Here is a 71,072-nt window from a genome sequence, read left to right on the forward strand (position 1 = left end):
GGATACATGCAAGTCCAAATATATAACAATCATTATCAGAGAAATGATTGTCAAACTAGCTCATACTACAAGGGAGTAATGATTGTCAATCTAACTCATACCACAAGAGAGCAATAGTCGTCAAACTAGCTCATACCACAAGGGAGCAATGATCATCAACATACATATAGTGCAATGATGAATATGATGTAAATAATCATGATACCAATATAATCATCATCAATATAACAACTCCATCAATATAAGTACAACCAGTACATGACCAATCTATAACCTAAGTCTATAGATATGAGTAGACCCAACAAGTGTTAACCATACAACATATATAATAAGCAGCAACACCTATAGAATACATCAGACACGTGTGTACATAACAACATAAGTATAATCAATATGATACTTCAATAGTATATATCAGAAACATATACACACATCACAATACAGATATAATTGACAAGAATACCTCCAATAATACACACCAGCCACACGTACACACACGATAAACACATGTGCACTCACAACATAAATATAATTATCAAGATACTTCCAACTAAACATGTCGGACACGTGTACACATAACAACATAAGTATAATCGACAAGATACCTCTAATAATATACACCAGACTCACGTACACACACAATAGTGGTATAATCAACAAGATACTTCTAATAAAACTCACCAGACATATGTGTACACATAACATAGGTATAATTAACAAGTTACCTCTAATAAAACCTATCATATATATGTGCATACTAATATATATACATAATAAGCATGATAACTCCTATAGTACACCCCAAACTCGTGTGTACACTATTGTATATAAACAATCTTAATATAAATTCTTATCGTTCACATCATACACGTGTGTACCCTACAGAATAAGAATATTAAACAGTGAGACTGTATAGACAATAAAGAGATCGTCTCAAAAATCAAACATATAAGTATCAAACACAGATAAATACGAGTGAAGTCAAGATAAAACAACCTAATCCATCAAATAATCCATGCACTAAGTTCAATGAACTATAGAGGCCAAGAAAAAAAATACCCACCTTTAATATGTAACTTGTGTCGAAATAACTCCCACATCAAGATGCCCGTCTCTAATTAAAGTCCTATAACACAATATAGATTAGAAATCCTATCATGCATCCAAATAGCTAACCTAAATTCAAATCCGATTAGAAACTCTAATTGGATCATTTGAATCATCAATCAATTATAATTAATTCATTATACTAATTAGATTAATTTTAACCAAAACTCATTCCTACTACTCACCAAATGTAAAGTTAGTTGTTGGTGGCTTATGACTAGAGGTGACCCAGGATAAGAAGAGATGGTCGGAGTTCTGGATCGCCAGCGAACAGTGATGGTTGGAGTTGTGTTGGCCGACCAAGCAATTGGACACTAATATCCCAATGGAGGTAGTCAACTCCTTACTGTGGTCGGAGCAAGGAGCTCCAAAGAAGAAGGGGCGGTCGGATGATGGGTGCACAGGCACCGGTGGCTGTAGGTCGCCGTGGTCAACTCTCCTGATCGACAAAGAGATGAGTGACCGAGAGGTTAATGATGTTGCTGTTGGTAGAAGCACACGACCTCAACTCGTGGACTACCATTGTGGTCGGGACTGGGGATCGGTGGCATCCAACGACATCCGACAGTGCTGATCAGGATTGGGCACAGGTGGTGGTTGAGTCAGTTGAGCTACGTCGAACAGAGAAATCTGGTGGTCAACGTAGAAGGGAGAAGCCAAGGTTGGGTGGGGTTCAACTATCGGGGAGTGGAGAGGGAGAGGCAGTAGTGGTAGGTGTCGGGTAGATCGCGAGAAATGGTTGGTCGGCTGTAATAGCCACGGCCCTAGCCGCTGCTTTAGTTAGCTGCCCGGCAAAGAGTGGTGCAGTGCGAACGGTAATTGATGCAAGGAGGAGGTGGCGTGATCAAAAGATGGGGCAGCATCACCAAGCTGACAGCATTGCCTTCGGAGCTAGCGATGGTTGCTACGTTGCCAGCGAGTCTCGCACGGATGGCCGACGACAGTGGCTTCGGCGTGTGGCAAGATGGCGTGGTGAGGTCGTGAGGGCTTAGCGTCAGCAATGGGAAATGGCAGCGTGGAGATGTGCAGAAAAAGGGAAAGGGGGATCAAGCGGACATATTGAGAGAAGAAAAATAAAAATTAGGTCTTTAAAATTAAACCTAAGTTAATTTCTCAATCAATTCTCATTTAATTGATATTTCAAACAGATTTTCTCTTAGCCCAATAGTTTCATCCCCTCGAACATGTTATACGGACTCTGTTTAAATCTTGAATTTTTTTTAAAATTCTCAAAAAATTCTATAAGATTATTTCTCCAATAACACTTATTATTCATTCGTCATATCTTACACAATACCTACATACGTGTTATGTCTTCACCCTATGGATGGTGGCACATGGGAGATTGCCTACACAAGATAGACAAGACTATTTGAAGATAGGAGATGCACCTTTTGTGGCCTCGAGGAGGAGAAGCAGGAGCATGTGCCCTTCAGTTAGTCAGTTGTGGACGGCGATCAAGTGGTGACTTGACATGTGACACGAGATATACAGGTATAGGAGGATGTTGAGAGTATTCAAGCTTTGCTACCGGGGGACTAGCAGCTTGTTTGGCGGACAAGCAATATGAGCATGTTTGAGGGAGTGAGTTTTGATATAGAGATGAAATTCAAGAAAATACAAATGTATACACAGTTACACACTTCGTCATAGATGAGTAACTATCTTGGGATATCATTGTATACCTTTAGGATTAAGAAACTGATGACAACGTAGTCTTTAAAGATGATAGGGTTTACTCCAATTCTTCTCAAATTGCTTTGAAGCCTTTTGTCGTCGGTAGTTGGAGTCTTGTGAACTGCCTTCTTCTTCTTCCAAGTGTGAATTTATCAAGTAATCAGTTAGAAACCAATAAAATAAAACTTAGCAAACAGAAATGTGAAAAACAGCAATCACTAAACATTTTTATTGTGAACTAACTTCTTGCTAGTATAAAGTTTCAAGTAATTAGTTACAAATCAACTGAACGAAACTTAGAAAACAGAACATATGAAAGTCACCAATCAGCAAACATATTTATTGGAAATGCTTCATATATCAACTTTATACATCTTTTGATAGAATTACTAAAAAGTGGATCAAATTTACATCAACGGTCTCATGAATGGGAATATAGGCAGATAGAAAGTATAAATAAAATCTCTATGATTGGATAGAGTGAATGATATTATTAGTGTCATGGATCTTGGAACGATAACATAATCAAGTACATAATCAAGTTTAACACACTATCTTAAATGAAGGGATAATTCAAGGTAAATTTACATTTCAAAATGTAGAGTTTTGTAGGTAGACCTGACCACGGTTCGGAACCGACGGTTCGGAACCGCCGGTTCAACGGTTCCAGGCAGGTCGACCCTTAACCTTAACCGCCCAAGACGGTTACGGTTCACGATTCAGAACCGTCGGTTCACGATTCGTCACGGTTCAAGATTAATATGTTAAAAAAAATTAAAAATTAAAAATTAAACATTAAACATTAAAAATTAGAAATTAAAATTTATTAAAAAAAGGGCTTTCACTTATTTAAGTTGCCTACGTATCCCTTTAGGGGAATCAAAGCTCACGTAGTTCTTTTACATTTTTATCCTTTTACATTTTCATTCACTTCCATTTCCTGTTCCTGTCGTATTTGTTCCTTCAGTATCAAAATCTTCAACTTTGTCATCTGAAAGTTGCATTCCTTGGATTCTTTTCTCCGCTCTGGTCCAATCGTCCAGTAATGCTTGGGCTTCCAATGAGTCGGGAGACAAAGTTGATCGTCGTTCATCTAATATGTTGCTGCCGACACTGAACGTCTGCTCCACAGCAACAGTTGACACTGGACAAGCTAAAATTTCTTTTGCGATCACGGAGAGAACGGGAAAGCTTTGAGCCTTCTGTGACCACCACTTTAAGATATCGAAGTTTTCGCTATCTGCTTCATTAAAATCAAAAGAAGTTGTAAAATAATTCTCAAGTTCCTGTGTGGAACTTCGTGGACGTTTTGTCCGTTCTTTTAATAAGAGTTGTGCTTTTGTAAGTTTTAAATTACTACTAGTAGTTTGTTGAATTTCAGAAATATTAATTTGTGTTCCATATTTTGCATAATATTGATTATATATATCATATAAATAAATTCTAATATTATATATAATATTAGCTGGATCAGGGGAAGAAGAATCTTTAATTGGAATTAAAGCATCATAATATAAAGTTAACATTTCTTGTAAAACTTCTAATTTAAATCTAGGATCTAAAGCAAATGCAATTAAATAAATTTCAGGAATTAAATAAAAATATTTTTCCCATTTAGCTTTCATAGCTAAGATGCAAGGAGATAAAGATTCATTATTAATATGTTCATTTAAAACTAATACTATCTTAGAAAAATTTTCTAAAACTAATTGAGCAGTGGGATAATAAACAATGGAAAGTTGTTCGGTTGCATCATTAAATACTTTTAAAATTTCACAAATACTACTACAAATATTCCATTGTTGTGAAAATAAATATATATTAGTATTAGTATTTTGTGCAAAAAATGAACATAATAATTCTTTATATTGAAATGAATCTTGTAATAATTGGTATGTTGAATTCCAACGTGTTGGTACATCACATGGAAATTTTTTAGGTCTCATTCCATTAATTTTACAAAACCTACCCCATTGTTTCATTATAGATGGATGAGACCATAAATAAGAAATTGCAATTCTAATTGGTTAAATATAACTTTCTAAAATTTTTAAACCATCTTGAACACATAAATTTAAAACATGGCATACACAACGAATATGAAAAAATAAACCTCCAATAATAGGTTGATAAACAAATTTTAGATCATCTATACAAGCGGTATTAGAACTAGCATTATCTAATGATATTGAAAATATTTTATGAGTTAAACCATATTCTTCTAAAATTAAACATAATAATTGTGCGATATTATGAGCATTATGTGATTCATCAAAAACTCTATAAGCTAATAATCTTTTTTGGAGGTTCCAAGAGTTATCGATCCAATGACAAGTCACACCCATATACGAATGTGTTTGCCAATGATCACTCCAAATATCGGAACATAAAGAAACTTTATTATCTAATTTACTAAATTCATCAATTAAATTCTTTTTTCCTTGTTTTACTAATTTTTTAATTGTACGAGTAAGTGTAGTCCTAGGAACACGTTTAGCACATGGATTAAGAGATTCTTTACAAAAATCTTCAAATGTGCATTTAGATCCAAAACTAAAAGAAAGATGTTCTACGGAAACAAATTTAGCTAATGATTCTCTTAATTTATTATCCGAATATAAAAATAAACCGGAATCGGTACTACCCCTAGTTGAAGAAAATCTTGATAATTGTATTTGAGAACGGTCGAGTCTATATTCCGTCGGGTGCTTCGTTTCTACATGTCGTTTCAACAACCCATAGCCGCCGCCGGCTTGGAATTTGTAGGAAGCATTGCAGTGCTTACATTTTGCACGCATTTCTCCGGACGGAAGAGTGACCTTCTCAAAATGTTTAGTAAAAATAGAAGACTTTAGAGGAGGAAGTTCCCGAACCTTAGAAGTAATTGCATCGGTACTTCCTTGTGTGTCGGGTGTCAGATTCGGAAGATGCTCGATCTCATCATCGGTGGATTGAATGTTGGGGTCCTCCTCCCGCGGATTCATTATTTGCTTTCCCTTCCGAGCTCGAGATGATGCACCTCCGCGGCCTCCTTCCATTGTAATTGAAAATTGAAAATGAAAGCGTGTAGAGATTAGAGAATACGAAAATGAGATTAAGAGTAGTGAAGATGTGTGTGAAAAATGATGAAATAAGCTCTCTATTTATAGAGTTTTGATAGTAACGGATACTAAATCATAGCCATTGATCAAAAAACGGTCAAATGATCCTAACTGTTGAAAAAAAATACCTAAAAAATCCTCCCAATGGCTACGAACCGCCGGTTAACCGGTGGTTCCAACGGCTATGAACCGCCGGTTAACCGGCGGTTCAAGCCGTTTAAAAAAAAAAAATTTTGCGGCTGAACCGCCGGTTCAACCCGCCGGTTAACCGACGGTTCGCTGGTTTTTACACCCAATGAACCGGAACCGGCCCAGCAACTTGCCGGGCCGGTTCCGGTTCGACCCGGCGAACCGGGTCAACAGGCAACCGGCCCGTTGACCCAGTTACGGGCCCGGGGTCGGGTCTATTTGTAGGTAGATTAAGTGGTGTAGCCATGTGGGTGGGGACGGGGTATCACCACATGTTTTTTGAACAATACTACATATTTTAAAAACCCTCATCGCCCATTCATCACCATTCATCACTAAAAAAAAAATTAAATTAATCATATATCTAAAAAGCCCTCGATCTAAGTTATCAATTGGTACTATTTTTATGAGAAAATATAGCAGCCTCCAAGATTAAGTGCTAATTTTAAAAATAAAATATATAATAATAAATAGATGAATTAAATAGTAGAACACAATATGAGAGTGCTAAATTAAAATTGAATTGAATTCAAATTAAGTTCAACGAGTAGGTGCAGAGATAAGGATTATATTGATTTAAATCGGAATTGATTTGGAATTCATTTGGTTAAGTTATAACTAAACTAAATTTAAGGTTTAAACGAGTTCGATCGATTTAAAATGAACTAGGGTATTTTCGAGGAAATCTTCTCTTTATTTTTCTCCCTTTTCTCCCTACTTGCGTTGCAGTCCCCTTCGTCCATTATTTTTTTTATAATTTTTCTCTACCTCCTTTTCCTCATTTCCTTCTTCTCCTTCTCTTCTCCCACAACAGTTAACCTCTAATTTTTTCCTCTCCTATTCTCAAGTACAAGAACTATTTTTTCTTTTTCTTTTTCTTCTCTAGCAAGCAAAAAATGCAATATCAGCTGCTACCCTCTTCCAACAATAAGAGCATCCCTCAGCCCTCGTCTTCCTCTTCTCGTGTTTTCTAGAGGTTTTATTGGCACTGTAAGAATAACTCTATTTTACCTTGCCTTGCTGTCATCATCGAAATTAGTCGAGGTTGTTAAGGATGAAAGTAAAGCTCTCCTTTTTTACTTCTTCCTCCATATTTTCTCTATTTTTTTTTTTCAAAATAACAATCTTATGTTAAATATTATGAGGAAACGAGATCTAATTTTTTGTTTTTAAATCATAAATAAGTTTTGGGGATTGACATATCATTATTTTAACAAGAACTAAAGGCTAATGTTGAAAATTTCAAATTTAAGTTAGTTTTCATATCCTTAAATTTGAAATTTAAGATTTTGGATCGTAAAAATAAACCTATACTAATATTTGGATTTTCAAAAATCATCATTCCTGATTGAAAATCCGTGCTATGCCAGTGGGTAGATTGCTCTATTTCTTATGCCGCAGGATTTGTAAAATGTACTAAACACAATAGGATCATTATCAGATGAGCTCCGGAAGCCATGGATTAGTATCAAAAGGAAGAAAAAAAATCATGAAAACGAATATCCTTACTCAGATGTACAGTGAAGGTGAATCTTACAATAGAAACAACTTATTGCCCCAAGGAATCTAGTTGTCTAAGACAAGAGTAGATGAAGATCCTGAAAGAGCACATGCAAATGAAAAAGAAGATTAGAAAAGTATTGACACAATTATGTATAAATTTGCATGTATCTCCAACGTACATGTTCATCCATCAGCTGTTCAGTGTAACTCAGAAAGGTGATAGAATAAGGTTGGATGATCTAAAAGATCTTTTTGAATTACTAGGTCACTTTCTTAACTGATAACACGAAGAATCTCAAAGAAGCGACCAAAAGTTTAATCACAATCAACTTACTAATCCTACTCCCCTAGTCACACGTCTTAAGGCTTCCCTTATGACCTTCTCTCTTTGTTTCTTTCACTAGCTTTCTCATCAACTAATCATTGTGAAAAATCTTGAAGTTTTTTTTTGCAACATAATAATAATAATAATTGACTTTGCTAAAATATCCATTGTAATTGTCTTTATTTTTAAGGGTAGTGGCAAATTAGTATGTTCAACTTGATTTGCCAATAAATTAGGCAATTCATCTCATGCATTTTCTTAGTTTTTTTTTTTTAAAAAAATTGTCATTGCTTTCATATGATAAACTAATGATATAATGTGTTATATTTTGAGAACAAAGCAAGCACATGTATCAATTAAGCCAGACAGATAGATCGAGTGGATAATACATGGAAGCAAGAGTTCATTTATAAACTAAACTAAAAATATACTTAACAGTATGCCATGAACAATCACTTAATTTCATGTCTTTTTTGGTTTGGAGAATGAAACATATCATAAAAGTACTTGGAGAATGATTCAATTCATACATTTCTGCAATTTATCTTACTCCTTGGCACAGTTTTCATACATGTTTGCAGAGAATTTACATCTGCCAAAATCCTTCCTACACTTATTTACTGGCACCCACCCAGCGAGGAGCATGCACTGGAATTGTTCTCAGTTGGAATGCTGCGCCAAAGAAGCAAGTTTTATCTCAAGACGTTTGGCTACCCGAAGAGACTCCAGGGCTTCTGCTTGCTTACCCTGTCGTTTAAAATTGAGTGCTTGGAGTTTTTCAGCCTTGATTTGCTCTTCCAGATCAGCTTTCCCTTTGTGTTGTTTCCTGTTACTGCTGTCAAAACTTGCATGTGGTTCAGTTTTCTTATGTGGTTGGCTGGTTGTGGCAATTGTACCTTGCAAACCTATAGCTTTAAGGGCAGACATAAGTTGAGGATCAAATAGATCCTCCACAACTACATCATCCGTCACTTGTGACATGCTGTCGGGCACGTTAGCAGCAGTTGAACCTTGCTCAAATTCTTCCAGTTGCTTTTCTAGAGCCTTTGCTAATTCAAGTTCTGCCTCTGCTTCGTCGGTCTTTCCCTCTCTGCGTAACTTGAGAGCATTACGCTTGTGAGAAAGGGACTCCTGTTGAATTTTAAAACGATCACGGCCAGATGGTGGTTTCTCTGATGGGCTAGATTTGTTCTCCTTCCTGATAGAAGTATTGTCAGAAGTAGATCTTGAAGCTTCCTCTTGGACTGAAATGGATTGCTGACTATCTTCCAAGTTCTTTTCCAAGAGTTTTGCCTGTCTAAGTTCCTCCCTGGCTTCTACTAACTTCCCCTCTCTTTTTAGTGCAACAGCCTTTCTCTTGCGTGAAAGAATCTCATCCTTAAGAGCATCAACACCATGAGCTAACTTCTGCTCTTGTGATCTGAAGCTACTAATTAAAATGGAATCCGATTCCTCATTGCTGATTTTCTCTTTGAAAACACCCTCACTATCTGACTTAACCGGTGAAACTTTGACATCTGTGTCATTGCTTTTCACTGGATGACCTAGCAATGAGTGCAAGGTTTCATCGCCTTTGTTGGAAAGCAATTGTAGCATGTCTTTAGTTTGTTGCGACTGATGCAAATGGGTTCTAACAGGACTTTCATCAAATGTCAGACTTAATTTTTCTATAGAGGTCTGAGTTTGCGATCCTGCAAAATCAATGTCAGAGTCATTCACTACTTGAACAGATCCATCCTTTGATATTCTTTTCGATGTTGATGATGGTACTAGACTACCAAAGGAAATTTGCTCATCACCAGAAGCCTGCTCTCTGCTAGAGATCTTTTGAGGAATCAGAACTCCAGAACCATCTGAATCCACTGTCATGAAGTTGGCATTAGTTGGAACTTCCATTTCAGAAATTTGGCTTTCCAAAGCTTTTGCTTTTTCCAGTTCTTCCTCAGCCTCCTCAGTCTTTCCTTGGCGTCTCAAAGCCAAAGATTTTCTTTTTATGGCCAACAATTCTCTCTGAATATCAGCCTTACTTCTCTTAGGCTTAGGATGGCTTACAAGAGGGGCATTATTGGTTTTAGACATGTTTTTCGTGGTTGTATTCATCATGCTTGCAGATTCAGAATTATCATCCTCACTCCAACCCAAGTTCTTCAGAAGGGACAACATTGCAGGATCGTGCATATCTTGCTCTGTTACGTCATTTTCAAATAGTTCCTCTCTGAGATCCAAGCTCCTATCATCACCCTCATGAAGGGGGGTGAAGTCCAACATATTCTTGCCTCCCACCTTATGCACAGCTCTCCTGGGATCAATTTCAAGATTTTCCTGTTGTTCAAAAATATTCCCTTTTGTAGTTTCTTCTACAAGCTTTTTGGGCGCACTTTCCATTTCTTCTAATTGTTTCTCTAAAAACTTTCCTTTTTTTAATGTCTCATCAGCCTCATCCATTCTACCTTCCCTTCTCAATGAGAGTGCTGCTTTCTTCAAAGCCAAGAGTTCTTTCTGAATCATTATCTTACTTTTCGGTGGTGGCTTAAAAGGAGAGGTTAATGTTTCATCAACATTTTGCTTTTCAACTGATTGAATTGCAGCTGCGTCAACATGAGGGCTAGCACTCTCAAGTTTAAGTTCAGATGAAAGCTTTGCAGAGCTAGGTTGAAGACTCTCCAAATCCTTCTCAAGTAGTTTAGCTTTCTTTAGAAGCTCCATGGCTTCTGAAACATTGCCAGCTCGTTTTTGGTTGAGTGCCTCTCTTTTCAGAGTAAGCACTTGGTTTTGCATTGATTGAATATCAAAAGCAACAGACTTTTCACCTTGACCAGCTAGTGGTTCTTCCTCCTCTTCAGACCAACCAAATGATTTTAAGGCGGCTGCCATTTCTGGATCATGCATATCATCCTCAGTCACCTGAAAATTACCATCATTAGGGAGATCATCTGACAGAAAAGTGTTGAGTCCGAACTCAACTCTTGGTGCATGTCCGATTTCTAACTCCTCTTGCTTGTCATCATCCATGCTGTTGATTAGAGCATAGAGCTCATCATCAGAATCTCCAGCACCTCCCAAAAGTTCTTGTTCTTCGATTTGCTTCTCTAGTATTTTAGCCTTCTTTAACTCCTCCTTTGCTTCAGCAAGTTTACCTTCTCTCTTCAATAACAGTGCCTTTTTCTTAAGAGCAATAACCTCAGACCTATCTACACCACCACCTATTTTGGAACCTTGAGAAGGCCTTTGAATGGTTTCTGCTAGAATATTCGACAGCTCTCCCTCCAGACTAAGCTTTGCTGATTTCTTATCAGATTCGCGCACATCTGCATCAGACCATCCTAACTCTCTAAGTTCCAAAGTGAGATCATCCTTTGCATCTCTACCCCTTCGGGAGCTTAGTTTTGGTGCCGCAGCAGACTCTTCATGACCATCAATTTTTTGGATACCAACAGCATGTATTGCTCTTGATGCCATTCGTCTATTCTTTCTTTGTGCAATTTCCAAAGCTCCAGCTTGCCTTTCAAGTTCTTTACCACGTTTAAAAGCCTGAAGTGCTTCCTCAGATTTTCCTTCTGCCTTCAATATTTTATGCCTTTTCTTCTCTTCAACTGCTTTTTGACGTAATTCCTCTGGGTTACCTAGCGACACATCCAAAGTACTATGGTTGTGCACATCAACGGATGCGGTTCGAAGAATATCAGCTTCCTTGCCTGAGGCAGCAGATATTTCTCCAACACTAGAGAAGGATGAACTGCCTGATACGCTCTCAAGGACAAGGCTTGCAACATGGTCTACTTCATGTTGTGATTGTTGTTTCCCATCAGTTCCAAGGATCTGGCTAAGAATTTCATCCTCATGCAGGGCCTGTTTTGTATTAACTGGAAAATAAAATAAACAAAAAAAAATATTTCCATAAATTTTTTTTCAAGGATTGTTTCAAATGTTATCTTAGCAATTGATGATGGGCAAAATTCAAAAGAGCCCCCCTTTCAAAAGGCACCCCACTTTGAATTTTTATCAAAAGAGCGCCCCATCTCCTGCAAAATGACACAGAAACCTGGCACGCACACTCCCATCTATATCATTGCCTAAATCAGATCACGTTGGAGCAGCTATGAAATCATAGCTGCTCAAACTGAGTTGCCACACAGTTGTAGTAGCTACGAAATCGTGTTGCAACAAAATGTGTATATTGGATAAACTTTAAGAGGGCATAATTTTTAACTCTGGTTTAGAGTTTAGAAGATCTCTGAATGAACTTCAATTTGATATATTATGCGTCCTATGGTGAATCAAAAGTTATGATCTCTTAAAGTTAAACTTGTAGTTGTATCGACTAGGGTTTTGTAACGGCTACAACATGATCCAATCTAGGCGAGAATATAGGTGGGAGTGCACGTGTCAGAAGCATGCAGTATGTTAGAGGGTATTGGTGTCATTTTAAAGGGGGTGGATCATCCTTTTGATAAAAAATCAAAGTGGGGCATCCACGATTCGATAAAAAGGACACCCTTTTGATTTTTGCCCATTGATAATTGATAACAATAGATGTTTTTAACTAAAGTATTATTTAACAAGCAGGTGGTCTAGAGAGAAGACATGGACAATCAATAAGAAATGACTGAAAAAGCAAAGCACTGACCCTTTGAAGTTCTTTTTTTATTTCCATATCTCAATTCAAATCGAGCAGCTTCCTCTATCTTTTTACAAGGATCGCATATTCGGACTGGTGCATCCCCTTGTCCACGTAAAATCATTCTCTGCTGAGTGCAGTTGTTACAGAAAATGCCTCCACATCTGCGGCAATGATGCTGCAGCAGCAAAAATAAAAATCCTCTTTGAAGAAAAGTTTGTCCTTGTCCAAGACATTATGAAAATGATTAAATAACATTGCCAAGAAATGAATGATTCTAACAAAACGAATGATTAGTTCCCAAAGGTTTTTGACTTGGAATGTTGCCTTCATTGCCCATCTTGTAAGAAAATTGCTTCTTCCAGTATCTAAAAACTTATACAATGGAAACTGAAAATAAATCAAAAGTAGTTTGCTATGAAGAATAAGAATTATGGAAGAATATCCTACCAATAAAAGTTATCGGAAGGTACCAACAGGGAAACATTTATAACAAAAACAAAAGACCAGTAGGTAAAATGAAACTATAAATAGGGATAACAGCTGACTTTGTACTGCAAGAATGTATTTTGATAAAGCCAAATATTTAACATGCAAATCCAATGAATGGACTTATCCATAAAAAAGATATAGCACCATATCTATCATTTGATCTCAAATGTGCACCTGTATCATGCATAGAACTAACTTGCATGAATTACTTAAATTACCAATCAATATTGGAACAAGGCTAGGCTAGTTCACTGACTACAAGTTATTATTCAAGAACTTGAATCAATTGTGATATAGAAGTTTATGACAAGAAATAAATCATCTATTATCACCAAAAAATAGTTTAAAAAGATGGGGATGCAGTGACGAATAAAAGAAAGGAATCTGGGCATATGACATGCTCCTAAGTGTTGGTTCTAGTTAAAAGGATAAACTAAGTTGTTATAAATTTAATGGAGATAGGAGGATGATAACTTGGATTGTAGTACCACAAAATTAAAGAAAGAGTGTTACTATTTTAATAATATGAACAATGAAGACTTAATCAATTATATAAGTATGACTGAGTGGCGCACTGGCAATGACTAATTTAAGAATATTTCCAAGAGAGAAAATTATTAGTGGCTCACAAAAATACATCAAAGGAGCATACCTTTCTGTTTATAAAGGTGAACTGCGATGAACAACCCTGACAATGGGATGCATCAACCACCCAACTTCCTCCTCGCATTGAGGGTTTTGCTGGCAACCCAATCTTCTCTAACATCCTTTTTGGTGTAACAGAAAAACTAAAGATAAAAGCAAAAGACACACTCTTAGTACCGTTTAGACTAGCATTCAACCTGTCAACATGATTCTGCATTAGTTATTTTTCTGTCTAAAAAATACTTTGGCAAGATGATTTAGGTTAGCACATAAAACAGATAATGTCTACAAGCGTGACAATAATTGAGATCCCTAATCGAATGAGGGAAAAACTGACATCCCTAATTACAAGTAAATATCATAAGATTGGATGGTCTTAAGTTATTTTTTCTGAATTTCTAGCCACTTGCTTAACTAATAACACGAAGAATTTCAAAGAAGAGACCGAAAGCTGAAAATGAACCCAAAGAAACCTAGGCAATCCATAAGTTTATGAATATAAACCCCAATGACTTGCTTTACTGGTCTGATGTAACGTCAATACCAACAAAAATTGTCCCTCGCTATGCAAATTTACAATATCGAACGATTGACATGCTGATGCTACCCCAAAGGAAATGCCTCAAAGTTCAGAACTTCGAATCCTCACAAACCAAAACCTCGTATATTTAAGATTTAGCATCGAATGTAGAATTAAATCCACGAAAGGCCGCTTTTTATCAATCGATCCCAAAATAGACAAACGAAGGCAACGACAAAAATCAAAAGATCTAGCTTAGCAAAAGATTAGACAGAAGGAAAAAAAAAATTGAAAGGGAAGGGCTTACGGTCTGGGAGTCGAAGATGGCGAGCGGAGATTGAGAATCGCAGGTAGATAGACGGGAAGAGGAAGCGCGAGGAGGGGTTAGGATTTGGGGGAGACGACGGATCCATAACACGGAAAAAGGTGAGGGCTTGGTCTTCGACGAAGACCATGAATTTGCTCTCATTGAACGGATTCTACACGCGCTACGGTTGGGCATCAGCCTTGGGGCCCATGTATTTTCAGGGGGCCTTTTTGGAAGTATACATTTGTGTAAAGATAAAGATTTATGAGCATTTTACACTCTTGGTACCAAACAAAGTTTAATCAATTTTTATTTTTAAAAATAAATTAATTACAAAACAATTTAATAAAGTATTATTTGTAAATTTATATGCAAATTTAATTTAATATTTATGGAAAAAAATCCATATGATTTCACCAAAAATTTGGTGTTTGTATCGAAATCAATTAGAAGAAAAACCCACGACCTAGTTTTTGATTGGCCTATTTTATAGGACCCACTGTTACAAGTGTATTTATTCGATTTGGGTATCGGCTTCGCCCTATCTCGACGATCAAGAACTCGGCGTTCGAGTGAGGAGGAAGGAGAAAGAGATCATCCTTGCGGCGTGAGGATGTCGTACCTTCTGCCGCATCTCCACTCCGGTTGGGCGGTGGATCAGGCGATCCTGGCGGAGGAGGAGCGCCTCGTCGTCATCCGCTTCGGACACGACTGGGACGAGACTTGTATGCAGGTACCTCTTCCTCTTTTTGATTCTCCGGATGTGTATTTTTCAGCTGCTCGTAGAATTTGCGCGGTGAATTTCATTTATTTGCTCATTGCTTTACTGAATTTTGAAGTTTTCGAATTGTTCCCAATTCATGTGAGGAACCCTAGTTACGAATATCGATGTTGGATTTACAGTTACTACTTGCACAATAGCACTTTTTTACCTTCTTGCATCAGGTCACGTATTTGCTCCATCGGAGAAGACTAGGGTTCCAAGCTATGTTTGTTTGTTTATTTATGTGGCATTTTTTTGCTTTTTTTTATTATTGTTATTGTCATAGGCAAGTCCAAATTTCGGACTTTTAGCATTGTCAGATAAGGAAAGATTACTAATCTTTGACAAAAGAGTTAGATAAACTCTTAATCCTTTAATATGCTATAAATTAAAAGTGGAGCAACATTATGAACAGCAACCTCTTCTTGTCTGCGAACACCATAGAATTACCAAATGTAGAGATGTGGCTTATTTATGCATCAGGCATTATCAGGTTTGTCAGCTTGTGTACCTTGATTTATCTTCCAATATGGTTGGCAAATATGAACAGATAAAAATTTCAGTTGCCAAAATATTTCTCTCTCCTAGATGGCCGTTCCTGAACAAGAGTAGCCGTTATCACTTTGCTTGCATTTCTTGTATGCTCTCTTGGATTTAAAAGGCTGTAAAATCTTTCCTGGGAGATTGTTTGACTTCCATGTACCTCATCAGATGGTCATCCTAAGATTTTGCATTAGCATTGGTAGTTTTCTGGTTGTGTAATTTGGGGATTTGATGGCTTATCAGATGTCAGAAACCTGGTAAAAAAAATCAATTCTAATAATCTTATTCAAAATCCTAGTAAAGGAGTCAAGAATACAGTTTCTAATTTTAATTCAATGGATTACTCGTGTGTTTGTTATCAACTTTCTGTTCAAAGTTGCTGTGGTGTAATTTTGATCCTCCACCATCCAATTTTTCTTTAAAAAAGGTAGCAGAAATTTCGTTAAATTTTGATCTTTGATTACTTGTTTCCTGGTTTAAGTTTGTTGAAAGCTCTATTCTTAGACATCATGAAAGACAAGAGCTCTTAAATCCTTAATTGATCCAAGAGCCAATTCCAAATGCAAAGGCCAGCATATTTATAATCCTTTTGTGAATTCTAGAACACTTCATAACACGCACACCTCTGAAAATTTGAATTTCACCTTTATGGATTATTTCATTCATTATAATAATAGGAAAAGCATAATGTTTTGTAATTTTTTTTCATTTCCAAATTGTTTACTGGCCTGAAGTTTTTCTTCTCAAGAACTTCAGGCTAGTAAGAACCAGCCGTTCCTATCATTTTTAGATTATGCTTATACTGGGATTCTCTATTGTGAAAGAATGTCTGATGTCATATGCTGAAACATAATGTCCCTTCAAAAGAAAGAATATGGTATTTTTGTCGACATGTGCAATTTGCCAGGTTTTTTTGCAAGCACATAAGTTAAGCTTCGTTTCTTTGGTCTTTCTGTGGAACTTAATCATCACCTGGCTTTACTGCTTGTAGATGGATGAAGTTTTGAGTTCTGTTGCAGAGACTATTAAAAACTTTGCGGTGATCTACTTGGTCGATATCACGGAGGTGCCTGACTTCAACACCATGTATGAGCTTTATGATCCTTCAACCGTGATGTTCTTCTTCAGGAACAAACATATCATGATTGATCTTGGTACTGGTAACAACAACAAGATCAATTGGGCAATGAAGGATAAGCAAGAATTCATCGATATCATTGAGACTGTGTATCGAGGAGCGAGGAAGGGCCGCGGGCTGGTGATTGCTCCAAAAGACTACTCCACCAAGTATCGTTACTAATGGATTTGCTATGAATCGTAGCTTTTAACTATTACTATACGTTTCTAAGTTGTGATGAAAATAAAAGAACATCGATCCTGTATGATTCAGAAGATTAGGAGACTTATTGTACTAAAACTGAAATTATGATTCAAGTATTTCCTTTTAAACAAAGAAATTGTGTGGATATGTTCATCTCAAGGAAGTATGAGCTCAATCTGTAGGAACTAAATAAAGCAACCTCCCTTTGCTTCCCTTTCAATTGCCGCATCCTTGTGCTCACACCACCTTCACAATCTTTAAAAACAAACGAATATTGTATCACTAGCAGCGTGTCACCTTCCTCAAAACGATCGAAAGAGGAAGGGAGGAGAAAAGTGAAGGAGAGGAGAATGGCGATGCATTGAAACAAGCATGTGAGATTTACATTTGTGATGCTCTAAAAGAAGAATAAGATTCTACCAAATAGCTCAAATGTTGGATTTAATTCAAAACAAAACATCTACAAAGAGCATAAGATTATGGACCAGAACGCCAACACAAGTATAACAATGAGATTTAGTCGTAGAACGAATTCAAGGGAAACATTACATACCCACAAAAAACTTCCTAACATCTTCAAACTACATCATGAATAAAAGGTTCAGATTTTAACAGTCTTTTGTAGGTCGTAAAAACTAAAACTTATGCACTTGCGGATGCCTGCTTGATTTTGGCTTGTAATAGTAGTCCTGATTCATCAGCTACATTTTTCTTCTTAGCCGCCATCTGCATAACAAGAATAAGAACATTGCTTCGGTGACTGCCCTAAGCGACGACAGAATATACACTAATGAGGAAAAGAATGTCATACGACAGAATAACCAATTAAATAGACTAAGCAATATATCTAAACAATTTAGGAACTACTACATGGACTAATATTGGAATTCCAGATACAAGTTATGATAAATATTAATAGTATGGTATCAATATAATAAGTTCTTGTAAAACACACGCACACAAAAAAAAAACGAACAAGTTGATAACTCAGGTAGGCCTGTTTCATAGTTAGAATTTGCTTATATTACATACTACAGAATTTACAGCAATCAGATAACTCTAAGACAGTTGTGTTTGGTATTACGGGTGGCAATCCATGTAGCGTTAATCGTATCATAATCGGGTTGTGCCATTTGGATCAATCAAAACCTATATTGATGATATGAAAAAATATATTCTATTAAAGATAATTTAATAAGATATAAGATTAACTCTTTAAAGGATTAGGTTATATCACATAAAAGTTATTGGTGTTTCTAAAATGAATTATCTTCATAATATATTTGGGTCGTGTCATTTTGGCATCTGAGTTTTATCTCTATAAATTGTGTTCCGGATCAAATCAGGTCATATAAAAGATCATGACTAATATAGCTTTATATAAAACCTAAACTAGAGAGAACTATGTTTAATGGGCAAAACATGTGATTTAAGCTATCTCTATGTAAATAGGTTTTCCAGTTTAGCAAATTAGAGTTTGAGTCGAACTTCATAGTTCTCCCTTTTTAAAGAAAATACCTCTGAGAGCTCATCATGGTTTGATTTTAACAAGGAAAGCTTCCGGACACAATAATCTTTGCCTTCAGCCATGGTCTTCTGCTATGAATAAAAAAAGCAAAAAATTAGGAAAAGTATTGCTATTCTGATTAAGAAAATCAAATAATAAAACGTCAAATACATAAAAGAACAAATGGATAATCTGTCATTTTTCTGAAAAGCAAGGGAATATGGAGGAAGTTTCAACAAATCAATGGATATCATGACAAGAACATGAAAAATCAGACAAACTGTTCCACTTCTAAAAACCCCCAACAAGGTATTTTTTTTGATACAGGTGCTTCATTGCAAATCAAACTTAGCAATTTGTTATGCTATTCATCATTACATTTGGAATGTGGTTTTGAAGTACCAGGATAGGATCATGCTCCAATGGCAGATTGAATAACTGTTGAAAAGCCGGTCGCAAAAAACCATCAAAAATTTATTTGTGTATAATACATTGGAACCAAGACCCTATACTTCTTGTCCATAACTATAAAATTCTGGCAATGAGAAGTAAAATTATTATTGAATGAATTAATGATTATCACCACTCATAATATTAAGAATGTGAGACACTACACCGAGAATGATGCAAAAATAGAAATAGTGGAAAATGTAAGTAGGGATCATCAAATTCACTTTTGGTTTTGGAGTGAAGAAAACAAAAGTTAGGAACTAAAATCTGCCACGTATGGTTTCAAGTGATAATAATTTGCTAAAGATATTGACAATGATAGCATAATATTGACAAAAATAATGAGAGGAAAAACTTGAAAGGATTAACTCGACAACCCATTTTCAATTGAAGGAGAGAAACACCAACAACAAAAGCATAAATGAAAAAGATATGTCCTTCATGGGTTTAAGTTTTTTAGTAATTATGATTGCATCCAGCATCATACAATTTTCTTTTGTTTACATAAAAAACAAGAAATTATTTTACCTCGTTCATGTGGATCAGAATATGAAGATGAATGTGATGCATAGACAGTTTGAGTATTATCAGAATATGACCATTGACAATGCTATGGAATATTACATTTGACTTTATGACCAACATCAAGACGATTTAAACACTTATAATCTGCATCACTTGACTCCACAATTGACAATCATTAAACATAACTCACAGCTAGACAAGAATGATGTAATTAAATTTTGTCAGGGCAGAAAACTTTGAAATTATTGTGGAAAGCATTGAACCTAAAGGCATGCGACTACTGTATGGACTTTGGATCAGTAGAACATTATCTAGATTGTGAAAAGAATTGTGCTTTAGGAATTCACTTTTCTTTTCTCAGACAGAGAAGTAATATAGTTTTTATTTTATTTTATTTTGAGATTTTGGGACAACTAGGAGAAACCTTATGTGGTTTCTAAAGTAATATATTGATCAAATCACAGGCATAAAGCAGAAATCAAACTTCCCAGGCTCTTCAAGACACTTAGCTAAAGTATTGAAATACTACAGGCAATAAGGTAAGAGTGTTGTTACTAAGCTTGAAAGGACTGAAGATTAAATCTTTCAGAAGAAAAACTTGATCAACATTACGAGAGAGGCTTCTAAACAGGACAAAGTGATTCGCAAACGCACCAAGGACACCCAAAATTTCACATTTATGATAAAAACCCAACAAAGGATTTTGCCTCAATTCTTATCAATTAGCAGAATAGCAGGAGAACAGGAAGAACCTCGATAAAATATCCAGTGCCGACGTCGACGAGGATCTTCTCAGAATCGTCGAGAGTTCCGGAAACATAGAGCGACGCGGTGAGGGGTACCAGCATCTTCTTCCCTACGAAACGATAGTATGATCTCGCTCAACAAAAAAAAGGGAGATCAGGGCCGATAGAGAACCGAGGAGGCCTAAAGAGTTACCTTTAGGTCGGAGGGAGAGATCATCGAGGGCGGACGCCGCCGCCTCCAGGCGGGCGGCGGCGACGCTAATCTTCTTCAGGCTATCTTCGAGTAGATTGACCTCGAGATCCGACTGCTCCTTGACGGCTTTGAGCTGATCCAGGCTCAACTTCTGCAGGTCGGAGGCCTTGAGGACGCCACCCGCAGCGCCGGCTCCCTTCGCTCCTCGGCTCGCCATGGTTGAACCTTGTCCTCTCCCTGAGCCCTTTCCGCAAAATAGGCCTGCGACGAAAAAATTACTTTGCCCCGTAATTTTATATTATTGCCATTTTAACAAAGTCTTTTGCGAGTTTCATGATAAATGTAAAATTAGGAACTCAGAGGACGTAATTATAATTAATAATACATAACGCAATTTCAACAAAAAGATACGGTTGCGGTGAGCGTGGATCGAACACGCGACCTTCAGATCTTCAGTCTGACGCTCTCCCAACTGAGCTATCCCCGCAAGTGATCAGAGATTGAATTTTTGAATAATAATGTTTATTTTATTTCAATTTAACATATATCATTTTTCTAACAGTGATATATGAGGAAAAAAACACCGTAAACAAGAATAGATGCTAGTTATAGACAGTCGATTTGAACCAGAACAACAGTGTAGATCATTCACTGAATTGCAAGAGTCAATGATCGTTTTACCCGTTACATGACAACCTGCTTTCAGCTCTTTCAAAAGTTAATTGCCAAATTCAGATAACAAGATCGGAAACTGGGAGAAGTACCAGAACAGAGTGGTTTAGAAGACGCTATTTGTCAGAAAGTAATGGAGATCTTCTATAACAACAGCTCACGGCCAGGAATGTATAGAGCTCGATCAGTTTTACATCGCATAATACAACAAACACCCTGTGCAGATATCCGATATATCATCATCAGCAAAGTGAGCCAATAACAAGCATGAAGATGAACAAGAACCTGAAGGCGCAGGCCATTGGTGTCTTTCCCCAATCTCAAAGAGCTTAGGAGGGTGAAAGAGTGAGCGTTGGCCTTCTAATTCTTGAGAGTTCTGAGGTCAAGCAGAGCCCAAAGCTCAAGGAACTAAGAAGGAAAAGGTGAGAAATGAAAGAAGCTCTCTTGCTCTTCCCTCACCATTGCAATGCCAGTTTACTTCCAATATTCTCTTGAGAGGTACAAAGTGATTGATTGTGTCACTAGATAACTTCAAGTTCACCGTTCATTCTTCCTGTTATTTGTGGGTTTTCCGTCCAGATTTCACTACCGTGCTGTGGCTGTTAGTTAGAATTGTATAAAATTTTCAAAAGTTAGAAATTGTCATGTTGAGATGGCCGAGTTGGTCTAAGGCGCCAGATTAAGGTTCTGGTCCGAAAGGGCGTGGGTTCAAATCCCACTCTCAACATAGTTTTGTTTTTATACTTAGAAAATAACAAATATTAAAAGGAAAAGATGAAAATAGAGTTCGGTGTTGTTAGTTTGTTTTGGATTATTATATATATATAATTGGAATGCTGATATGAGAATTAAAGTGGGGGATTCACGTTCTCTTGCTTTTTTAAGTGAAAAAAAAAATGAAGCTAATACCCTTACTGGATTTATCATCTTTTAGTTTGTTAAGTGAATCGTAGTAAAGTAAACGTTTAATATCCTGAGCGATGCCAGGAGTCGTATAGTATAACAAATAATTACATGAAATAGTTAACAGGTTTTACTATTTAATATATTAAATATAAGCTTTGTCTATCAACTTTGTGGTCCCGTAGCTCAGTTGGTTAGAGCGTTGGTCTTATGAGCCGAAGGTCGCGGGTTCGAGCCCCGCCGGGACCATAAAACCTCAGTTTCTAAAAATTAATGAGTCAGTGTTATTTTATAATTATATATAATAAAAAAATATTTTATTTAAATATCTAATTTTTACTATATTTTTCTATAATTTATTATATATATATATATATTATTTATCTCCTCTATAATGTAGAATGTTATTGTATTTAAATTTAAGTTGATTTTGATTTTATTATATATATTATTTATCTCCTCTATAATAGAATGTTATTGTATTTAAATTTAAGTTGATTTTGATATAATGTTGTATGAGGTAGCATATTTACAAATCATAATAAAATTTCGATCCAAAATAAAAAATAGAATACAATACCATACCAACAGTATAAATTTTGATAAATCAATTCTCCGTGGAGGATGTGTAATCTTCTTTTGCATAATGTATTCTTGTTGCACTGTTAGTAGTGGGGCGTGCCTGGGACATGCTGCACATAAAGATTGTCCACAATCGTTGCCACGTGCAACCTCCATCGATAGATATTTTGGCGTCCAAGTTTGAGACAATGAGGGATTTAGTTCCTCCAAGGATAGTTCGTAGTAATCATCTTTGTGACGGCAAGTGCAAACGAGAACAAGTAAGAAGAATCAAGATATACTGGAAATCATTGTAAGTCTTTATGACTTCGTATTTTATATATCATGCATTGCAAATTAAAAATGGTATGAGAGTAGTTTAGAAATGTATCTTCGAGTTTCTAATCACAATGCATATCCTAGTTAAAATGATACAGCGCCCTATGAAAATATGGAGTATTGTCGTATTAAGTTTTAGGGTCGAAACTTAGTACGTCCAAACATATTAACCTAAGGACGGATTGAAGGGGGGCGTTGAGGATAAACAAATTATCTTTTACCACAAGAAAATTACCTTTTTGTTGAAATCCCTATGCGACGAGGATTTCACATCTCTTGGCCCTTGTTTGCCCTATTTGTAGCCGTCGTTGAAGTCCCAAGCCGTAGAGAAGAGGAATGGAGTGCCATCATGAATCCTAGTCAGTCATGCATCGCTTGTAATCGTCAGTAAATCATGATTGTGTGTCACGGTTTCCTTATGTGATCGGCGACTATATTACAGTGGAAGAGAGTCTTCTCCGTCGGCGGGTTAACGCCAATGGAAGCGTGGAAAAGTTTGATTTTTTTAAAAGAAAAAAAAATGAAGCGATTAGGTTTAGCGTACGTCGGCATATAAAAAAAATAATAATAAAAGGAAAGGAGACGTTAGTTTTATTTTTATTTTCAATTTTTATTAATGCATGCTTCTTCGATCGTTAGCCTGGAAATTAATTTGACTTGGGTAATTAATTGGAACTACACTTGAAACATTATATTTGATTCACTTGAACCAGATCAGGTTCAAACTCAAATGGACTTGGTTTGAAGTCTGATTTGAATTAGATCAGATTGGTTAAATCAAACCTGACTGGTTTAATTAATTGGCTTGAGCTAAGATTTGTTCGATTGGGTAACATTTAATCATATGGATTAGATTTATTATAATATATTAGAGTTATTTCAATGGGTATCGAATTCATCAGACGGATCTAGATTTAATCAATAAATTTGAAATTGATTTAAATGGACTTAGGTTAAACAGGAACAACATAGGTAAGACAACCTGTCTAGTTAGATTAGTTCTAACAAAGGATAATGGATTAAGGTAATGCAGATTCAATTTTCCAATTAACTGGTCTAGTGTGTTAGTCAACTGGAGCTCCTCAAAATAAAGAATTTTTTTTATTTGCTTATAGATTCAGTGAATTTTTCTGTGTATATATGTTGATCCTGTCCGGAATCTGAGTCAGACAGACCGCGGGGGTGAGGTGGATGGAATGTTGACCGAATCGCAACGTCCTGGAGGGGGGTATGCTGAGATGGCTTCTATGTTGACCAAGTTTTCAGAAGTCCTTTGATCAACGCTATTTGCAACCAATGACCGGATTGCCTCCGGTCCTTGGAACTCCGAGGCTCGAGGCAGATCCAACGAACATATGAATAACAGACTAATAATATAATAGTGAAATAAATGAAGAGTGAGTACGGTAACGTACCCTGCCCCCGAGGGGCGCCCTCAGATGGGGTGTTGGTCGAGTTGTCGTGACCTGGAAGCGTAGATGAATAAGCTAGATGAAGAGCTGGATCTGATGAAACGGAGCCGGATGCGTCACAAAGTTGGAAGCAACAGCACAAAACCAGACGCGACCTCGACACGCAGGCAGGGCTAAAACATCGACACGTAAGCCGGGATAAGGCATCGGCCTGCAAGCCGGCATACAAGAGTGGCACGGAGGTCCGAACAACACGCAGGCCGAGATATGACACACAAGAAGGCTAGACATACAAAGCACATAGTCCGAAATACAACCTTGGCTCGAAGGTCGAAACACAACACATGAGCAGGATCAACGCATAAGTTGGAACACCATGCACAAGCCAGATCGGCGTGAAGTCGGAACACAATAATGGCACCAAGGCCGAGAACACAATAGTGACACACAGGTCGGAGGCATACGACAACGAGGAAGCTGCACCAGATCAGTGTCGGAGTATTAAAGACGACGACAACTAGCCGTATTGCGGCAGGGGTCGCTGCTGCGGCATGAAGAACACGGCTGTAGCGAACAACCGTGGTGCCCCTACGTGTTGGAGCAGATAGAGATTGCCGAATATGGCGCTGAGAGGTGCAAACGGCGAAGGAGACGAGGTGGGGAGGTGGGGAGCAGCACTTCACCGCTGGACGCGCTGGCAGTAGCTAGGGAAAGAGGAAGAGGAGAAGAGGTGTCGACATCATGTGTAGCGCGTTGGCGTGGTCATCCACGAGCGGCAAAGGCGACAAGGTGGCGTCGGCGTGGAGAAAATGAGGCGTCAAGAGCTCGGCGGGAAGGAAAGCTAGGGGCATGCCTCACCGGCAGTGATGGTTGGTCGCTGCGACGAGGAAGCAAGTGGGAGCATTGTCGGAGAGGCGATGTGGATGTTGGTGTCGGTCCCTCGCGCGCGACGGCGTGCTCCCGGGCGATGGCCACGACCTGCGCCGGTGCGACGACTGCAACGGAGGTGGAGAGAAGGGAAGAGGGGATGACCCGAAGGAGGAAAAAGAAGAAGGGTTGTAGCCGGCGTCGCAAGGAGAAGGAGAAAGACGAGTGGCGGTGAGTCGGTCCAGTGATGGCGTTGCAAGGAGGAGAGGGAGAGGAAAAGAGGTGGCGGCCGGCGGCCGGCGTCGGCACCGGCAAAGAGCAAGGGAGAAGGAGGAAGAAGGCCTTTTTTTTCGTTCCTGTTGGCGGCGGAGAGAAAACGCATCAGCCCCCCTGGTGAACAGTGCTCCTTCCCCCTTAAAGCCCTAACCAATGAAAAGACCAAAATGCCCTCCTTCCTCCCTCTAATTTCTTCTCTACCCCTCAACCTATATCCACATCACAAGTCTCCCCCTCAAGTCTAGTCGAAGGAGGTGCAAGTCCGACTGACTAGACCAAGCCCAAAACAGAATCGTTACCGAACGCAGAATCAGATTACTGGACTCATCTTATCACGTCAAACGAGTAGCTGCCAACGGCGAGCGCCCGACAGAGCGAAGAAAAGAATAAGTGTTGACCGAGCGGTAAAAGCAATACCGAGCGAGTGTCGATAGAGCGATCTTGCGAATGTCGAGCGATATCGAGCAGACGGTCGAGAGATGCTGAGTAAAACGATCAAGCGACAATAAATCAATACCGAGCGATCAAAAAGTGTCAACCGAGTGATCGAGAATGCCAAGCGAGTCAAAAGACGATGGGTGAGCAGTGTCGAGCGCACGATCGAGCCACAATAAATCACGACCGAGCGACCGAAAAAATGTCGATCGAGCGATAGTAACTCGCGACCGAGCAATAGAGGGAATGATGGACGAGCATAGCCGTGAGCGCGACCAAGAAAAATACTGACCGAGTGTCAATAAATCGCGACCGGGGCAATAGAGAGGATGACGGGCAAGCATAGCCGTGAGCGCAACTGAAAAAAATACTGACCAAGCGATAGTAATTACGATAAGACGATCAAAAAAATATCGACCTAACAATCGAAAAATGCTGACCTAGCAATAAAAAAATGCTGAGCGGGTCAAAAGACGATGGGCGAGCAGTGTTGAGCGCGCGATCAAGTGACAATAAATCACGACCGAGCGATCGAAAAAATGTCGACCGAGCGATAGTAACTCGTGACCGAGTAATAGAGAGAATGATGGACGAGCATAGCCGTGAGCGTGACCGAGAAAAATACTGACCGAGCGTCAATAAATCATGACCGGACAATAGAAAGGATGATGGGCGAGCATAGTCGTGAGCGCGACCGAGAAAAATACCGACCGAGCGATAGTAATTGCGATAAAGTGATTGTAAAAATGTCGACCTGACAATCGAAAAATGCTGACCTGGCAATCAAAAAATGCTGAGTGGATCGAAAGACGATGGACAAGAGGTATCAAACGTACAACCGAGCAAATGTTGACCGAGCGACAGTAAATCACGATCGAGCAGTCGAATAATACCGACCAGGCAATCGAAAAATGTTGAGCGGGTCAAAAGACAATTGGCGAGCGGTATCAAACGCGCGACCGAAAAAATGTCGATCGAGTGCCAGATGTGCGGCCAAGCAATGAGTGAGATGCGAGGGACGAGTTATGGGCAAAGCGGCAAGTGAGGCAGGAGCGGTGAGTGTCGGGCAGAGCGACGAGTGAGCAGTAAGTGCCGACCGAGCAGCAGCGGTGAGCGAAAACGCGAACTAAGAGTGTCGGGCAGAGCAGCAATTGAAGCAAGTGTGATGAGTGTCGAGCAGAGCGACGAGTGAGGAGTGAGTGCCGACCGAGAGGTCGTTGGGCGTGAGAGCATGCTCACTTATAACTCGCACTGAGGCGAGAGTTTGGAGGCGTGAGAGCATACTCACTTATAACTCGCACTGAGGCGAGAGTCTGGGACCCGACCGAGAGGTCGTTGGGCGTGAGAGCAGACTCACTTATAACTCGCACTAAAGTAAGAGTCTGGAGGCGTGAGAGCATGCTCACTTATAACTCGCACTGAGGCGAGAGTCTGGGACCCGACCGAGAGGCCGTTGGGCGTGAGAGCAGACTCACTTATAACTCGCACTAAGGCGAGAGTCCGGGACCCGACCGAGAGGCCATTGGGCGTGAGAACAGACTCACTTATAACTCGCACTAAGGCGAGAGTCTAGAGGCGTGAGAGCATGCTCATCTATAACTTGCACTAGGGCGAGAGTCTGGAAGCGTGAGAGCGTGCTCACTTATAACTCGCACTGAGGCGAGAGTCTAGAGGCGTGAGAGCATACTTACTTATAACTCGCGTTGAGGCAAGAGTCTGGAGGCGTGAGAGCATGCTCACTTATAACTCACACTGAGGCGAGAGTCTGGAATCCCGACCGAGAGGTCGTTGGGCGTGAGAGCATGCTCACTTATAACTCGCACTAGGGCGAGAGTCTGGAGGCGTGAGAGCATGCTCACTTATAACTTGCACTGGGGTGAGAGTCTGGAATCCTGACCGAGAGGTCGTTGGGCGTGAGAGCATGCTCATTTATAACTCGCATTAGGGCGAGAGTCTGGAGGCGTGAGAGTATGCTCATTTATAACTCGCATTAGGGCGAGAGTCTGGAGGGGTGAGGGTATGCTCATTTATAACTCACACTGGGGCGAGAGTCTGGAGACGTGAGAGCATGCTCACTTATAACTCGCACCGGGACGAGAGTCTGGAATCCCGACTGAGAGGTGATCTGGTGGCCTGACCAGTACTTGATCAGGAGATCTGACCAAGACTTGATCTAGAGACCTTACCAAAAATTGATCTGGAGACCTGACCAGGACTTGATCTAGAGACCTTACCAAGAATTGATCTGGAGACCTGACCAGGACTTGATCTAGAGACCTTACCAAGAATTGATCTGGAGACCTGACCAGGAATTGATCTGGAGACCTGACCAGGACTTGATCTAGAGACCTTACCAAGAATTGATCTGGAGACCTGACCAGGAATTGATCTGGAGGCCCGACCAGTACTTGATCTGGAGGTCTGACTAGGATTTGATCTGGAGACCTGACCAGGAATTGATCTGGAGGCCTGATTAGGACTTGATCTGGAGACCTGATCAGAAATTGCTTTGGAGGTCTGACCAGGAATTGGTTTGGAAGCTCGACCGCGAGATCGTTAACGATACTCTGATCCGAGAGCAATGGAGATACTATGGTCAAAGACCAGTGGCGATAGTTCGACCCCGAATGGGGGAGGTGAAGCCCTGAAATTCATAGAGGCAGAGCCCGTAGCAATATGGGAGAGGAGAGCCTTTATCATACCTGACCGTGGAGTGGCGTCGACCGATTGAGGATCTGTCTCGGTCCCTCCACTCAAAAATACTCGTGAAGTTAGGGAGAGAAATAGTGTCGATCCCGTGACTCCCAAATATCCACGGAGTAAGGGAGAGAATAATCTGAGCCCCGATCGTCAAAGGAAGTGAAGTCCATAGTCATATAAGGGAGCAAAGTCCTTAGCAATAGAAGGAAGCATAGCACCGCGGGTGAAGAAAGCAGAACCTGTAGACGTGAGAGGATGTAAAGCAGGTGGAGGATGCAGAGCATACAGTAATAATAGAGTAAAACACCTATAACAGTAAGAGGATGCAGAGCCCCATGGTAAAGGGTGCAGAGCCTGTAGCAGTAAGAGGATGCAGAGTCTCATGGTAAAGGGTGCAGAGCCTATAACACTTGATCAGGGAGCTGGGCCCCTGGTCCCTGATCGAAGAGTAAGACACCTAGCCTATAATCAAATAGCGAGACCCCTAGATCCTGATCGGAAAGTCGTACTGCGGGTCAATGATCGGAGAGCTATGTCCCTAGTGTATGATCGAGGAGCTGGGTCCCTAGTGTATGAGCGGGGAGCTGGGCTCCTAGTGTCCGATCAAAAATCGAATGCCCTAATCTTTGATCAAGGAACTAGGATCTTACTCTCTTATCAGGGAGCTAAAACAGCTCCTATAACCGTAAAAAGGGAGCAGAGCCTGTAACGTACCTAATCTGGGAGTCGTACTAACCAGCTAAGGGTTTATCTCGGTCCCTTGACTCTCGAATACTCGTGGAGTCAAGGAAGAAACATAATGAAAAAAACTAACCTGTCGGCCAGCTGAAGCTCCAACTCAATCCCTCGACTCCCGAATATCCGTTGAGTGAGGGTAGAAGATAATATGTTCGTCGGGATCCTCCAGGACGGTGATAATAGTAGAGAACCTCCCGACGTCGTCCATCTTCACGTTCCAGAACAGGTGGAGAAGATTTCCACAAACGGCGCCAAATTGATCCTGTTCGGAATCTGAGTCAGACAGACTGCCGGGTGAGGTAGATGGAATGTTGACCGAATCACGATGTCACAGAGGGGGGTATGCTGAGATGACTTCTATGTTGATCAAGTCTTCAGAAGTCCTTTGGTCAACGCTACCTGCAACCAATGACCGGGTTGCCCCCAGTCCCTAGAACCTCGAGGCTCGAGGCAGATTCAACGAACATATGAATAACAGGCTAATAATATAATAGTGAAATAAATGAAGAGTGAGTACGATAACGTACCCTGGCTCAGGGGGTGCCCTCGGATGGGACGTTGGTCGAGTTGTCGTGACCTCTAAGCGTAGAAGGATAAGCTGGATGAAGAGCTGGATCTGATGAAGCGGAGCCGGATGCATCACAGAGCTGGAAGCGATGACATGAAACCAGACGCGTCTCGACACGCAGGCAGGGCTAAAACATCGGCACGTAGGCTGGGATAAGGCATCGTCCCGCAGGTCGACATACAAGAGTAGCACGAAGGCCGGAACATGACATCGACACGCAGACCGAGATATGACACACAAGAAGGCTAGACATACAAAGCACATAGTCCGAAATACAACCCTGCTCAAAGGCCGAAACACAACACATGAGCGGGACAACGCATAGGTTGGAACACCGTGCACAAGCCAGATCGGCGCAAAGTCGGAACACAATAATGGCACCAAGACCGGGAACACAATAGTGGCACACAGGTCGGAGGCATACGACGATGAGGAAGCTGCTCCAGATCAACGTTGGAGTATTAAAGACGACGACAACTAGCCGTAATGCGACAGGGACAGCTGCTGCGGCATGAAGAACACGACTGTAGTGGACAACCGTGGTGCCCCTACGTGCTGGAGCGGATCGAGATTGCCGAATATGGCGCTGAGAGGTGCAGACGGCGAAGGAGACGAGGTGGGGAGCATCACTTCGCCGTTGGATGCGCTGACAGTAGCTAGGGAAAGAGGAAGAGGAGAAGAGGTGTTGACGTCATGTGCAGCGCGTTGGCGTGGTCATCGATGAGCGACGAAGGCGACTAGGTGGCGTCAACGTGGAGAAGATGAGGCGTCAAGAGCTCGGCGGGAAGGAGAGCTAGGGGCATGCCTCACCGGCAGTGATGGATGGCCGCTGCGATGAGGAAGCAAGTGGGAGCATTGTCGGAGAGCCGTTGTGGATGTTGGTGTCGATCCCTCGCGCCGGCGGCGTGCTCCCGAGCGGTGGCCGCGACCTGCGCCCGTGCAACAACGACAACAGAGGTGGAGAGAAGGGAAGAGGGGATGACCGGAGGAGGAAAAAGAAGAAGGGTTGTAGCCGGCGTCGTGAGGAGAAGGAGAAAGAGGGGTGGCGGCGAGTCGGTCCAGTGATGGCGTCGCAAGGAGGAGAGGAAGAGGAAAAGAGGTGGCGGTCGACGTCGGCGTCGCCCCTGGTGAACAGTGCTCCTTCCCCCTTAAAGCCCTAACCAACGAAAAGACCAAAATGTCCTCCTTCCTCCCCCTAATTTCTTCTCTACCCCTAAACCTATATTCACATCATATGTGAATTGAATTAAACTAGTTTTTTTTACTCGTTTATTGATTTTATACTGAAATTATTATTTTCAATTTCAGATGCCGAGGATGATATACACGATGACTCGTCGTGATGTGCGATGGAATAAGCCAAGGGAGACGATTGAGGAGATAGAGTTTGACTACCTGTGCTCCTAAGCTTATGCACACTTAGACGCAAGGTTAAAAACACATAGGACCTAACTTAACTTGTTGATCACCCCCAGGGCGCCTAGAACCCTTCGGGGCGCTCCGACCAAGACTATAAATAAAGCCTTGGTCCAGAAGCTTTCAACGAACTTGAGAATTGTAATTCCAATACTTGTGTGTTTGTTTTAGAGTTTAACTTCTTTCTTTTTACGCTTCATCGTTGTAAGAGGCTTCTTCGCCTGAAGGAGATAATAGTGTGACATCTTTCTTGGATTAACAACCTCCCCGATTGTAACCAAGTAAATCCCTGTGTGTCTCTTCTTTTCTGTTTTAATTTACTGTTTTTATATTTTGCAAGGGTTAGTTTAAGAAAAGTCTAAAAGGATTGTACTTTTATTTTTACAGGTTACTCAACCTCCTTCTAACCGGCCCAGTGGTTCAACACATGATTCGTTAGCTAATAATAAAATTTGATAGGTATCAAATGTGTTTGAATGTTATCACTTGAGGGAAATGATGAGACTGATGGTCAAGAGTTCACCGGAAAGCATTGACCCAAAAGGCATGCGAACACTGTATGGGCTTTGGATCAGTAAAACATTATCTAGATTGTGAAAATAACTGTGCTTTAGGAATTCACTTTTCTTTTCTCAGACAGAGAAGTAATATAGTTTTTATTTTATTTTATTTTGAGATTTTGGGACAACTAGGAGAAACCTTATGTGGTTTCTAAAATATTATATTGATCAAATCACAGGCATAAAGCAGAAATCAAACTTCCCAGGCTCTTCAAGACACTTAGCTAAAGTATTGTAATACTACAGGCAATAAGGTAAGAGTGTTGTTACTAAGCTTGAAAGGACTGAAGATTAAATCTTTCAGAAGAAAAACTTGATCAACATTACGAGAGAGGCTTCTAAACAGGACAAAGTGATTCGCAAACGCACCAAGGGCACCCAAAATTTCACATTTATCGATAAAAACCCAACAAAGGATTTTGCCTAAATTCATATCAATTAGCAGAATAGCAGGAGAACAGGAAGAACCACGATAAAATATCCAGTGCCGACGTCGACGAGGATCTTCTCAGAATCGTCGAGAGTTCCGGAAACATAGAGCGACGCGGTGAGGGGTACCAGCATCTTCTTCCCTAAGAAACGATAGAATGATCTCGCTCAACAAAAAAATGGGAGATCAGGGCCGATAGCGAACCGAGGAGGCCTAAAGAGTTACCTTTAGGTCGGAGGGAGAGATCATCGAGGGCGGACGCCGCCGCCTCCAGGCGGGCGGCGGCGACGCTAATCTTCTTCAGGCTATCTTCGAGTAGATTGACCTCGAGATCCGACTGCTCCTTGACGGCTTTGAGCTGATCCAGGCTCAACTTCTGCAGGTCGGAGGCCTTGAGGACGCCACCCGCAGCGCCGGCTCCCTTCGCTCCTCGGCTCGCCATGGTTGAACCTTGTCCTATTCCCGAGCTCTTTGCGCAAAATAGGCGTGCGACGAAAAAATTACTTTTGCCCCGTAATTTTATATTATTGTCATTTTAACAAAGTCTTTTGCAAGTTTCATGATAAATGTAAAATTAGGAACTCAAAGGACGTAAATATAATTAATAATACATACGCAATTTAAAAAAAAATTTATAAGTTGCGGTGAGCGTGGATCGAACACGCGACCTTCAGATCTTCAGTCTGACGCTCTCCCAACTGAGCTATCCCCGCAAGTGATCTATGATTGCATTTTATAATATTAATCTTATCAATTTAACATTTATCATTTTTCTAACAGTAATATATGAGAAAAAAACACCGTAAACAAGAATAGATGCTAGTTATAGACAGTCGATTTGAACCAGAACAACAGTGTAGATCATTCACTGAATTGCAAGAGTCAATGATCGTTTTACCCGTTACATGACAACCTGCTTTCAGCTCTTTCAAAAGTTAATTGCCAAATTCAGATAACAAGATCGGAAACTGGGAGAAGTACCAGAACAGAGTGGTTTAGAAGACGCTATTTGTCAGAAAGTAATGGAGATCTTCTATAACAACAGCTCACGGCCAGGAATGTATAGAGCTCGATCAGTTTTACATCGCATAATACAACAAACACCCTGTGCAGATATCCGATATATCATCATCAGCAAAGTGAGCCAATAACAAGCATGAAGATGAACAAGAACCTGAAGGCGCAGGCCATTGGTGTCTTTCCCCAATCTCAAAGAGCTTAGGAGGGTGAAAGAGTGAGCGTTGGCCTTCTAATTCTTGAGAGTTCTGAGGTCAAGCAGAGCCCAAAGCTCAAGGAACTAAGAAGGAAAAGGTGAGAAATGAAAGAAGCTCTCTTGCTCTTCCCTCACCATTGCAATGCCAGTTTACTTCCAATATTCTCTTGAGAGGTACAAAGTGATTGATTGTGTCACTAGATAACTTCAAGTTCACCGTTCATTCTTCCTGTTATTTGTGGGTTTTCCGTCCAGATTTCACTACCGTGCTGTGGCTGTTAGTTAGAATTGTATAAAATTTTCAAAAGTTAGAAATTGTCATGTTGAGATGGCCGAGTTGGTCTAAGGCGCCAGATTAAGGTTCTGGTCCGAAAGGGCGTGGGTTCAAATCCCACTCTCAACATAGTTTTGTTTTTATACTTAGAAAATAACAAATATTAAAAGGAAAAGATGAAAATAGAGTTCGGTGTTGTTAGTTTGTTTTGGATTATTATATATATATAATTGGAATGCTGATATGAGAATTAAAGTGGGGGATTCACGTTCTCTTGCTTTTTTAAGTGAAAAAAAAAATGAAGCTAATACCCTTACTGGATTTATCATCTTTTAGTTTGTTAAGTGAATCGTAGTAAAGTAAACGTTTAATATCCTGAGCGATGCCAGGAGTCGTATAGTATAACAAATAATTACATGAAATAGTTAACAGGTTTTACTATTTAATATATTAAATATAAGCTTTGTCTATCAACTTTGTGGTCCCGTAGCTCAGTTGGTTAGAGCGTTGGTCTTATGAGCCGAAGGTCGCGGGTTCGAGCCCCGCCGGGACCATAAAACCTCAGTTTCTAAAAATTAATGAGTCAGTGTTATTTTATAATTATATATAATAAAAAAATATTTTATTTAAATATCTAATTTTTACTATATTTTTCTATAATTTATTATATATATATATATATTATTTATCTCCTCTATAATGTAGAATGTTATTGTATTTAAATTTAAGTTGATTTTGATATAATCTTGTTTGAAATAATGTTATATGAGGTAGCATATTTACAAATCATAATAAAATTTCGATCTAAATTAAAAAATAGAATACAATATCATACCAACAGTATAAATTTTGATAAATCAATTCTACATGAAAGATTTGTAATCTTCTTTTGCATAATGTACTCTTGTTGCACTGTTAGTAGTGGAGATTAACTTCTCCGACTATCGTGATTTATCTCCTTCGTGAAGACTTTGGGCGTGATGCGACGGGAGCGTTGGGGACGAGCGATATCGCCTTTTACCACTGTTAGTAGTGGGGCGTGCCTGGGACGTGCTGCACACAAAGATTGTCCACAACCGCTGCCACGTGCAGCCTCCATCGATAGATATTTTGGCGTCCAAGTTCGAGACAGTGAGGTATTTAGTTCGTAAAACTTCTGAGGACAGTTCGTAGTAATCATCTTTGTGACGGCAAGTGCAAACGAGAACAAGTAAGAAGAATCAAGATATACTGGAAATCATTGTAAGTCTTTATGGCTTCGTATTTTATATATCATGCATTGCAAATTAAGAATGGTATCAGAGTAGTTTAGAAATGTATCTTCGAGTTTCTAATCACAATGCATGTCCTAGTTAAAATGATACAGCGCCCTTTGAAAATATGGAGTATTGTCGCATTAAGTTTTAGGGTTGAAACTTAGTACGTTCAAACATATTAGTCTAAGGACAGATTGAAGAGGACGTTGAGGACAAGCAAATTATCTTTTACCACAAGAAATTACCTTTATGTTGAAATCCCTATGCGACGAAGATTTCACACCTCTTGGCCACTATTTGCCCTGTTTGTAGTCGCCGCTGAAGTCTCAAGCCGCGGAGAAGAGGAATGGGATGTCATCACGAACCCTAGTCAGTCGTGCATCGCTTGCAATCGTCTGTAAATCATGGTTGTGTGTTGCGGTTTCCTTATGTGGCCGGCAACCATATCACAGTGGAAGAGAGCCTTCTCCGTCGGTTGGTCAACGTCAATGGAAGTGTGGAAAAGTTTGATTTTTTAAAAAGAAAAAAAATGAAGCGATTAGGTTTAGCGTGCGTCGGCAGATAAAAATAATAATAATAATAATCAAAGGAAAGGAAACGTTAGTTTTATTTTTATTTTTTTATTAATGCATGCTTCTTCGATCGTTAGCCTAGGAAATTAATTTGACTTGGGTAATTAATTGGAACTACACTTGAAACATTATATTTGGTTCACTTGAACCGGATCAGGTTCAAACTCAAATGGACTTGGTTTGAAGTCTGATTTGAATTAGATCAGATTGGTTAAATCAAACCTGACTGATTTAATTAATTGGCTTGGGCTAAGATTTGTTCGATTGGGTATTGATTTCATCAAACGGATCTAGATTTAATCAATAAATTTGAAATTGACTTAAATAGACTTAGGTTAAACAAGAACAACATAGATAAGACAATCCTGTCCAGTTAGATTAGTTCTAACAAAGGATAATGGATTAAGTTAATGCTTAAGATTCAATTTTCCAATTAACTGGTCTAGTGTGTTAGTCAACTGGAGCTTCTGAAAATATTTTTTTTTATTTACTTATAGATTCAATGTATTTTTCTGTGTATATATGTGAATTGAATTAAACTAGTTTTTTTACTCGTTTATTGATTTTGTACTGATATTATTATTTCTAATTTCAAATGTCGAGGATGATATACATGATGACTCGTCGTGATGCGCGATGGAATAAGCTAAGGAAGACAATTGAGGAGATAGAGTTTGACTTGGTTCATGGAGTTTGGGAACATATTGGATGACTTGATCGATTATTCTAGAAACTCGAACAAGAGGAGTTTCCGATCCTAGATAATACAAGATCTGGGCATTAATTTGATCATTGTCGAAGTATTCCAAGGTGGTAGCACACCATTTATAGGGGCTCTCTAAAGGGTGTATCTCATATGCAGAGTTATATGTGGAGCTACTGTTGGTGTAATTGACAACAATGATCAAATCTAAATTTTGAATGACAAGTGGATTAAAATTAGATGTGTTGTGTAATAAAACCTTTTTACTAAGTGTGCAGAACTTGACTGATCTGACATCAGACTGAAATTCAAATAGGTCGAGAGGACATGATAGTTTGTGTAGAAGTCCAGATAGGTCAAGAAATGACATGATATCTGACGGAAAGTCTGGTTGGGTCCGTGGAACCTGACAGCTAGCCAAAATCCAGTTGGGTCTACGGACCTGACAATTGGCGGGAAGATCTAGTAGACTAAGATAAAGAAACGATTCTACATGGTCAGTAAGGTAAGTCACTGGAGAAGAGAATTCCAGTGAGGACGAGTCTCAATTAGGGAATTTAGGCACAGATCCAGTTTAGGTCCATTTTGGATCCCTATATTGAGACCTTGACTAGATCCTAATTTTTGACAAATAGGCTTTAATTAATACTACTATTTTATAAATTGTCCTAACTTTGTTTTATATGTTATATTTTTCTGTTAGCCAACATATTTTGCAAGAGTAAAAATGGACAAAAAATTTCGGGTGAACAGTACTCCAAGCGCCTCCTGTGCTTGTGGAGGCACCTCGGAGGCTTGATCGAAGACCCCGTACACAAGGGCGCGGAGGCACCTTCCATGCGAAGGAAGACGCCTTAAAACTGGGTGCTGAAGGTGCCTCGAAGAGCTTTGAAAGTGCCTTCGATCGGATAAGGCAAAAGGCTTCGTCGACGATAAAAAGACGAATCTGCAGGGATATACTTTGGGGTTGAAGGCGCCTCTAGTGGCATTGGAAGCACCTCCAATACTCTATAAAGGAGAGGTTTAACCACTCTTCAACACGAAACTGATATTCGAGCTCAAACTATTCTTCTACTGTTTCGACCGCACTACTACCCTACTATGACGTCATGACACCGACTCCAAGCCTTGACTTTCATTTACTACGAGTCATTATATTTTAATTTAAGCTGCAATTATTTATTGTTTATTGTTGAATAAAGGAAGTGCAGAGTTGTTACACTTCCTCCGATCATTTATATTCGGATTACTCTTCTGGTGGTTCCGGAAAAGAATTTAGTGGATTACCTATCGATAAATCTAAGGTGCCTGAGTCTTAGATTAGGAGTTGACGAAGAATCCGAACCAAGTAAACCGACCGAGTCTTGTGTTTTAGTTTTTATTTAATTTTTTTATTGCACTTTTTATTAAAGATTTAAAAAAGGACTCTGTTTTAAAAATACATATCACGTATGCTATGATTCTACAACTACTTCACCATGTGAATTAAGAGGATATTGAAAAGGTTGAGAAGGATCTACAAGAGGATCTGAATATGGACCAAATGGAGAATCCTGAAGTTCTCTTACCTAAGATTGCCCTAAACAAGTCCAGATTAAAAGGGATAATGTTGGTCATTGCATTAGTGTCTATTATAGTAGAAGTGGTATTAGCTTAACTATTTTATTAGAGTTCTGTTATTGTTACTGTTGTTATATACGAACAGAAATAAACTCGTTTAGTTTATGTGAGTCATGTTATAGTTTCTGTTGTTATATATGAACATAATTATTTTATGAAAAGTTATATTATGTATTAACAAACTTGAAAATGATTATTTCATGTTTAATATGATTAGTTCATTTCATAATTAATTCATTTATTGGGATGTGTGTAATATAATTGATTAATATTGATTAGATTGGATTATACGAATGAAAACATAGTTACCACTTGATTTTGTAAATCAACTCAAATTAACATTGAGTTAATCATAAATTACATGCATATGAATTATACTGAATTATTAAATAATGTATTTATTTATTTTAGATCATGACAACTAAGAATATGATAGCTAAACTCAATAAGGGAATGAAATTATATAAGAATAACTACAAGATATGACACCTTAAGATATAATATGTTATTGAGGAATAAGAAATTCTAAAAGTTGTAAATCAGTTTATGGAAGAATCTGCTGATGGTTCTACATCACAGCATAAACATGACCTTGATATCTATAAGACATGGAAGAAAATTGATTCAACTGCTAAGGGAATATTTATTAGTTCAATAGTAATGATCTGGTATTTGAGTATGAGTTATTACCATCAGCTCATGCAGTCTGAGTTGCCTTGAGAGAAAAATATAGTGGAGTTAGCTTGAGCAAGCTGTTGGAACCCTAAGGTTGTTTTGGTGTGATCAGCAAGTTAAGTTAGGTTCTGTGTGATTTTAACCTTGTGTCTAAGTGTGCAGGAGCTTAGGAGCACAGGTAGTCGAGCGGAAGATGCAGCTAGCGAGAAGGACGACACGCGGTGCATCTGAGGGACGAGGCGTTGCGGAAGAGTACACCGGCAGACGAGAAGGAAGCGTGCGGTGGTTTTGAGGGACGAGAAGCCGGAGCGGAAGACTGCTCGAGGAGCAAGAGACGCAGCTAGCAAGAAGGTCGGCACGGGGTACGACCGAGGGATGAAGATTGCGGATGAGTACGCTGGCGGACGAGAAGGAAGCACACGACGATTCCGAGGGACGAGAAGCCAGAACGGAAGCCGGCTCGAGAAGACTAGAAGTTGAGTTCGGATGAGCCCTATTCCGGATGGATGAAATCACCTAAGCAAGTGAAACCGGAGTGGAAGACCCGGACTGAGGCAAGTAGCACTGTAGCAGAGGGCCCGGACCAGAAAGTCAACTTGGTTGACTTAGTAGTCCGGGCGCCCGGATCCATTCCGAGCGCCCGAACCGTCCGAGCGCCCGGAACCATTCCGGTCGCCCGAAGTTGGACTTTATCCAGATCGTGGTCAAACCGCGATCCATGTATAAGGGATAAAATTTTATCCCCCAGGGCGCCTGGAACCCTTTGGGGCGCTCCGACCAAGGTTATAAATACAGCCTTGGTCCAGAAGCTTTCAATGAACTCAAGAATTGTAATTCCAACACTTGTATGCTTGCTTTAGAGTTTAGCTTATTTCTTTTTGCGCTTCATCATTGTAAGAGGCTTCTCCGCCTGAAGGAGATACTAGTGCGACATCTTCCTTGGATTAACAACCTCCCCGGTTATAACCAAGTAAATCCCTGTGTGCCTCTTTCTTTCTGTTTTACTTTACTGCTTTTATATTTTGCAAGTGTTAGTTTAAGAAAAGTCGAGAAGGGTTGTGCTTTTGTTTTTGCAGGTTATTAAACCCCCTTCTAGTCGATCCCAGCGGTCCAACAAGTGATATCAGAGTTAGGACGCCTCAGGAGGACTAACTGCCGACTGAAGCAACGAGATGGCCGGAGCTAACATCTATCCACCTACGTTCGAGGGGGAGTTCACATTTTGGAAGCGACGAATACAAGTATTTTTTTTAAAACAGATTTTGATTTAATGTTAATAATGCAATATGGTTATGAAACATCGAAAAATACAAACGGAGAAGAAATCGAAAAACGCTTCTGGACCAAAAAGCAACGTGATGACTTTACATCAAATGGTAAAGCTGAATTTCACCTTTTAAGCGTACTACCGGTTGAAGATCTCGACAAAATTGACGACTATCAAAGTGCAAAAAAACTTTGGGAAAAGTTCTTAAAGCTCCATGAAGAACCAAAAGAAGTCGCATCCAACTCTTCAATAGACACCTAGTCATCATCGAAATAATCTGAAACCGAGAAAATCACCGGAACAACCCTAATAGCTGAGTATCTAACAGAAAACGAAGCAAGCTCATCCTCAATGAACATCGAGAGCATCGATGAAGGGGGAGAGTCTTCGGAAGAAAGCAGCTCAACAGAGGGAGCATCAGCAAGCGACAAGGTAAGTCAGGTATTGTAACGACCCAACTCCTGGGTACTAGGCTGTGAGCCGGATCGCTACATTAACTACTAAAGCTACTATGTCGTACTGTGCGGAAAACTGGGTAAAATAAAATTTTCACTAACTGACTCTGTTACACTGACAACTGGTACACCCATGCTGTTATAAGGAAGGGTTCAAGACCTTTCCGGTTGGGGTATACGTAATAAGGAGGATACTTGACCTCCCATCTGAGCTAGAACTCAAAACTAACTTCCCAGCTAGCTGCTGTTCGATTCACGGACCGATCAAACCTGCCGCGATTCTGTACCCTGCTGGATCGGTCTGTGGACCGATCCAGCAGAGGTTGTATCTGTCGGCAGACCGATCTAGGTGTGTCTGGATCGATCCGCAGACCGATCCAGGCACCTGGAATCGCTGGGATGCCTTCTGTTCGATGTTGGGTCGGTCGGCTGACCGATCAGATAGCATACAGTAGCATACTGTATGCCTCTGGATCGGTCGGCTGACCGATCCAGGACCCTGATACTTCAACGGATCGGTCGGCAGACCGATCCAACTCTGATATGAAATCAGAGTTCCTGATTTCAGAACTGTCAGGCACTGGAACGTGCCACAACTCACAGACATAGGTTCTAGATACATGAAAAACATTCTAACAACATGTAGTAACAATTCTAAACTTAAGCTAAAGCAAGGTTTACTAGTTCATGGCATTTTAACAACTTAAAGTGCATGAAGGTATGAATTTCTAAAAGTTCTAAATGCTTAAAACATGAAGTTAAACTCATAAACTGAAAAGTGCTAAAGTAAATGCTAAATCCCCAGAGGGTCTTTTATTCCAGTTCCTTCCACACACATCCTCATCTGCATTGACCTCCAGCCTCCACTGCTAATCCATTTTCCTTTTTCCTGTATCTGCAGTATAAGGAAAATAGTATCTGTAAGCTTTAAGCTTAGTAAGAAACCATCTACCTCACAAAAAACATGCAACGATGCATTTCATGACTTTTAAAACATGCTATTTGAAAACCGAGCTGAGCATGACAACATGGCATGGCATATAAAAGCATAAACTGGAACTGAAACATGGCATAGGATATAAATTAAACATGCTTTAAACTGAGCATGACATACTTATAAACTGAGTATGAAACTGAACTAGTCATGCATATATCTAAATCTGTACATGAACTCAAATCATGTAAACTGAACTTGAACTGAACTGAAAGCTAAATTAGTGTTCTCATCACTAGTTTCGAATTTGAAAACTATACATATAATAGATGAAAATACTAAACATGCTGTTGGGGCTTACTGTGCGCGCATCCCTACGAGACCCGGGATTGCAAGTTCCGAATCCAGCAGGGTTACTAGGTTATCTGAACCTAGGGACGACTGTGGGAGTCCAACCCATGGATATCTGATCCAAATACAGTGCCAACTGAATAAAAGTAAAATACTGAATACTGTTTTATTTTACTTTGTTGTTCTAGGTTATTTGAACCTAGAGCTAGGTTATCTGAACCTAGAGGCTACTGTGGGAGCCCACCCAAATGGATATCTGATCCATATAGTTGTAATAACTGATAATAATCTGAGTAAAATGTTTCTAATACATTTTACATGCTGTTAGGACGCCTACTGGTGCATCCTTCTGAACTGGTATTCTACCGAATGCTTGGTGTGCACTAAAAGCACACCCTAAAACTGAAAACTGTAAAACTACTGAACTAACGCTAAAACTAACAAGCGAGAGCAATTATACTGCAGGTGAGGGGTTTCTTACCTCCTTTTCTTACGATTCTATTCGCTAAAATTCCCGTGGAGATGACTTCTCGACGATCCGCTCACGTCTTCGCGTTCCTCTCGCGGAGAAGAACCTCTTTCGTGTTGGAGTCGTCGCCGGAAGGTGAACCGATGGACCTTGGGCTTGGTGTGCCGTGCGTGAGGAAGAGGAGAAGGGGAAGTCGGCGTGAGGTTAGGGAAAAGAAAAGTGGCGTGAGCGCTAGGGTGAGGAGGAAGGTCACGAACCAAATAAAAATAACCAAACCAACTTAAATTTCTAATTTATATTAAGTGGTTCAATTGAACCCAACTCTAACATAAATTTATTTGATTCTCCTTTCTTTCAGCACGGCCCTGCTGGGTTCACCGGTTACTAGCATTATCCCTTACACCATAGGTCTCGGGTTCGATTCCCGCCTAAGCTATTTTGCGGTTCTAATTATTTTTGCCACTTCCGGTACTCCAAAAATTATGTAAAAATATCCTAAAAATCTAGAGAAATCATAGGATATTTCTAAAATAAATTCGGGAATTTTTCAGGCTTTACAATCCCCCATACCTTATAAAAAGTTCGTCCCCGAACTTAAAACAATTCTGGGTACTTCTGTCTCATGCTGGCCTCTGTCTCCCAAGTCGCCTCTGCTGCTGTGTGATTTTGCCAGCTGACTTTGACTAATGGTACTTCCTTGTTCCGTAATTTCTTTACTGCTCGGTCTATTATCTGAATAGGCCGACTGTCATAGCTAAGATCATCACGGACCTGTACCAACTGGAGCTCAATCACCTGTGTGGCGTCTGGAATATGCTTCTTCAGCATGGAGACATGAAATACGTTGTGGACGACTGACATCTCCTGAGGTAGCTCTAGCTCATATGCTACCTTGCCCACCCTCTTCGTGATAAGGTATGGTCCCACATATCTGGGAGCTAGCTTGCCCTTCTTCCCAAAACGCATGACTCCCTTCATGGGAGCTACTCTGAGGAAAATCCCCATTTGAAAACTCTAGGGTGCGTGGGTGTATCGGCATAGCTCTTACGGCTCTGTCTTGTCTCTATCCTCTGGCGAATCAGTTGTATGGCTGCCGTGGTATCTGCTACTAGATCTGTCGAAGCTCTGTTCACCACTCTCATACCAGCAGATTGGTGATCTGCACCTCCGCCCATAGAGTGTCTCATAAGGCGCCATGCCGATAGTGGCTGATAGTTGTTGTATGCAAATTCTGCTAGACTCGGATTTGCACCAACTTCCTTGAAATCTAGGGCCTGAGCTCGGGAGCATATCTTGAGTGCACGATTTACTCGCTCCGTCGACCATCCGTCGAGGATGGAAGGTATCTTGAATTTTAGCGGTGCCCATGGTGTTGCACACACTTCGGAGTGTGATGTAAATCTCTTGTCTCATGCGATATAATGGTTCGTGGGACTCCATGCGGCTGACAATCTCCTTGAGATACAACTGCTGCTCCATGGAATAGGATATTCGATAGCTAAGAAGTGGGATTTAATCTGTCGACTATTACCCGGATGGCATCAAAACCATTCGTGGTTTGGGTAATCCCACTATGAAGTCCATAGAGATATCCTCCCACTTCCATTCTGAATCTGGATCGGTTGTAGAACTCCTCCTGGTCGCTGATGTTGCCTTAACCCTCTGACAGGTTAGACAGATGCTGACGTGTCTGGCGATATCTCGCTTCATCCGGGCCACCAAAATCGTTTCTTTAGATCTGATACATTTTGGTGGAACCGGGATGCATCGCAGGAGTCCTGTGAGCCTCGTTTAGAATCTGTTTGTAGTTCTTCCTTATCGGAACACAAAGTCATCACCACGTTATACTACCCCACGGACACTCAACTCTCCACTTCGATTACGCTAACCTTGCTTGATTTTACGGATTTGAGGATCACGCTCTGAAGGTCTGGATATCATCAAGCAAGGTAGATGATATGGACATAGTGGAAAGCTGCCCGACTATAAGCTCGAGACTAAAATTTGTAATCTCCTTCCTTAGGGGTGGTGACATAGTTGCTAAAGATAATAAGGTAGCACTGGATTTCCTGAGTCGTCTGCTACCTTATTAGCTTTCCACGGATGGTAGAGGATATCTATGTCATAATCCTTGACCAGCTCTAACCATCTGTGCGTATTCGGATCCTTCGAGTAAAGAAATACTTGAGACTTTGATGATGCATACACTCTGCCGAGCTCCGTAAATAATGTCTCCAAATCTTGAGGCGAACACCATGCTGCAAGCTCAAGGTCGTGAGTAGGATAGTTCCTCTCATAATCCTTGAGGTTGTCTGGAGGCATAGGCGATCACCTTGCCTTGCTGCATCAGTCTGCTCCTAATTTACTGTAGATGTCGAAGCTGTCTGTGTTTTCCGGTATAGCTAAAATAGGAGCACCGGTCAATCTCCGTTTAGTTATTGAAATTCTCATGATCCTCATCCTTGAAATTTCTTGTTCTTCTGGTGAGAGCATCGGTGGGAGGCTATCTGGAGAAGTCCTCTACGAATTTAGTAGCCTGCTAGTCCCAGAAAGCTCCTGATTTCACTGGCGTTCTTGGGTCTCTTCCAGTTACCTACTGCTTCTATCTTGCTGGGATCTACCATAACACCATCCTTGGAGATGATGTGGCCTAGAAAGGCTATCTGGTCTAGCCAAAATTCACATTTCGTGAATTTGGCATACAGCTGGTTCTGCTGAAGGATCTGCAAAACTGTCTTCAGATGCTCTGCATGGTCCTCCTGAGTGCCTGAATAGATAAGAATGTCATCGATGAACACGATGACAAACTTGTCTAAGTATTCTCTGAATACTCTGTTCATGAGGTCCATGAAAGTAGCTGGAGCATTTGTCACGCCGAAAGGCATGACTACGAACTCATAATGTCCGTATCTGGTCCTGAAAGTTGTTTTATGTATATCACCTTTCTTGACTCTAACCTGATGGTATCCTGATCTGAGGTCAATTTTAGAGAACACTGTGGCTCCCTTTAGCTGATCAAACAGGTCATCTATCCTAGGGAGAGGGTACCTGTTTTTAATTGTGACCTGGTTCAAGGCACGGTAGTCTATGCATAGGCGCATGCTTCCATCCTTCTTCTTCACGAACAACACAGGTGCTCCCCATGGTGAGTGACTAGGGCGTATGAAACCCTTGTCAAGAAGCTCCTATAATTGCTCCTGAAGTTCCTTCAGTTCAGCTGGAGTCATGCGGTACGGTGCTTTGGAAATTGGATTTGTGCCGGGAATGAGCTCTATCTCAAATTCAATCTCCCTGTCTGGTGCTAAGCCTGGTAACTCTTCAGGGAAGACTGCTGGGTAGTCACAAACGACTCGAACCTCTGATAGCTGTTGGTTCTTGTCCTGGCTGGTGTTGACTACATTTGCTAAAAATCCCATGCATCCTGTATCCATTAGCTGCTGTGCTTTCAGTGCTGAGAGAAACTTCCTGGCTTTTCTCTTTGGTTTTCCCATGTACTTAAACTGTACTTCAGCTTCAGGTTGGAATATGACCTTCTGTTTACGGCACTCTATAGAAGCGCCGTATCTGATCAGAAAATTCATTCCAAAGATGACATCGTAGTCAGTCATTTCTAGCACTATCAGATCACCAAAAAGTTCTCTGTCTGCTATAATGACTGGCACTGCTCTGAGCCAGTGCGTAGATGCCATAATGTCTCCTGAGGGTAGTGTTGTCAGAAACTGACTATTGAGTACCTCTGGAGGTGTTGCTAATTTCTCGGCAAATGCCCTGGATACATAAGAGTGGGTTGCCCGATGTCGAATAAGACAGGTTGCATTATCTTGTAAAATCTTGATCGACTGTGACAGCCGAGGCATTTGCTCGTCCTCTCAGTCGGTGAGAAAATCCGGCATTCGTGGTAGTGGGGCTTCTAATCGCCGATTGATCTATGGACCATCTAAGGCGACATACATCGGTGTAGGCTGGGAAACTCCATCTTGTATCGGTGAGGAAGGTTCTTGTTCGAACCGCTTGGCCATGTGTCCTTCTGTCCACATTCAAAACAACCTCGCGTACCCTTGCGGCAAACTCTGGATGATGTTTCCCACAAGTAGCACACTTGGGATGTCTGAAATGTTTTCGGTGGTCCTCCTTTTGGGTCCTTTGCCTTGCGTTTCCCTTCCGATTGGAGCTATGTCCTTTGTTTCGCTGAGTACAGGCCACTTGTCCCTTGGACTCTGTGGAAACATGCTTCTGCTGGGTGATGCTGTGCTTGATAGTGCTCGGTGATCGAGCACTACTCACTAGCTCCTCTGTAGTTTGTGGCCTATGAACGCCACCAGATTCATATCTCGGGTCGGAGCATCTTCAACATCAACCGTACTCGTTCCTTCTCGGTGCTGACTAGTTCACAGACGGGCCAAACTGTTGAATTTCTTCACGGCCTCCGCAACGATAGGTTGCCATGACGAAATTCTGTAAACTCGTCATAGTGTCGGTTCGTGACTTGCATGTGAAAGAATTCCTCGAAGAATTCTTTCTCGAAGTCGGCCCATTTACTGGGCGCTTCGCTTTGATTCTCTCCCACCACATGCGTGTCCTCTGTTAAGCGAAGGAGGCACACTTCACTTTTCGTTCCGGCGATCTAGAAGTTCCATCGTGCTTTCCAGTGTTTTAAACCATGCCCGAGCATTCCATGGTTCATTGGTGCACGAGAAGTTCTCGGGCTTAATTCTCTGCCACTGGATAAGGTAAGCTTCTCTCTTAGCCCCTGCTACTGGGGCTACTGGTGCTGTAGGCTGGACTGGTACAACCTCTGTGATTCTGGGGTCGTGAGGTTTGGTTCGGGGTGACGGGGGAGTAGTCTGCTGGTTAGCCTTTAAGGAGGCTATCTGTAAGGTCTGGGGGAGGCACTGAACTACCTGCCTCATGCTGGGGCTCAGCCGCTGATGCTTTCTTAGCTGGACGTCCTCGTACCATTTTCTAAATAGCAGAGAACACATATATATAACTAGATTATCATGTTATAGTTAACTACTGGTAACATGTTAAATACTATCACTGTAAACATGAATTAATTAACTACCAACATGAGAGCAAACATGAAAGCACATATAACTGATATGAAAGCTGAAAACAAAACTGGGTGAGAGATGTTCTTACTTGGAAGCTGTAGGCACAATGCTGATGTGTGTGTAGGAAGTATGGAACACTGCTCTGATACCACTCTGTAACGACCCAACTCCTGGGTACTAGGCTGTGAGCCGGATCGCTACATTAACTACTAAAGCTACTATGTCGTACTGTGAGGAAAACTGGGTAAAATAAAAATTTCACTAACTGACTCTGTTACACTGACAACTGGTACACCCATGCTGTTATAAGGAAGGGTTCAAGACCTTTCCGGTTGGGGTATACGTAATAAGGAGGATACTTGACCTCCCATCTGAGCTAGAACTCAAAACTAACTTCCCAGCTAGCTGCTGTTCGATTCACGGACCGATCAAACCTGCCGCGATTCTGTACCCTGCTGGATCGGTCTGTGGACCGATCCAGCAGAGGTTGGATCGGTCGGCAGACCGATCCAGGTGTGTCTGGATCGATCCGCAGACCGATCCAGGCACCTGGAATCGCTGGGATGCCTTCTGTTCGATGCTGGGTCGGTCGGCTGACCGATCAGATAGCATACAGTAGCATACTGTATGCCTCTGGATCGGTCGGCTGACCGATCCAGGACCCTGATACTTCAACGAATCGGTCGGCAGACCGATCCAACTCTGATATGAAATCAGAGTTCCTGATTTCAGAACTGTCAGGCACTGGAACGTGCCACAACTCACAGACATAGGTTCTAGATACATGAAAAACATTCTAACAACATGTAGTAACAATTCTAAACTTAAGCTAAAGCAAGGTTTACTAGTTCATGGCATTTTAACAACTTAAAGTGCATGAAGGTATGAATTTCTAAAAGTTCTAAATGCTTAAAACATGAAGTTAAACTCATAAACTGAAAAGTGCTAAAGTAAATGCTAAATCCCCAGAGGGTCTTTTATTCCAGTTCCTTCCACACACATCCTCATCTGCATTGACCTCCAGCCTCCACTGCTAATCCATTTTCCTTTTTCCTGTATCTGCAGTATAAGGAAAATAGTATCTGTAAGCTTTAAGCTTAGTAAGAAACCATCCACCTCACAAAAAACATGCAACGATGCATTTCATGACTTTTAAAACATGCTATTTGAAAACCGAGCTGAGCATGACAACATGGCATGACATATAAAAGCATAAACTGGAACTGAAACATGGCATAGCATATAAATTAAACATGCTTTAAACTGAGCATGTCATACTTATAAACTGAGTATGAAACTGAACTAGTCATGCATATATCTAAATCTGTACATGAACTCAAATCATGTAAACTGAACTTGAACTGAACTGAAAGCTAAATTAGTGTTCTCATCACTAGTTTCGAATTTGAAAACTATACATATAATAGATGAAAATACTAAACATGCTGCTGGGGCCCTGGCAACTGTACTTACTGTGCGCGTATCCCTACGAGACCCGGGATTGCAAGTTCCGAATCCAGCAGGGTTACTAGGTTATCTGAACCTAGGGACGACTGTGGGAGTCCAACCCATGGATATCTGATCCAAATACAGTGCCAACTGAATAAAAGTAAAATACTGAATACTGTTTTATTTTACTTTGTTGTTCTAGGTTATCTGAACCTAGAGCTAGGTTATCTGAACCTAGAGGCTACTGTGGGAGCCCACCCAAATGGATATCTGATCCATATAGTTGTAATAATTGATAATAATCTGAGTAAAATGTTTCTAATACATTTTACATGCTGTTAGGACGCCTACTGGTGCATCCTTCTGAACTGGCATTCTACCGAATGCTTGGTGTGCACTAAAAGCACACCCTAAAACTGAAAACTGTAAAACTACTGAACTAACGCTAAAACTAACAAGCGAGAGCAATTATACTGCAGGTGAGGGGTTTCTTACCTCCTGTTCATAATTTCTTACGATTCTATTCGCTAAAATTCCGGTGGAGATGACTTCTCGACGATCCGCTCACGTCTTCGCGTTCCTCTCGCGGAGAAGAACCTCTTTCGTGTTGGAGTCGTCGCCGGAAGGTGAACCGATGGACCTTGGGCTTGGTGTGCCGTGCGTGAGGAAGAGGAGAAGGGGAAGTCGGCGTGAGGTTAGGGAAAAGAAAAGTGGCGTGAGCGCTAGGGTGAGGAGGAAGGTCACGAACCAAATAAAAATAACCAAACCAACTTAAATTTCTAATTTATATTAAGTGGTTCAATTGAACCCAACTCTAACATAAATTTATTTGATTCTCCTTTCTTTCAGCACGGCCCTGCTGGGTTCACCGGTTACTAGCATTATCCCTTACACCATAGGTCTCGGGTTCAATTCCCGCTTAAGCTATTTTGCGGTTCTAATTATTTTTGCTACTTCCGATACTCCAAAAATTATGTAAAAATATCCTAAAAATCTAGAGAAATCATAGGATATTTCTAAAATAAATTCGGGAATTTTTCGGGCTTTACAGGTATCCTCCCTACCACCTGACCAAATGTTCAAATTTGTAAAGTTATTAAATAAAGACTGTTACATGCTAAAAAAAGAAAATAAAGAATTGAAATTAATTCTAGATAAATCTTGCCTGGCAGAAGATTTTAAAAAATTAGAATTAGAAATTGAGAAATTGAAATTAGAAAATGATAGTATGAAAGTACAAGTAGATAATTTGAAAAATGCTCATCTAATTTTAGAAATTTTAATTTAAATTGGTATTTCAGATATCACCAGGAATAAATTAGGAATATCTCAAAAAGGTATATCCCTAAGAAATTCTTAGTTAATCGGTTGGCTGGAACCTTTATTGGATTCCAAAGTCATGTTTAAATTGAACTTTTATTCGGATTTAGCGTTTTCAGTGAGAAAATTAAACAGTAAATTTCTTTATGAGTCTTTATTTAAGGAAGTGGTTGTTGCTCTAATAACCAAGAAGGCCTAGTGCCTCGCCACGATCTGAAAGCCAAAATATTGAAATAAAATATTTAATTAACTTTCTGTTAAAGCATTAAAATTTAATAATGCTTTAAAAAGTTTATTTTCAAATATTTTTTTTTAAAATCCTTCTAAAAATATTTTTATACAAAATTTTCGTGCGAAAATTTCTCAAAAATTATCTTTGCCTAAGTTAAAATTTATTCTGAAAACTAGAAATTATTGCTTAAATTTTTCTTACTCAGAAAATTTTCTTACCTAAAGTTTTTACTTAGAAAAGTCAAAAATTTAAGTTAGAAATTTTTAATATTTCCTTTGCAAATTTTCTAACTTAGAAATTTTTTCCATTGAAATTATTTTCAAATTTTTTTTAAGTTTTAACCCTTAGATTTTTTTCTCGGAACCCCAATTTTTATGTGATCAAAGGGGGAGAAGGAAAAGTATAAGTTTAGGGAAGGTAGACCAAAATTTAAATTTTTATATCTTTTTGCACTTTATTTGCAAAATTAATTAGTTTACTTGTTATGTCTATTTACCCTACCTTAACTTGGGTTACTCACATTAAAAAGGCGAAGATTGTTGGAACCCCAAGGTTGTTTTGGTGTGATCAACAAGTTAAGTTAGGTCCTGTGTGTTTTTAACCTTGTATCAAAGTGTGAATGAACTTAGGAGCACAGGTATTCGAGCGGAAGACGCAGCTAGCGAGAAGGACAGCACGCGGTGCGTCTGAGGGACGAGGCGCTGCGGAAGAGTACACCGACGGACGAGAAGGAACTGTGCGGTGGTTCCGAGGAACGAGAAGCCGGAGCGGAGACTGCTCGAGGAGCAAAACACGCAGCTAGCGAGAAGGTCGGCACGGGGTGCGACCGAGGGACGAAGACTGCGGATGAGTACCCTGGCGGACGAGAAGGAAGCACACGACGATTCCGAGGGACGAGAAGCCGGAGCGGAAGCCTGCTCGAGAAGACCGAAAGTTGGGTTCGGGTGAGCCCTATTACGGATGGCTGAAATCACCCAAGCAAACGGAGCTGGAGCGAAAGACCCGGACCGAGGCAAGCAGCACCGGACCGTCCGGGCGCTCGGAGTTGGACTTTATCCAGATCGCAGACAAATCGCGATCCGTGCGTAGGGGATAAAATTTTATCCCCCCAGGGCGTCTGGAACCCTTCAGGGCGCCCCGATCAAGGTTATAAATACAACCTTGGTCCAGAAGCTTTCAACAAACTCAAGAATTGTAATTTCAATACTTGTGTGCTTGCTTTAGAGTTTAACTTCTTTCTTTTTGCGCTTCATCGTTGTAAAAGACTTATCCGCCTAAAGGAGATACTAGTGCGACATCTTTCTTGGATTAACAACCTCTCTGGTTATAACCAAGTAAATCTCTGTGTGCCTCTTTCTTTCTATTTTAATTTACTGCATTTATATTTTGCAAATGTTAGTTTAAGATAAGTCAAGAAGGACTGTGCTTTTATTTTTACAGGCTATTCAACCCCCCTTATAGCCGGCCCCAGTGATTCAACACAAGATTCGTTAGCTAACAATAAAATTTGATAGCTATCAAAAGTATTTGAATGTTATCATGGGCCAACATTTGAGAGAAATGACGAATATGATGGAGCCAAAGAGTGATGGTCATGAGTTGATCGGAAAGCATTGAACCTAAAGGCATGCGAACACTGTATAGCCTTTGGATCAGTAGAACATTATCTCGATTGTGAAAAGAATTGTGTTTTAGGAATTCACTTTTCTTTTCTCAGACAGAGAAGTAATATAGTTTTTATTTTATTTTATTTTATTTTATTTTATTTTGAGATTTTGGGACCACTAGGAGAAACCTTATGTGGTTTCTAAAATATTATATTGATCAAATCACAGGCATAAAGCAGAAATCAAAGTTCCCTGGCTCTTCGAGACACTTAGCTAAAGTATTGTAATACTACAGGCAATAATGTAAGAGTGTTGTTACTAAGCTTGAAAGGACTGAAGATTAAATCTTTCAGAAGAAAAACTTGATCAACATTACGAGAGAGGCTTCTAAACAGGACAAAGTGATTCGCAAACGCACCAAGGACACCCGAAATTTCACATTTATCGATAAAAACCCAACAAAGGATTTTGCCTAAATTCATATCAATTAGCAGAATAGCAGGAGAACAGGAAGAACCTCGATAAAATATCCAGTGCCGACGTCGACGAGGATCTTCTCAGAATCGTCGAGAGTTCCGGAAACTTAGAGCGACGCGGTGAGGGGTACCAGCATCTTCTTCCCTAAGAAACGATAGTATGATCTCGCTCAACAAAAAAAAGGGAGATCAGGGCCGATAGAGAACCGAGGAGGCCTAAAGAGTTACCTTTAGGTCGGAGGGAGAGATCATCGAGGGCGGACGCCGCCGCCTCCAGGCGGGCGGCGGCGACGCTAATCTTCTTCAGGCTATCTTCGAGTAGATTGACCTCGAGATCCGACTGCTCCTTGACGGCTTTGAGCTGATCCCGGCTCAACTTCTGCAGGTCGGAGGCCTTGAGGACGCCACCCGCAGCGCCGGCTCCCTTCGCTCCTCGGCTCGCCATGGTTGAACCTTGTCCTCTCCCTGAACCCTTTGCGCAAAATAGGCGTGCGACGAAAAAATTACTTTGCCCCATAATTTTATATTATTGCCATTTTAACAAAGTTTTTTGCAAGTTTCATAATAAATGTAAAATTAGGAACTCAAAGGACGTAATTATAATTAATAATACATAACGCAATTTTAAGAAAAACAAATGTTTGCGGTGAGCGTGGATCGAACACGCGACCTTCAGATCTTCAGTCTGACGCTCTCCCAACTGAGCTATCCCCGCAAGTGATCAATGATCGCATTTGTTAATATTAATGTTATTTATATCAATTTAACATATATCATTTTTCTAACAATAATATATGGAAAAAAAACACCATAAACAAGAACAGATGCTAGTTACAGACAGTCGATTTGAACAACATTCACTGAATTGCAAGAGTCAATGATCGTTTTCCCGTTACATGACAACCTGCTTTCAGCTCTTTCAAAAGCTAATTGCCAAATTCAGATAACAAGATCGGAAACTGGGAGACGTACAGAACAGAGTGATTTAGAAGAAGCTATTTGTCAGAAAGTAATGGAGATCTTCTATAACAACAGCTCACGGCCAGGAATGTATAGAGCTCGATCAGTTTTACATCGCATAATACAGCAAACACCCAGTGCAGATATCCGATATATCATCATCAGCAAAGTGAGCCAATAACAAGCATGAAGATGAACAAGAACCTGAAGTTGCAGGCCATTGGTGCCTTTCCCCAATCTCAAAGAGCTTAGGAGGGTGAAAGAGTGAGCGTTGGCCTTCTAATTCCTTCTAATTCTCGAGAGTTCTGAGGTCAAGCAGAGCTCAAAGCTCAGAGCCGTAATTTTCATGAGGCTAGAGAGGCAACTGTCTTAGGCCCAGTCCAATTAAGGGCTCATTTTTTTTTATTATATCTAAAATAAAATGAGAGGTATGGACCCTAAATAACTGCTAAACCTATTCTCACAGCTTCGAAGCACGCACCGATGCACGACTCTTATTTGAATGCCAATTTTTCCTCTGTTGTTGTTTTTCTTTGTACGTGATTTCTTTTCCAGTGTTTTTTTTCTACCAATGCATAGATTTACTGAACAAGTGATAATTCTAATCTTCTTTTTTGACCATCTTCTTCGTCTTGCAACACGCGGCACAAATTTTATCCTAATCGTGTAACAACAGTTGTTTGTATGACTTAATCATGTCGATTCTCACAGTGGCTATCTCATGCAACACGGGCTGGTGGTTGGCCTTTGCTCATGTGACCTAATTGCATGGCGCGGTGGCTGTCGCACGCTACCCCGATCGCTTGTGCGAACGACAACTTAATTGTATGGTGGTTACTGCTTATCGACTTGCTACTACCTGTAACCACCGCTTTAGTCTCAGTGTGAGCTATCAATATTATAGATTAAAAAAAGAAATAATCCGACAATTGCATTATTCAGATTTTATAAATATTTTTATCTCTAAAATAGTTAGACAAGTAATGTTTATAATAATATATTAATTTTGATTTATTTATATATTTAGTATATATATTATTTGAAAATTTGACTTTATCATTATTTATGGTAGTAAAAAGGTCATTTTTTAAATATGCGCTTCAGCCCCGTCGAATACAGATATAACGCTGCCAAAGCTCAAAGAACTAAGAATGAAAAGGTGAGAAATGAAAGAAGCTCTCTCGCTCTTCCCTCACCATCGCAATGCCAGTTTACTTCCAATATTCTCTTGAGAGGTACAAAGTGATTGATTGTGTCACTAGATAACTTCAAGTTCACCGTTCATTCTTCCTGTTATTTGTGGGTTTTCCGTCCAGATTTCACTACCGTGATGTGGCTGTTAGTGAAAATTGTGTTAAATTGTCAAAAGTAATTTTAATATAAAATACCAATGGAAGAACACATCATCGTGTTGAGATGGCCGAGTTGGTCTAAGGCGCCAGATTAAGGTTCTGGTCCGAAAGGGCGTGGGTTCAAATCCCACTCTCAACAGTTTTTTTTTTATACTTAGAAAATAACAAATATTAAAAGGAAAAGATGAAAATAGAGTTTGGCGTTGTTAGTTTGTTTTGGATTATTTTATATATAAATATATATAATTGTTAGTTTGTTTTGGATTATTATCATCTTTTAGTTTGTTAAGTGAATCGTAGTTAAGTAAACTTTTAATATCCTGAGCAGCTCCGGTCCTTCTACAGAGGAGGCTCGGGGCGAAAAAAAAATGATCCAAAATAAATTTAGACCCCAACTATCCAAGACCCTAATTACATACCTAAAAAAATAAAAGTTGGGTCCAACTAACTTCTACTAAATTAATCAAATACGTTTATCTTTAGTTTTCCACTAATTGGGACCCAACTATCCAAGACCCCAATTACATACCTATAATACATAATACTAAAAAAAAAAAAAAAATTGGGTCCTCTCAAATTATGGGCCCAGGGCCATCGCCCAGTGCCGCCCTCCTCCAGGGCCGGCCCTGATCCTGAGCGATGCCCGGAGTCGTATAGTCTAACAAATAATTACATGAAATATAATAGTTAACAGGTTTTAATTATTTAGGATATTAAATATAATATTTATTATTAACTCCGTGGTCCCGTAGCTCAGTTGGTTAGAGCGTTGGTCTTATGAGCCGAAGGTCGCGGGTTCGAGCCCCGCCGGGACCATAACCCAATATACAGAAGGGAAAGTCTACTACGGTTACCCTAAAATTTAGAATAAAAATTTTATTTTATTTAAATATTTATTTTTTACTATACTTTTTTACAATAAAAATATATATATATATATATATATATTATATATATATATATATAATTTTTCTCCTCTCTAATTTAGAATGTTATTGCATTTAAATTTAAGTTGATTTTAATATAATGTTGTATGAAATAATGTGCTATGAAGTAGCATATTTACAAATCATAATAAAATTTGGATCCAAAATAAAAAAAAATAGAACACATATAAATTTTGATATATCAATTCTCTGTGAGGATTTGTAATCTTCTATTGCATAATGTATTTTTGTTGTACTGTTAGTAGTAGATTGGATTCTCTAAACCGTTTTTACGATCCAGAAAATACTCTCTTTGTATATATTGATGGAGATGCATAATCCTCTTGTAAAATATATGATCTCTACTTATAAAATAGATGGGAATTATATATTCTCATTAATGCATGAAAAAAAAACAACCTCTCTCTGAATAGTAAAAAACGGTCAGTAGTGGGGCGTGCCTGGGACGTGCTGCACATGACCGCTGCCACGTGCAACCTCCATCGATAGATATTTTGGTGTCCAAGTTCGAGACTGTGAGGGATTTAATTCGTGAAACCTCTGAGGACAGTTCGTAGTAATCATCTTTGAGACGACAAGTGCAAACGAGAACAAGTAAGAAGTCATTGTATGGCTTCGTGTTTTATTTATCATGCATTTCAAATTAAGAATTGTATTAGAGTAGTTTAGAAATGTATCTTCGAGTTTGTAATCACAATGCATGTCCTAATTAAAATGATACAGCGCACTTTGAAAATATGGAGTATTGTCGCATTAGGTTTTAGGATCGAAATTTAGCATGTTCAAGCATATTAGTCTAGGGACCGATTGAAAGAGGTGTTAAGGATAAGTAAATTATCTTTTACTATAAGAAAATTACCTTTCTGTTGAAATCCCTATGCGACGAAGATTTCACACCTCTTGGCCCCTGTTTGCCCTGTTTGTAGTCGCCGCTGAAGTCCCAAGCCGCAAAGAAGAGGAATGGGGTGCCATCACGAACCCAAATCAGTCGCGTATCGCTTGCAATCGTCAGTAAATCACGATTGTGTGTCACGATTTCCTTATGTGGTCGGCGACTATATCATAGTGGAAGAGAGCCTTCTCCATCGGCCGGTCAACGCTAATGGAAGTGTGGAAAATTTTGATTTTTTAAAACGAGAAAAAAAATGAAGCGATTAGATTTAGCGTACGTCGGCAGATAAAAAAATAATAATAATAAAAGGAAAGGAAACGTTAGTTTTATTTTTATTTTTTATTGATGCATGCTTCTTCGATCGTTAGCCTGGGAAATTAATTTGACTTGGGTAATTAATTGGAACTAGACTTGAAACATTATATTTGGTTCACTTGACCAGATCAGGTTCAAACTTAAATGGACTTGGTTTGAAGTCTGATTTGAATTAGATGTGATGTACCTATTATTAATTTTATTGGATTTGATGTATATTTTGATACATGCTTTGTAGAGACTGATATTATTTAATCTATTTCTTATTCCGCTTGCATGCAGAAGGTGCTTCTTTCTTTGACTTTGTAGGTCGTTATAGGCTTCTAAATTGGTTGCTCCATTTGAATCGCCTTCGACCTTCAAGAGAAATGTTTAAAGAGCAAGTGGTGGTAAGAGAAGTGCTGACTCCAGCTCAGGTAATTCCACTTTCAAAGTGGATTCTGCACCTAAACCGTCTCCAACCATTTGGGAGTGTCATTGATAAGACAATAAGTGTGAGAAGGATGCTTCATTACACTGATCACATGAAGAAGGTCCTCACCTCTACTCGTACCACCCTATTATCGACGTGGCTTCTACTTTGAATCGTCTTTAACCGTCAGGAATAAAGGAGTGTTCGTTCCTTTCCTTTCCTTTTCTTGTTTTCCTTTATCTTTATACTTACATGGTTGTTTGCTTCTATATTTTGCTTTCATACTTTGTTTTCTTGTTTTACATTTTATTTGGTCTTGTTTATACCTTGCATTTTTTAATCCTTAAAGCACTTTAAAAGATTTTTGAAAAGAATGTTTTATCTCAAATACTCTAAATATTTTTAAAAATAAATATATGTTTTAATTATATCTTTTTAAAATTATAGTTGGTACAAAACCTGATGGAGAGTGACCTTAAGTTTATGTCTTTTTGATGTGTATCAAAGGAGTAGTGATCTTAAGTTAGAAAAAAATAGAAATATTTCTAAATCTCTCAAACTTTTCGAATCTCTTAAACTTTGAGAGAAAACCCAATTAGAGACCCAAGTATAACTTAAGAAATTTGTCAAATATCAAAATGGGAGAGATTGTTGGTACAATTAATCTCTAGGGTTTCGATATTTGACAATGTAGCTAAGTCTGATCAGTTTGACCAATGGTTAATCTAAACAGGACTTGATATTTGAAAGAGAGAAGTTTAATCAGGATTAGATGACTAGTAAGGATAAGTCCTAATTAAAAGATAGACAAGTGAGAAATTTACTAAGTGACTAGTCCTAACTAGAGATTAGGCAAGTGGAAGTCATGATGAGTGAAGTCAAGTCCTAGTGAATGAAGCTAGGTAGTGAAAGTCCTGGTGAGTGAAGTCGGACCCTAATGAGTGAAACTAGATGGTGAAAGTCCTGGTGAGTAAAGTTGGGCTCTAGTAAGTGAAACTAGGTGATGGAAGTACTAGTGAGTGAAGCTGGGCAACCTAATGGAAGATAATCCTAGGTAATGAAAAGTCTCGGAGGAGCACGGTCGATTGGACCAGTGAATTATTAATAATACTAACACTGTTGTTCTTTACTCTTTTATATCTATTGTGTTAACTCAATGTTGTAGGTAAGTTTTAGTAGATCAACTTGGTCAGATACTAAGCAAGACCGAAGAAAGACTAAATAGGTCTGGAGGACCAGATGTTTGGTAGGTAAGTGGAGATAAGCACTAGAGGAGAGTGTTTCAATGAGGACGAGTGCTAATTAGGGACTTTAGGCGCAGGTCCAGTTTAGGTCCATTTTAGATCCCTAAAATGAAACCTTGACTAGATCCTAGTCTTGGACAGACATGGTCTAATTAATAATACTATTTTATTATTATGCTAACTCCATTTTGCAAGTTATACTTTATTTTTGGACTAACATATTTTTACAAGAGTTAAAGAGAAAAAAATCAACCTTGGTGAATAGTGCTCAAACTGCCTCCTGGTCGATTGGAGGTGCCCTGGACAGTGGCGCGAAGGTGCCTCTTGTGCGAGTGGAGGTCCCTCGGATGCTAGTCGAAGACTCCACGCGAGAGGGCACGGGGGCGCCTCGCATGCCTTTGGAGGCGCCTTAAGCTTGGCGCTGGAGGTGCCTTGGGAGAGCGTTGAAGACGCCTTCTAAAGGATAAAAACTGAAGGTTGTGGAGCTTATCATGACCGAGGTTTATGGGATAAAGTTTGCTCTTGGAGGTGTCATGGACGAGGCTTAGAGGCGCCTTAAATAGCCTATAAAAGAAGGGTTCGGCAAAGCTTTCAAGATAACTCAATTACAACTTCAATATGCGACCTTTTGAGTTTCCTATTGCTCTGACTTCATCCGTCTACTGTGTTTGTGACGCTACTGCACTCGACTACTACTTAAAAGTCGTCCAATACCGAGCTCGATCCAATCATCTTCAAAAGTGTTGGGTAACAAAAGTTTAATTCTGTACTTAATTACTGCATAAAGGAAAGTGTAGCTTGTTGCACTTATCCTAATTTGTCTATTGTACTCGTTTCCCTCTTCTGACAGTTCCGAAAGAGGATTATAGTGGATTGTACATCGATATTGGTGCAATTTCCTTGGGTCAAGGTTAACCAGGTTGAGTAAGCTTGAGTTGACTCAAGCTTGAGTCTTGATGTTTGAGTTGATGTTTGATAATATATGAAGATTGATAGTCAAAGTTTGACCAGAAGTCAAGTAGGTCAAGGTTAACCGGATACTTGACTGGAAAGTCATAATTGGAGGTTAGGCAAGGAAAAAGTCCAATATGAAGGTTAGCAGAAGATGAAAGTCCAAATAGATCAGTGTTGACTAGACACTTGGCGTAGACCTAATGAGTGAAATTAGGCAGGTGGAAAATCTTGGTAAGTGAAGCCAGGTGATGAGAAGTCCTGGTGAGTGAAGTCAGGTGAAAGCCCTAGCGAGTAAAGCTAAGCAGTTGGAAAATTCTATTAAGTGAAGTCAGGTGAAAGCCCTAGTGAACAAAGTTAGGTAGTGGAAATCCAGGTGGGTCAAGGCTGACCGAACACCTGATATTTGGAAGTCCAAGTGGGTCATAGAGGACCGGACACTTGGTATGGGGAGAAAAGTCCAAGTGGGCAAAGGTTGACCGGACACTTGGCACAGGGAGAAAAGTCCAAGTGGGTCAAAAGATGAATTGGACACTTAGTGACGAAGTCCCAACAAGTCAAGGTTAACTAGAAGCTAGATATGAGGGAGTCCCAACAGGTCACGATTGACCAGATATTTGGGTTGGGAACCCTAACTTGAGTTTAGGATTGGTCAATCGAGTAGTCGATCGATTAAACCAGAGCTCAATCAATCAGTTGATCGATTGAGAGGTTTGCGTGAGCAATGATAGCCCAATCGATCAGCTGATCGATTGAGGCTACACCAATCGATTGGTGGTCATTCATGCAAAGAGCATAGTGTACTTTCCAATCGATGATCCGATCGATTGGGCTACTCCAATCGATAAGTTGATTGATTGGGGTTAGTTTTCTCATGATAACGCGAGAAAGCCGAAATTGATTGGTCAATCAATTCTGGAGTCTTTTGTTAGAGCACGTAAGGTTGCTGGATCGATCAACCGATCGATCCAGCTGCTCTCAATCGATTGGTCAATTGATTAGGATATGACCGTTGCGCAGGTTGCAAGCTTTAGACAGTTGTGATCGCTGGGATTTGATGTGGTAATCGATTGAGAGCAAGCTCAATCGATTGGGAGCCTTAAAAGCCCAGATATAAAGGCCACGATGAGTTCAAACGAAACAATTTCTTCACTCCATCTTCTCTGCTAGTTCTTGGAAGGTTAGGGAGGTGTTGCTTGCCTTTCAAGCTTATAAGAGGCATTTACAAACAACAAGATATCACACAAGAAGGTTTTTCATTTTTATTTTGTGTATTTACTTCTTATTTTGAGTTGTATTGCATGTGTGAGTTGTAAAAGGTTTCTCCACCTCCGGATTATTTCCGAGAATGAGTGTTTTTTATAGTGGAGGGTGTGCTCGGTGAGGATCCTTGTATTAGTCACCTCTTCTTGAGGTGAATACTAAGTAAATCCCAGTGTTAGCATTGGGGAGTTTGTCACTTCAAGTTTATCGCTGCAACAACATTTACGAAGCGAGCAAGCGAGCGAGATGAGCTATTCACCCCCTCCCTGATCTAGCTCCGGAGTGTTCCAATAATTGATACGGTCCGAGAGAACATGGGTCTTGGAATAGGAGTCGTCGAAGGCACTGAACCGAGTAATCAATCGAGTTCTTATTTTTTTTGTTTTTATTTCTATCTTTTCCGTTGCGTACTCATTTTTGTAAAACCAAAAAATAGAGTTTTTAAAACCATGTGATTCATCCCCCCCCCCCCCCCTCTCACATGCACTACGATCCTACAAATATTTTTCTGATCAGTTCAAGACAATATCTAATGAGAAAGAGATTATTAGATAACTAGCTATCCCTGGAACTCCACAGCAAAATGAGGTTGATGAAAGAACAAATCAAACTCTTCATATATGGTTAGGTTTATGGTAGCTCAATCTAATTTACTAATTTCCTATTGGGGAGATGTATTATTAGTTATAAGCTATATATTTAACTAAGTGACTTCTAAATCTATTCCATCTACTCTATATAAACATTAGATAGGCATAAATTAAATTTAAGTAATCTGAGACATTTGGGGTCAGTTGCTTATGTTCATTATAAGACACAAATATGGAAAATTATGACCCAGAGGTAAGAAGTATATTTTTATAAGGTATTCTGATATGTTTAAGAGTTATGTCTTCATTGATGAGCAACACGATGAAACTATCTCTAAAATAGAGTCAAAAGATGTCACTTTTCTCCAAATTGAATTCCCAATAAGAGGTGGAGTTGATAAGACAATTTCTTTATTTGCAATAGAGAAGGAGGATAATATTCCTTTATCAATGAACGAAGTATCACCAGAGATGCTCGAATCTAGTCAGCCCAGTGAGAGTGATTTATCAATTAATAAGATGATCTCTCAATAGTTTGATTTACAAAGAAGTAATCGTAAGATTATTCCTTAGAGAATGTTTGATATTGAGAATGATGCATTAATGATTCTCCCAATTGACCACATAGAACCTCGAACGGTTGAGGAAGCATTGAGATGCCAGTTAGAGGAAAATGAAAACTTATAATGAATGAGAAAATGGAGCATATGAGAAAGAATCAAGTTTGAGATTTAATCAATTTTCTTGCGGGCTGAAGTGCTATTGGAAATAAGTGGATTCTCAAAATTAAGAGGAAAGAAGATGGATCGATTAATCAATACAAAGTCTGACTAGTTGCAAAAGTATATACCAAAATTGAGGGTATTGATTTTGAAGAGACATTTTCTCCTATTGTGAAGTATTGCCAATACGTATCATCTTAACTATAGTAGCACATTTTGACTTGGAATTACATTAGATAGATATAAAAATGACTTTCCTTAATGGTAATTTTGATGAGAAAATCTATTTAGCACAGCTAGAAGGTCATATTGTTGAAAGCCAAGAAAATAAAATATGTAGACTTAAAAAGTCTATATATGAGCTAAAGTGAGCATTAAGACAATAGAACATAAGATGTAATAAAGTGATTTTATCTTGTGATTTTGAAAAGATCAATGAGGATCACTGTGTTTATCTAAAGAAAGGAAAAAAAGGAAAGTTTATCATTTTATAATTATATGTTGATGATATGCTAATAGCTGGAAATACTATGAAGTTAGTAATAAAAGTCAAATCATAACTTTCATCACAATTTGACATAATGGATATGGAAGAAACTGAGTACATCTTAGAAGTGAAGATCATTAGATATTGATCAAAAAGATTTTTGAGTTTATCTCAAACAGCTTATATACTAAGATGTTATAACACTTCAATATATCATATTACAACATTGAACAAATGCCTGTAGCGAGAGATATTATTTTGAGCAAAAGTATATATCCCAAGACTTCTGAAAAAATAGTCAAAATAAAGAAAAAATTATATGTCAATGTCATTGGTAGTTTGATGTATACTATATTGTACTCGTCCAGATATTAGCTATGTTGTTAGCTTAGTTAGTCATTTTCAATCAAATCCATACCGAGACACTGGAAAGTGGTGAAAAAGATATTTAGATATCTCAAAGGAACAACATATTATTGTCTATGTTTCCAAAGATCAAATATGACTTTGAAGGGGCTACACAGATGTAAATTGGGCAAGAGACTTTGATGACAAAAAATCCACATCTGGCTATATCTTCTTTTGAATGGTGGTGTCATCTTATGGAACAGTAAGAAATAAACTTGTGTAGCGATGTCGACAATGGAAGCTGAGTATGTGGCTTGCGTAGCAGCTATGCAAAAAGCTATCTGGTTAAGAAGCTTCCTAAAGCATCTGAATATTGCTGAGTATAGTAGGAATCCAGTTGTAGTATACTGTGACAATCAAGCTTTTCTAAATATTCCAAATACACAGCAAAGGGAAACATATAGAAATTAAATATATTTTATAATGGATATTGTTGACAAGAAAAAAGATAATTCTTGAGTATATCCCTACACGTGCTATGTTTGCAGATCCTTTTACTAAGTCATTGTCTAAAGAGTCATTTTAAAGATACGTGGAATCTTTGGAACTTCGTAAATATAACATATTATAAAGAAAATTGAATGTATGAAAATGTCATAATCTACTCAGTGTATATGTTGTTACAACTTTAGATAAAGTCTCGATGAGTATGTTGCCACATAAAGATTAGTTTACTCACATGGATAATCTGTAAGTACCCCGAGTAAGTTTTGTTATGATTAACCGGATTAAGTTAGGTTATGTAGTCTTTTAATTCTTGTGTCTAAGTGTGCAACTTAGGAATGCAAGAAGTCGAGTGGAAGACGCAACGGACAAGAAGGATGACATGGGAATTAAGTCGAAGGGATTGGTGCATCCGAGGGACGAGAAGCTGCGGAAGAGTACACCGGTGGAGTCAGAAAGACGCGCACGACACTTTCAAGGAACGAGAAGCCAGAGCGGAAGACTGCTCAAGGAGAAGGTCAAAGTTGGATTCGGGTGAGTTCAACTCTGGAAGGCCGGAGCATCACCCAAGAGATCAGAGAAGAAGCCAACGATTGGAGAAGGCATCGGATAGTCAGCACCTGGCTGACTAGTCCGGGGGCCTAGACCGTCCGGGAGCTCGGACCACCAGGGTCTAGGATCACGTTTCAGGTCAACGTTAGCAATGGTTCAGGCACTCGGACATGAAATAATTATATCTTCTAGCCGTTGCGTGGAGATAGAGTTTACCTCGCTAGAGGCGCTAGGATCACCATCTAGGCGCCCGAAGTTCGCCACATCAGCAATGAATAAACTTGACCAGAGCACTATAAATAGAGTCGTGAATCACTTAATTTAAACACAACACTTACTGTACTTTCATTTTCACACTTTGTACTTTCATTTCTTTTCTTCAATGCTTGTACGAGGCTTCTCCGCCTTCGAAAATTTACTCATAGAAGGAGATAAAAGTGAGGTTTCTTTGTCTTGTAGTAGCAATCTTCTGATTGCAAATCAAGTAAACCCGGTTGTCTCGTACTCTCTTTTTATTTCATTCTAATTTGATTAGGTGTTAGGCTAATTCTAGTCAAAAGTTTTGAGAATGGTACTTTTATAATTTTAGGCAATTCACCCCCTCTTGTCGACCGTCAAGGGACTAATATAATCATCTTTATTTATTAAGTATAAATAGAGGTAAAACAATTATTTAGAGGACAACTTTTGTACCTGTGAATAAAGACATACTCATATGTTAGGGTCGCCTTAATAATTGTGTCAAGATGAGATCATTTATATATTAATAATGAGCGAAGTCAATGAACCCACTATTTACTGAATCTGCTAAAGGCCATATTAGAATTCATAAGTTGAATTCAGGATTAAATATTATGTATGTGTAGATCAAAATATATACAATGTTGAAATTTAAAAAGACATGCACTCTTTTTGGTAAAGAGAATAATATTGTACCATGTGATTCATATCACATGTGTTATGACGATAATAAGAGTAGTAGAAGAATAGATCATTATTTCTCTACTATGTGAGACTCTTGAGATTATAAGTTAATCTTAATCTTATCCTAAGTGACTATTTAGATATCTACTTAAAGTTCTAATCGGTGTCTACTACTTTAGCTTGTTTCCTATTGTCCATGGATGATTCGGTTAATGGAGCATAATTATAAAAACGACTAATTAAAATGAATAGATTCTAACTAAAACAGAAGAATTAATATTAATTTATATCTTTGGCATTTATTCACTGGTCGACCAGTTATATTTTTGTTGAATACTTAAAATGTGATTGTGAATAATTGTATTATATTGATTAGAGATGTTGAACATGTTAGTTAGAGCCTTAGAGCCAATCATATGATGATTGTTGTATGGACTTGTTGTATCATATTCCTATATACTTATAAAGGTATTTCTTTATGGTTATTATACTTACTTGTATTTGTGTCAAATAACTAAATATAATAGCGTCCTTGAGTAGAAGGTTCTTATCTATATCAATCGATTGGTTGAATTGATAGTGAGATGATATAGAGAACACTACTCTTAATCATTTCTAGTCAAGTATTAACATTCAGGGACAATGTTAATGCGATGAGACTAGCATGTAGGTCAACTCGATGACTTGATCTCACAAGTCATGGATATAGAGATATCAAATTGACACATGGGTATGCATTGGAGAATGTATACTGAATGACCCGCCGTGAGAAAGTATCATGGATCGTTATATGAGTGTCATATACTTTCTCATGTGACTATTAGTATGACTATCAGTCCTTGGACATGAAGTCACCATAGTTTCCTACATAAGGAGTTGCATACTTTGGCTTCGTCAAACATCACCCGTAACTGGGTGGACTATAAATGAGATTACTGGATATGTAACAAATTATGCGGAGGGATGTGAGTGATGTAGATGAGATCTTTCTCTCCTATATGACGGGAGTGACATCATGATTCTTGATAGAGTGAGACCACTAAGTGCATGACCATGTCCAAATGAGTCAATATGAGATATTGAGCTTATTTGATTAGAGTGAGTCTACTTGGAGTTCAAGACATAGATTGATTAGAGGATGACACGGTCTATGCCTCAATTGATCAATCTAGATGTCAAGGATAAAAGGACATTGTCACATATTGTGAGAGTCACAATTAGTAGTCACAAAGGTGATGTTGGATCTCAACATTCTTGTAACTTGGGTAGTAATGATGTGTTGCTAGATATTGCTCATTACTTATGCTTCTAAATGAGTTTAGGGGCATTGCCAACGTTACAAGAACCTATAGGGTCACACACAAAGGGCAATTAGATGAAGATTAGCTTCATATGATGATCAAGAGGATTAGGTTCATATGATGAACCAAATTAGATTAAGAGTAATCCAAATTAGATTAATTGAGTAAGACTCGATTAAGTTAGACTTGAGTTAGACTCAAGTGAGGCTAGACTTGAGTTAGACTTAAGTGAGGCTTAATGATGATATTCATTGAATTTTGAATTCAATGATAAATGGTGACATTTATTGAATTATGAATTCAATTTGAATATTAGATTCAAATTTCGATTCAAATTATGAAGAGAAGAGGAGTTTCAAAATGGTCATTTAATGAAAAATGAATATTTATTAAATACTCATTAAGACTCATTAATGAGGCTCGTTAATGAAGTTAATGAGCATTAAGTATTTTCATTAGATGAAAATACTTAAGCCATTTATACTCTTATTTTTCATGATGAACGGATCATCATTATTCTTCCTCTCTCTCCCTCTCCTCCATTGCCGAGCCACCCAAGAGTGCTAGCACACTCTAAGTGGTTCTTCTCCACCTATTGTCCGTGTGGATACATATAGAAGAGTGTACGCTTGACACTCTCGAGATCCGGCATCCTTTTGGACGAGCGGGATAAGCAAAGGGCTTCGCAACAAGGGTAATGCTTCTTATTCATGTAGATCTAAGGTAGATCTAGGTTAGAAACATGTACATGATTTATTTTTATATCTTCGCACGGATCTGTGGTAAGACTTCGAGATTTCCGCAACGCAAAAAGTGATTTTTGCGGCTCGAAAGTCCCAACGGAACATACTCTTGACATATTAGTAATTATGAGGGATTAGAGATGTGCATATTAATGAAAATGATTTAATCTGGATAAATAGCAAGGCATTGATTTCTTTTGGAGAGCGACCGTATGCCACCAGAAGAGCATCTAAGTAAAGTGTAACAATTTTATTATCATTGATCATTTAAAAAGCGGCTATGTAAGGTGTAACAACCTTCTTAGCATCAATCACTCAGTATGCTTGTTGTCGCATAAATCATTTTTCCTTAAGTATAAGTTGGATGTTCTAATATGGTATTTGTGATATTATTCTAATTTGATCTTTGTGACTTGACTTGGACAAATGAGAGATGTTAGTAGTGGGGCATGCACGTGCACAAGTCATGCATGGACCGTGCAGTTGTCTTACAACTGCACACTAAGATTGCCCACAACCGCTGCTACGCATAGCCTTCATCTATATATATTCTAGCGTCCAAGTACAGAAAAATGGGTTGATGAAAAGTATGACGAAGAAGAACATTCAAGTTCGAGACCATGAGGGATTTGATTCGTGAAACATTCAAGGACAATTCATTGTAATCATCTTTGTGACAACAAGTGCAAACGAGAACAAGCAAGAAGAATCGAGATCAGCATGAGATCATTGTACATCTTTACAAGCTACTATATCATGCATTTCAAATTGACATGCACTTCATCTAATCCATTAATATCCATCAATATAATCTTTTCATTCTTTTTTCTTCGTCTGCCATCGTGATCAAAGGGTTTTTCTGCTTCACCTTTTTTTTTTTCAATTTTTGTTTTCAGCTTAATCTTCTCCTTTTCAATTTCTACCAACATATCTATTTTGGCCATCTTCTCATCTGGAGTTGCTTTTTGTGATTGGTTATTCTTTCAATCATTGTTCTAGTTATTTCGATATTTTTTCTTTATGATTTTTTTTCTTCTCTTGATCTTTTTGAGCCTTCCTGTCTTGTGGTCTATCCCAATGAGGAGACATTGAAGACAAGTCTTCATCTCCCAAATGTATAGTGTTTTGGGTAGAAGGAGAAGCGCAAGCGATATCTTAATATTTCCCAACACTGCCTAAATGTGAATTCATTGTTTTCATTCTCTTTGTAGCTAGCTTTGGTCAGCTTAATCTGTAAAGAGTACAAATTTAATACTTTATCTTCTTCATGAGTGAAATTCACACCTCTCTAGTTTTTTTTTACCAGTGCCTTCAATAGTAGTTTGAGGAGTTAGAATAGCGGTCATGAAATCATGATTTGGATATCTATCTTGAAAAAGATGAGTGAAAATTTCATCACCACTTTAAGGATCCATAATGCTAAAAAATTAAATAATTTGGCATATAATCAATGTGTACAAATGCGTTTACCAGTTAGAGAAATAATTGAGATATATGTTGATAAAAAAATTTTACAGTAAATGTTGATCTAGATTCCCTTTCTTAAGTTAAACTTCCATGCAACAAAATCATTTAGCTCCTTTCACTAATTGCATGGGGCATTACTATTGGAAATACCATTGTTTAATCTTATACCACAATGGAAACGTTGAATCTCACAGACACATAACACTTGATCGATTTCCATGATTTTTAGTTAAGTCAACTCTCAACTACAAAATTAAATATATAAACATGAGAATGAGCAGATGAAAAAAAAGTTAAAATCACTAAAAGTAAAAGTAAAAGTAAATGAACATGTAGAATGATAGATGTGCACAAATATTAATCGTTCTCATTAAATGACTTCAATTCATTTACAAGCCAAGAGAATCAAGACATCTCACAAACACCAACTGATGTAGATATGGTTTAGGGGCAGAAGAGTAATTAAGAGGGGAAGGAGGAGCATTTTCGTCCTTCCGCTGTTTAGGGCTTAAGGGGGGCTTCGTGGGTTTGGTTCAAGGAGGTTTTTTCGTCGCCAACAGGAAAAAAAGGGGGGCAGCTTCCTCTCTCGCCGCTAAGCGACGGTCACCGGCGACGACCGCTTTCTTCCTCTTCCTTCTCCTCGCGACGTCGGTCACAGCCTTCCTCTCTTCTCCTGCAGGACACGCCACCGCCGGGGGAACTTCTGCTCGGCGTCTTCGTCACCGCCACCACGAACCAGGGGCTTCTTCTCCCTCTCTCGCCGCCCCCTCGAGTGACGACCACCGGCGACGACCACCTCCGAGTCGTCTCCTTCCTTCTCCACGCAGACGACTGCCATTTCCTCCCTACTACACGCTGCCGCCCAACGGAGGGGGCTGCCGCCTCCGCTTTCCCCCTGTCCAGCGCCGCCTCCCTCCCTCTCACACTCGTCGATAGCCCATACACCTCCTTCCTCCTCGCGCCACTGCCGCCCGACGTTGCCTTCAGCGGCTGATGCTGCTCACAGATGGTCGACGCTACTCACAGGTGGTCGACTCCATCCACAGCCGGGCGATACCGGCTCAGGCGGTTGTCGATGTCCTCCGGACCATTCTCATTGGGCCATGCCCTCCGATCCATGTCATTATTATGTTCCGGCCTTCGCGCCGATCTAGCTTGTGCACTGTGTTCCAACCTATGCGTTGATCCTGCTCTTGTGTTGTGTTCCGACCTTCGAGCCAGGGTTATATTTCGGAATGTGTGCTTTGTATATCTAGTCTTCTTGTTGCTGTTATATCCCAATCTGCGTGCCGAAGTCATATCCCGGCCTGCGTTCGAAGTCATTTCTCGGTCTACGGGTTAAAGTCTTATCCCGGCCTGTGTGTCAGTGTTCTATCTCGATCTACGTACTGATATCTTATCTCGGACTGTATGCCGAGGTCACATTCGATTTCATGCCACCGCGTACGGTTCCTCGTCGTTAGATCCATCTTTTCAGCCTGCTTACAGTCATCTGCTCTTCCGGGTCATCACAACTCGAGCAGCGTCCTATCTGAGGGTGCCCCCTTGGGCCAGGGTACGCTCTCCGTACTCACTCTCCCTTCATTTGATTATTCTAGTACTAATTTGTTACTTATATATTCGTTGGATCTGCCTCGAGCATCGGGGTATTAAGGACCGGGGCGATCCAGTCGTTGGCTGCAGGTAGCATTAACCAAAGGACTTTTGACGACTTGGTCAACATAGAAGTCATCTCAGCATACCCCCCTCCGGGACGCCGCGACTCGGTCAACATTCCATCCACCTCACCCGACGGTCCCTCTAACTCAGTTTCCGGACAGGATCAATTTGGCATCGTCTATGGGAATTTTCTCCACCTATTCTGGAACGTGAAGATGGATGACGTTGGAAGGTTCTCTGCCATTATCATAGTCTCGGAGGATCCTGATGAACGTATTATCTTGTACCCTCACTCCACGGGTATTCGGGAGTCAAGGACTTGAATTGGAGCTTCAGCCGACCGACAGGTTAGTTTTTTCATTATATTTTTTTCCTGACTCCATGGATATTTGGGAGTCAAGGGACCGTGACCAACCCTCAACCGATTGGCACGGCTCCTCGATCAGGTACGCTACGGGCTCTGCTCTCTTTTTACGATTATAGGATCTGCTATACCTCCCTGATAAGAGTAAGATCCTAGTTCCTTGATCAAAGACTAGGACCTTCGATCTTTGATCAGACACTAGGGGCTCAGCTCCCCGATCATACATTAGTGGCCCAACTCCCTGATCAGACACTAGGGACACAGCTTCCCAATCAGTGACACAGTACAGCTTCCCGATCAGGATCTAGGGGTCTTGCTCTTTGATTACAGGCTAGGAGCCTTACTCTCCGATCAGGGACTAGGGGTCTGGCTCCTCAGTCAAGTGTGCTACAGGCTCTGCACCCTTCACTATAGGGCTCTGCATCCTCTTAGTGCTACGGGCTCTGCATCCTCTTACTACTGTAGGTTCTGCACCCTTCACCATGGGGCTCTGCATCCTCTTACTGCTATAGGAGCTGCACTCTATCACTGATATATGTTCTACATTCTCCACCTGTTTTGCATTCTCTTATCTCTAGAGGCTTTGCTCTTTTCACCCACGGTGCTATGCTTCCTTCTAATGCTATGGACTCTGCTCCCTTATATGGCTATGGGCTTCACTTCCTTTGACGATCAAGGTTCAAATTATTATCTTCTCCCCTCGCTCCATGGGTATTCGAGAGTTGAGGGACCGAGATAG

The 71,072-nt window shown here is 39.8% G+C and overlaps 4 protein-coding genes, 9 non-coding genes and 1 pseudogene across 14 annotated transcripts; 7 read left to right on the forward strand and 7 right to left on the reverse strand.

Moving 5' to 3' along the window:
* Positions 1-8,342: 8,342 nt before the first annotated feature.
* On the reverse strand, positions 8,343-14,644 carry LOC121976614. Its single transcript, XM_042528858.1, has 4 exons — positions 14,485-14,644; positions 13,665-13,800; positions 12,530-12,698; positions 8,343-11,765 (listed from the first exon to the last, which is right to left on the reverse strand). Exons 2-4 carry the CDS (start codon positions 13,776-13,778, stop codon positions 8,563-8,565), a joined length of 3,486 nt encoding a protein of 1,161 aa, XP_042384792.1. The 5' UTR covers positions 13,779-13,800; positions 14,485-14,644; the 3' UTR covers positions 8,343-8,562.
* Positions 14,645-14,930: 286 nt separating this feature from the next.
* LOC121976615 (thioredoxin-like protein YLS8) lies at positions 14,931-17,270 on the forward strand. Its single transcript, XM_042528859.1, has 2 exons — positions 14,931-15,217; positions 16,782-17,270. Exons 1-2 carry the CDS (start codon positions 15,098-15,100, stop codon positions 17,088-17,090), a joined length of 429 nt encoding a protein of 142 aa, XP_042384793.1. The 5' UTR covers positions 14,931-15,097; the 3' UTR covers positions 17,091-17,270.
* Positions 17,271-17,535: 265 nt separating this feature from the next.
* LOC121976616 (probable prefoldin subunit 5) lies at positions 17,536-20,813 on the reverse strand. Of its 2 annotated transcripts, none has more exons than XM_042528860.1 (4): positions 20,533-20,813; positions 20,346-20,449; positions 18,630-18,710; positions 17,536-17,837 (listed from the first exon to the last, which is right to left on the reverse strand). In XM_042528860.1, the coding sequence occupies exons 1-4, from the start codon at positions 20,747-20,749 to the stop codon at positions 17,754-17,756; spliced, it is 486 nt and encodes a 161-aa protein (XP_042384794.1). In that variant the 5' UTR covers positions 20,750-20,813; the 3' UTR covers positions 17,536-17,753. The 2 variants fall into 2 exon arrangements, with proteins under 2 accessions (XP_042384794.1, XP_042384795.1); XM_042528861.1 differs by having other exon boundaries at positions 18,630-18,707; positions 20,533-20,808.
* Positions 20,814-20,946: 133 nt separating this feature from the next.
* TRNAF-GAA lies at positions 20,947-21,019 on the reverse strand. Its single transcript has one exon. It is a non-coding gene; the product is annotated as a tRNA-Phe (tRNA).
* Positions 21,020-21,850: 831 nt separating this feature from the next.
* Positions 21,851-21,931, forward strand: TRNAL-AAG. Its single transcript has one exon. It is a non-coding gene; the product is annotated as a tRNA-Leu (tRNA).
* Positions 21,932-22,282: 351 nt separating this feature from the next.
* On the forward strand, positions 22,283-22,356 carry TRNAI-UAU. Its single transcript has one exon. It is a non-coding gene; the product is annotated as a tRNA-Ile (tRNA).
* A 9,805-nt stretch (positions 22,357-32,161) lies between these two features.
* Positions 32,162-32,878, reverse strand: LOC121977945 (probable prefoldin subunit 5). Its single transcript, XM_042530345.1, has 2 exons — positions 32,635-32,878; positions 32,162-32,551 (listed from the first exon to the last, which is right to left on the reverse strand). Exons 1-2 carry the CDS (start codon positions 32,849-32,851, stop codon positions 32,418-32,420), a joined length of 351 nt encoding a protein of 116 aa, XP_042386279.1. The 5' UTR covers positions 32,852-32,878; the 3' UTR covers positions 32,162-32,417.
* Positions 32,879-33,049: 171 nt separating this feature from the next.
* On the reverse strand, positions 33,050-33,122 carry TRNAF-GAA. The gene has a single exon. It is a non-coding gene; the product is annotated as a tRNA-Phe (tRNA).
* Positions 33,123-33,944: 822 nt separating this feature from the next.
* Positions 33,945-34,025, forward strand: TRNAL-AAG. Its single transcript has one exon. It is a non-coding gene; the product is annotated as a tRNA-Leu (tRNA).
* A 351-nt stretch (positions 34,026-34,376) lies between these two features.
* TRNAI-UAU lies at positions 34,377-34,450 on the forward strand. The gene has a single exon. It is a non-coding gene; the product is annotated as a tRNA-Ile (tRNA).
* Positions 34,451-52,091: 17,641 nt separating this feature from the next.
* Positions 52,092-52,826, reverse strand: LOC121977946 (annotated as a pseudogene).
* A 152-nt stretch (positions 52,827-52,978) lies between these two features.
* On the reverse strand, positions 52,979-53,051 carry TRNAF-GAA. The gene has a single exon. It is a non-coding gene; the product is annotated as a tRNA-Phe (tRNA).
* A 1,655-nt stretch (positions 53,052-54,706) lies between these two features.
* TRNAL-AAG lies at positions 54,707-54,787 on the forward strand. Its single transcript has one exon. It is a non-coding gene; the product is annotated as a tRNA-Leu (tRNA).
* Positions 54,788-55,390: 603 nt separating this feature from the next.
* On the forward strand, positions 55,391-55,464 carry TRNAI-UAU. Its single transcript has one exon. It is a non-coding gene; the product is annotated as a tRNA-Ile (tRNA).
* The last annotated feature ends 15,608 nt before the right edge of the window (positions 55,465-71,072 follow it).

Source organism: Zingiber officinale, chromosome 4B, assembly GCF_018446385.1.
Source record: "Zingiber officinale cultivar Zhangliang chromosome 4B, Zo_v1.1, whole genome shotgun sequence".
NCBI classification, from domain to species: Eukaryota; Viridiplantae; Streptophyta; class Magnoliopsida; order Zingiberales; family Zingiberaceae; genus Zingiber; species Zingiber officinale.

Bases quoted from the DNA above. Each gene is read 5' to 3' on its own strand.
- LOC121976615 (XM_042528859.1), top strand. From the start codon at position 15,098: ATGTCGTACCTTCTGCCGCATCTCCACTCCGGTTGGGCGGTGGATCAG. The intron at 15,218-16,781 runs GTACCTCTTCCT...TACTGCTTGTAG, and splicing joins GGGACGAGACTTGTATGCAG to ATGGATGAAGTTTTGAGTTC.
- LOC121977945 (XM_042530345.1), bottom strand. From the start codon at position 32,851: ATGGCGAGCCGAGGAGCGAAGGGAGCCGGCGCTGCGGGTGGCGTCCTC. The intron at 32,552-32,634 runs GTAACTCTTTAG...ATCGTTTCTTAG, and splicing joins TCTCTCCCTCCGACCTAAAG to GGAAGAAGATGCTGGTACCC.
- LOC121976616 (XM_042528860.1), bottom strand. From the start codon at position 20,749: ATGGCGAGCCGAGGAGCGAAGGGAGCCGGCGCTGCGGGTGGCGTCCTC. The intron at 20,450-20,532 runs GTAACTCTTTAG...ATCGTTTCGTAG, and splicing joins TCTCTCCCTCCGACCTAAAG to GGAAGAAGATGCTGGTACCC. The intron at 18,711-20,345 runs GTTCTTCCTGTT...TTTTATTCATAG, and splicing joins GCACTGGATATTTTATCGAG to CAGAAGACCATGGCTGAAGG.
- LOC121976614 (XM_042528858.1), bottom strand. From the start codon at position 13,778: ATGTTAGAGAAGATTGGGTTGCCAGCAAAACCCTCAATGCGAGGAGGA. The intron at 12,699-13,664 runs GTATGCTCCTTT...TTGCTGCTGCAG, and splicing joins TCACCTTTATAAACAGAAAG to CATCATTGCCGCAGATGTGG. The intron at 11,766-12,529 runs GTCAGTGCTTTG...TTTATTTTCCAG, and splicing joins TAAAAAAAGAACTTCAAAGG to TTAATACAAAACAGGCCCTG.